Source organism: Lactuca serriola, chromosome 7 (genome assembly GCF_051521515.1).
Source record: "Lactuca serriola cultivar US96UC23 chromosome 7, Lser_US96UC23_V15, whole genome shotgun sequence".
Lineage (NCBI taxonomy): Eukaryota > Viridiplantae > Streptophyta > Magnoliopsida > Asterales > Asteraceae > Lactuca > Lactuca serriola.
Window position 1 is genome coordinate 103005773 of NC_136414.1, and position 72089 is coordinate 103077861.

At 37.5% G+C, this 72089-nt stretch overlaps 1 protein-coding gene and 1 long non-coding RNA gene across 4 annotated transcripts; both read right to left on the minus strand.

Moving 5' to 3' along the window:
• Positions 1-31649: 31649 nt before the first annotated feature.
• On the minus strand, positions 31650-33557 carry LOC145061850 (UDP-glycosyltransferase 74G1-like). The gene is made up of 2 exons (XM_079009427.1): positions 32838-33557; positions 31650-32463 (listed from the first exon to the last, which is right to left on the minus strand). The coding sequence occupies exons 1-2, from the start codon at positions 33483-33485 to the stop codon at positions 31756-31758; spliced, it is 1356 nt and encodes a 451-aa protein (XP_078865553.1). The 5' UTR covers positions 33486-33557; the 3' UTR covers positions 31650-31755.
• Positions 33558-35445: 1888 nt separating this feature from the next.
• On the minus strand, positions 35446-38105 carry LOC145062163 (uncharacterized). Of its 3 annotated transcripts, none has more exons than XR_013687464.1 (4): positions 37777-38105; positions 37488-37595; positions 37269-37400; positions 35446-36742 (listed from the first exon to the last, which is right to left on the minus strand). It is a non-coding gene; the product is annotated as an uncharacterized LOC145062163 (long non-coding RNA). The 3 variants fall into 3 exon arrangements; XR_013687465.1 differs by having other exon boundaries at positions 37727-38105; XR_013687463.1 differs by having other exon boundaries at positions 37488-38105.
• Positions 38106-72089: the final 33984 nt, after the last annotated feature.

Genomic DNA, 72089 nt, shown 5'->3' on the forward strand with positions numbered 1-72089 from the left:
GATTTTGAGCATCTTGGATCCCTTTGTGTTTTCGGTTTTGGTAAAGGCCGAAAACACTTTGTTCTTCACACTAGGACCGAATCACTTATTTAGGTGTGATGCCAAACTGAAATCTAGAGGATTTCGGTCTTGGTTAGACCCCAAACACCATGAAAGTGGCCAAGTGGTGCCACTTGATAAGATATTTAACTTCCCAATGTGATAATATCATTTACGAACGTAAACATCACCTCAACCTCTTATCTTTACCTTCCTATTTAAGATACTAAATTGAGATAATTCTCCGTTTACACTTCCAGTGAACAAAATCCTCCACAATTTCCCTCGATATATCAAACCTCTTTTTCTCTCAACTCAAGTTCAAAGCATCCCCAACAAATCTCCTTCTTCAAAGATAAATCCTAAAGATTTTGGTAAGTTACTCATAAAACTAGTGTTATACAACACTTATGTTACTATTATCATCTTAATTTCACATTATTATGTATTTAAAACCATTAGGATTACCACATCCTTCTCGTATTCTAGGTCGAAGTCACCATTTCTATCCCGTTATGTTAACCGCTATCACACTCGAGGTGAGTTCATACCCCTACATTTTCATGTATTTTCTATGTTTTAGGGGTGGGGGGATACATGTAAAACACAAGGAAACTTGTGGTAAAATACAAACCATTGTTTATGTTTTCTTACATTTTATGTAGCTATTACATGAAAACATCAAATATGCGAAATAACTTTACTACCAAATTTGCAAACATTTACATGCAAAATGTGTTCAAACGCAACGGTTTTCATTTCAACGAAACATATATTTTAAATTATAATAGGTATAGTTTGGGGAACATTCACATTATTTAACCCTTTCGGGGCAAAGAAACAATTATATAAGAATATGATTATTTTTATATTTTATAAACATAACGAAAGGGGTAACAATTACATATACGAACATTTTTATTACAACAACATGTAATCTTGTTGAATAAATTTGCGAGTCATTGCCTTCGTTGTACCTACTAAGGTATACACGGAAGTCCTGTTTTATAACCAGAGTCTCCTATCAGAGAGTGTGATACTTGTGTATAGATCTACACAGGATTGATGATCCCGCACCCTGGCTAATAGCTACATCCAGACCGGCAGGTTATGGGTGACAAATGTCATAACATTTCGATGTCTGAAGAAAGTCGAGGCAGGAAATTCATTAATAGCACGGTTATGAAAACTCACATGGGAAAAATGATAATACGTTTATTTTACATGAAATGACAATACATTTATTTTACGTAAATCACATCTCTTCAAACGATTTTATATGCGAATAAAACTACATATTACTAAATTAAGTATGGAAAATATACTTGTACATATTGGTCTTGGAAAATTTAAGTCTACAATTCATTTTACTAAGGAAAATATAGGATTTTCCGGAACAAACACCATTAGTTTACAAGCAAACGGCTTACAACTCATTTTATGGAAAATATCAGATTTTCTGGAAACAAACATAATTTCTTTACAATGAATGGGATACAATTATTCATACAATTACTTATGAACTCACCAACATAATTGTTGACGCTTTTTCAAACAACTTGAATTCTCAAGGAATCATTAAAACAAATAATCATCAACTTTTGAGGACGGGACGCTAAGGCTTTAGTTGAAAACATCATTTTGTCATCATATTGTAAGTTATTTGGAAACATGTAACTCGAAAAAAAATGTGACCTTTTAAATTATATCTATGATGTGATGATATTGTACATGACGTCATCTGCCCCCAAACATTTTCGTCATTTTGGTTTGGGGGTGTGACAGGAACCAGAGAAACACCCTTCAGTCTAACATACGACATCATGCAGCACTGTTGCGAAAAACAGCCTACAAAGCCCGCACGGAAAATTTCTACAATAAATGGGTGAGGGTAAAAAATTCAAAGTTGGAGAATAGGTGCTGAGAAAGAATGAGGCCAGCCACTCGGAGGCACAAGGCAAGCTAAGCACGACCTGGGAAGGCTCGTACAAAATAGTGAAGACGCACCGAGACGAAGCGTACACACTGGAACCACAAGACAAGAGACCAATACCTCGAACATTGAACACACGCAACCTATGCCACTTTTACTTATAAAACAACTCGCGAATAGCATAGCAGAAACAAAAAATCGGGGGGGAGGTGGGGGACAGTGTCACCCGAACTTTTAGCCTCAGGGCTACACCCAAGTCAGGCAACACGTAAACCTTTGAGATTTTCTCCAAACACTTGCTAAAATAGTAAAGTCTTGAAAGAAAACAAAACCAATTTTACTTATCAACATATATGCATAAGCAAGCAGACGAAAATATAACAACCAAAAATGCAAAAAAATAAGGTTGCTCGATTTTACCAAATGAGACCACGAGCTGATCACACATACCGTTTAGGCGGACCAAATCACCAAAATGCAACCACAAATCTCAAAAATAGATGATTCCTCAGGGAACACGTCGGTTCGGCCAAAAAACAAGGCCTCTAAGATCTCGAACCAGACGAATACAAAGGGTATGAAGGATTATAACCTTTCCGTAAAAATAAAAAATTTAACAGACACGGGTCAAGGGGGCCTCGAGCTGATGACCTCGGTTCACCTTAAGTGACCACAAAAGGAAGGTAGTAGATCACTCTGCTCAGGGCTGATTTCCAGGCCTACAAAATACCCTCGTGGGAGACTTTCCCCAAAACAAAGGAAAACATGATGACATTTCAAAAACATTAAACACTGAAAGCATTTTGTGGTGTTTAACAAACAACAAATAACAACAAAAAGTGTACAAAAAAACATTTAGCAAAACATCGATGCTAACAAGACTAAGTTCACACGCTGCCCTCAACGTCGTCATATGGAACGACATCCTTCTCCTCGGAGCATAATTGGCAGTGATCAGCAAGACCAAGCTCGCCTAGTCTGAGATAAGATGCAAAGTCCTTCTCAGCAAAATCCCTAATGGTAGCATGCATGGCATCAGTGGACCGAGCAACGACGTCTGGTTTGGATGAGTCGGAGCCGCTACTAGACGATAACGTCAGTGCCGCCTGCTTTCCTTTCTCCACACCAGCAGCGACACATGTGGCCTTCATGAGGTGAATTCCGAGTGCAAAATCACCGCTCTCTATAATGCGGTCCACTATGCGGACCACCCCCTTTTGAAGAACCCAAGCCAGATCAGCCTCTAAGATTTCCACTTCGAAACCTTAGTTGTGAGCTCACATCCTCGCAGCTCCAAACATTCCACTAATGTCGCCTTCTCTTTAGCCAAATCTTGAAACTGTTGAGAAAGACGGTCAATCTCCCCGTCCAAAGTCTCCACCTAAGCCTTAACAGTGGTCTTCTCCCCATATAGCACAAAGAAGTGTTCATTGAACTTGCACTGCTCCTCCTCGAGGAGCTAGACCCTCTCCGCGAGCTCTTCATGCTCCAATTTAACGAGAGACAACTCCGCTCGGTTAGCCCCAATGTAACGGAGACGATCGGCTACCACCACCAAATAAGGAGCCACCTGAGTAGTGGCGTACTGAAGATCGTTCGCTACATGAGAATAGGAAAGGGAATCAAGGGCCTCCAGTGTAGCAGAAGTAAATTCATGGTGGCACCATTCGCTAGCAAGATCCTAATTTTATATAAGAGAACTGAGTGTAAGGTTCCACCCTGGGAGATACATACCAGTGGTACCCATAGAGGAAGGCCCCACCTTTGATGAGATGTCATCCAAAGCCGAAGGTGAGTTGGGGAAACCTCCTGTACTATTGTTTTCCCATGACGGTGTGAACAAAACACCTTTTCCCCTGACAACTCATCACCTTCAGCAATCTCGATAACATTAAGTGACTTAGTGAGAAAAGGTTCGATGTTGCATTTCTGATGTAAGGGTCAGGCAATAGTATCACCACCAACATCCTCACTAAGGGCAGAATCTGCAACAGCAGACCGACAATGGGAGATGACCTAGAAGCTACGCACACTCGACCCCTTAGACGAAGAGGCAACCTCGGGTCTCGCCATGGTAAGAGAGGACTCACATTTGGGAGCAGGCCTGATAATAGTCGAGGCAAGTAGCGCCTCCACCAGGGGAACCTCGTGATACTGAAGATCACCCCTAAAATTCCCCCATAATACTTGTTCGAGAGACAAAAGCTTCTCGCCACCTACAACAACCACAACGCAGGACCCGCTTTAAAATAAAAATGAAGAAAAAAAGAAGGAGAAACATGACGACAAGAAAAGAGAGTGGGGTGGGGGAGGAAAGTAATACTTACCACCATTACTCACAAAAAAATGAGGCATCTTCCCACGCAAACGCCAAACAACGCTCATCCCAGCCGCCGCCAATATGCAATCCGACAAGTCCTCGTCGTCAAAACAAATTCCCCAAAGTGCCCAGGCCACAGATAAACGGACACCCAACAGTTGGGGCGCCCAGTCCAAAGCCATGATCACACAAGGATAACCTACACCAACCAAATCACTATTAACACACAACCCTTGATCCTGCCAGTTTTTCCATAATGCTTTCGGGTTAACTATGAAGGAATGTGTGTTGTGGCACTGAAAAAAACTGTGAAGACCTGGATGAGTCGACGAACTAAAGAAAGACTGGAATGCTTGAAAATGAGGAACTACACCCAATGCACGACATCCCAACTCAAATCCAACTATCTTGTTCAAGACGTTCGGGGTCAGATCGTGAACAGAAAAACTATACTCCCGCATAACTTCATTGAAGAAGTTGGAAACGGGAAGACGGAATTCGGCCTTAAAAATTGCCACCAGAATACCGATCTTCCTAGCCAACAATTGATAAATAGTAGATCCATCTGATGGAAACTGGACCCCATGTTCAGGCATAAATGCAAATCAGAGCCAAAAAGAATCGATCTCCTTAGGTGTAGGGACAATTCCAGATCTGATGGAAGCCATCGAAAACCAAAAAGGGAAAATGTAGGAGAAAAGAGAAATGACGAAGAAGGCTGAGACGGAAGATTATGGAAAGAAGAAGCACTGAACTATTGGATTAGGGTCTAAGCCCATAACTATAATTGGTATGTACTTGATTTGATAGTAGCATGGTCCTTTTGGGTTGCCTTCACTCATGCAATTTGATAGGATGACTGGTGGAGAGAGAGTAGGATTCATTTTTTGAAATAATAAATTGGTACTCAAAATGATTTTATTAATATATTACAAGATTAATATATTATTTGGAAAACATATTATTAATTAGTAATTAATCTGAAATTAATTTGATATTAATTTTGGGATTAAAGGAACGGATTAATAATGATGGGGCTGTTTTGCAAATCATTGATAGTTGTAAAACTGGGTTGATGGACTCCTTAATTAGGAGTGGAAGAAATCATATCGGTAGGCCCTATAGATTTCATACAAGGCCTACTGGTAAGAGGTCCATGGGATACTTAAGCCTTAAGCAGGAAATTAGGGTTTCCTCTAGAAACCCTCTCTCTCTCTCTCTCTCTCTCTCTATATATATATATATATATATATATATATATATATATATGTATAGAACCTATGACTTAGTATTTTTGGCTTATGCTTGAAAGAGAGAACCCTAGCCAAAATTCTAAGTGCCTTCCCTCCTCTGTCTCCTCTCATCCTCATGCATTGGTTGTTTCTAAACCATTAAAGGTGCAACATTTGGGGAACTAAGCTTTCAAGAGTCAAGGATCATCAAGGTTGTTCTTGTTATTGCTACATAACAAGTAAGGTAATCTTATAACCGTAATTATGCTTATTTCAAAAAATAATATAGCCTTCTAGGGTTCCTCCTTTTGTGTTCAATACTTGCATATCCAATACAGAAAACATAGATCCTAATTTTAGGGTTGCATGCACACAGGTTTTTATCTGTTATGTTCAAAACCCGTTAATGGTATCAGAACCTAGGAATTGATTTCTATTGTATTTGATGCAATTGGTTGAATTTGACGAATTAGCGTTTATGGCAACTAAACCCTTGGCCTTGCAATTTTCGCATATTAGGGCTTTATAACCCTAGTTTTTCGATTTTCTGTTTAGGGTTTTACCCTTTCCTTTGGCCTCAAGTTTCGAAATTTAAGGGTTTCCCAAACGTTATAATTTTCAAAAATAAGGCACGGGATGAAACCCTTGTCTTCCTCCCTAAGTCTAGTGATTTTCGAATATTTAGAGATAAGGATAGGGTTGATAATTTTAGGAATTATCTTGTTAATTGTTTAACTAAGATAATTTTTTATCCCTCCCATTTTCGAAAATAATGGGATTGGGATTAGGTTAAATTATCTTGATTAATTTAATGGACAATCCTCAACTGATTTAATTAAAGATAATTATTAAATCAATTATTTTGTTTTTTTTAATTGAAATTAAATAGTTTAATAAATCCTCATGGATTTTATTAATAAATTAATTAAGTATTTAATTAAAAGACAATTAATAAATCCATAAGATGGTTTAAATTGAACTAAATTAAAAGTTTAATTTATTAAAATATTAAATTGTAGTATTTTAAATGTTTAAAATACATCCTTAAACTATATAGAATTAAAAGTGTAATATTATATATGTATATGAATAGTTAGTATTATCGTTAGTAGGCGTCATTCACGAAGTTGGTCTATAAGGGGTTTTTAAGGAAGTGGTCTGTAAAATGACCGTCATTGGGTATCCATTTTTACCCATCGCACTCTTGACTAGTGGAGGGTCGTTAGCCGAACGGGTTTGATAGGACACTAAGCTCTCACTAAAAAGTATAATGAATTATAAAGTAACTAAATGATTTTATAAAATTCTCAATCTTAGTTACTTTAGGAAAATGTGAATTAGATGATAACCCATGAAATTGCACATTGAACCTTATTGGTCATTAGTGGAGCGTGTGTGGTTAACCGTCACATTAATATGGGACTAATATTGTTGGCAATGGGTTTCTCGTAAATTATCATTGATCATTGGAGCGTGTGTGGCTAATCAGCACATTGATTAGGTAGTAAATGACATCGAGAGTACCAAGCTAATTTGCATGGTTATTCACATCTCGGTTGTGAGCCTCGGCATCCCAGTCACAAAGTGAGAGCATAATCGAGATTAAACATGCCATTGAAAAGTTGAATGAACCTCAAAGGATCTAGGAGTTTCATCTAAAACCTAATTCATTAAAATTTCGTTTTCATGGTGGAATTGGTAAATCGTCATTTACATACCTTGAAATAATTTACAATTGGATTACAGCATTCCGCTTCTGAATTGTGAATTATTGTGATGGGTCATAGCCTTAATATTTCATTTGGGTGTTATATTAAGGATCTAAATCAAATTACTTGAATTTTATCCTTTTATAGATGTTGAGTTCAAATGACTATGGTCTTCCTCATCCTTTTGGAAAAAGTTTCCCTTCTAAAGATGATCATCCACGTGTCGATCAAGGTGAAAGATCATTCCCTTTTGCATGCATTCGTGGTACTGGAAATCATACTTCTTTTCCTCCACTTCCTCCAGTGATTCTCCCTGACCCATATATATTCGTCGACGTGAAAAGTTCAAGGTCACTTAAGCCCTATTGGAATGCAAACATCAAGATGGAAAGTCTATGTGTGCACACATCCTAAAGATAAAGTCGCACATTGACAGACTAGGAATGTTGGGTTTCATTTTCCCAAGGAAGCTAGATGTTGATTTGGTTCTTCAATCACTTCCTGAGTCATATAGTTAGTTCGTTAAGGACTACTATATGAAAGACCACGAGGTGACCCTTATTGATCTGAAATATTTGTTGATTTCTGCTGAAGCAACAATGCTTTGGTGCACTGGTCAATCAAATTTTTTTGGAAGGTCACCTCCCAAACATCCATGGATGTAGGCTACAACAACGATGATAGTCCAACAATGATTTCTTCTACTATGGGAGGGAAATCTGGCAAGGTCAAAAAGTTTTATCGTAAGAGAAAGGCCAATTCTGAGATAGTTTCACGTGTCACTCCTAAAGAGTTCATCTGTTTATACTTTCAATTGAAGGGACATTGGAAGCGAAGCTGCTCAGACTACCTGAGAGATCTTATAGATAGTGAAGTCAAATTGTATGACTCTACTTCAGGTACGTCGACTATCTAACTCTATAAAGTTCCTATTTATAGATTCTTATTACATGATGTGTTAATCGTATTTTGATGTTTTGTAGGATCAAAGAGAAAGAAGGAAGATTAAAAGAGGAGTAGGCTAATTTTGATCTAAAGAAATGTATTTCAGTCACACGGTTCAATGATCAGGATTTGGAGTTCCTACTTAAAAGTTATGATAGATTGCTTAGGAGTATTTGCAAACATATTTTTCATGTGTATTTGTATTGTAAGGACAAGTTTTCTGCACATTATCAATAAAGTAATTTTTTGTGGTTTATCTTATTTTCTTTATGATTAATTGCAATGGCATTTATGAAAATTGGTGTTTATATTTCTATTATTAGAAATGTTGAAAATGGATTTGATTCTTAGTTATATATGTTGTATTAGTGTCATAATTTACCAAATAAGGAAGGATTCTCATCACCCAAGGTTCAATTGGACAGAAACTTGGAATTCTACGATTTGAATTGTGTGATGTATGAGAGTCTTGATCTTTGGAAAATTAATACTAAATTCCTTACTCAAATGTATATGCGAGTCAAGTGAAGGACTAAAGGATCTAGTACACATCGATGTGAACTGGTAAGATCCACCATAAAAGAAAAATAAGTCTATTTGTCATGATTTACTAATAATCAGCAAATATGGTCATTCTTATATGATTAAGTGTAATTCTAATACCTTGAAAAGTCTCAGAGTATAGTAGAACGAATAAGAAGAACAATTGGGCCGAAAGATAAAAGTTTCTCCAATCTGAAAGGAAAGGAGAGTACTTTAGTATCATGTTTTATGATCATCCTAATGATTATGGAACCTTGTCACAATTGATCCTCTAAGAGCATCTTAGTGCATTTGTATGACTAAGAAGAGGAATCATGAATTGTTGAAATGGTTAAATCAAGAAAATGAGTCGTACTTCGTTTCAAAATCAAGTTTTAGAGTCATACTCTAGTTACCCCAAGTTGTACGTTGAGTAACATGTTCTAAGTAGGTTTGTAACACCTCATGAAATGTGGAGTAGAAATATTTTCTTTCTCTAGCACATTTGAAATTGGTAGTTGTGATGTTTTTGGTTAAAATAAAGACCAACTAAGACCAATTATATAAAGTATCTTCTTAATAAGAACCTACACTAACTCTTGAATATTTGTTTGGCGAGGAATGTTCCATGACAGAGAATCTTATATGTCGATAGGTTAGTGGGAATCTTAATGTCTTGAACAGTTTCAGGAACTAATCAACAATAAACCTTTTAGTTATCACTAACACACGACCTGAGGTTGATAACCTATCATGTTGACACATTCTTGTTTTTGTGCCTATTCCAATTAAGTTGACTATGCATGTGAATTCTATGAGTTCTCATTTGACTACATAAGGTAAATCACCTTGACCAATGAAAGTAAATTGATCTGTATGGGTGAGCTGTTCAATAAACTTAGAAGCACTGGTAGGCCCTTGTGCTACCGAATAGCAAGAAATTAAGATTAAGCAAGTTCAGCCCATATGAGTTTGAATTTATGATAAACCTTGTCTTATGATTGGAAATGAAAAATTCACATGGATAGGAACACATACACCATGAAATCTAAGTGGAAAGAGGTTTCTCTCTACTTTATGAAAATGATTGTGAGAAAACATTTTCACTAGTAGATTTTAAAGGATTGATTAATATCATTAGTGCTAGCAGTTGTGATAATTGCGTTCTCAAATTTGATTAGGATTACAACATCCCTTTTCAAAGTTCAAATTATGAGAAATGGCAAATAGTTTGAACATTCGGCGCTTATTGCTATAAGTTCTGAAAGGGTTTAGACACACACATAAGTTATCTAATGAAAGGGTGTATGAGCTTGAGAAGTATAGATAAGGACTTATCGAAGCACCACATATTAGAAATCTAAAATTTGGTAAGAAATTCAATAGGTATTGTTTTCTAGAAGTTCACCTGATTTCTGGGTACATGTCAAAGCTAGTGGGAGCAAAATTGTTTTGCTAGTAAGAACATAATTGTTGTGCTACTGGGAGCATAATCATTGTAATGAGTGTTGCGAGTTAGTAATGTCATTTATGGGAAACAAAGTTTTCAATTTGCAAAGTTGCAGAGTTTGGAAATTGTTTCACTATAGTAAGGCTTACGGTTGAGGGTACTAATACTTCATTTCAAATATCTAAGAGTTTAGATTTAAGTTTTGAAGTTTTAATAGAACTTAGTCATGAACGTATATGAATATCATGTTGAAATGATTCAACATACGAAATTCAATATTCACTCGTTCTGATTTTTCTAAATGCCTAGGGCATTAAGAAGGAAAAGGGACTAGAAATGGATATGACTAAAGTTGTTAAACAACTGACAAGGACAATCTGAGTTTTAACAACTGACTAGAAATGAATATTCACTTGTGGACAGTTGGAAGTATAGTATAAATTTGGAGGGACCATATTGATATATGATGAGTGGAGGTAACTCTTGTTCAGAATCGATAGTCATTTGGGAATATGGAAATGTTTCCATAGTGGATGTTGGTTATAAAGATATGTGTGTAAGATTAGTAACTTTAATGCAAGAAGGATGTTCAAAGAATGCTCTTTGAATGTGAGACTTCATTTCCATGGAATTGCTTATGTAACAAAACTCCAATGGAATGCTTTGTAATGTCATTGGCAAAATCTTTGTGACTTTGGTTCCTTGACATTACAAAAGGATCATCTCATGTAAGTTTAGACTCTAATGGATTCTAGTAGTGGCAAGGATTTGGTATTCTTACACTTGTAATAAAGACTAAGAATTGTGAAATGAGCATCATTGGAAATGTGTTCAATTGATCTGTTTCACAAAGGGGGTACCATAGATAAACATAGTGTGCGTGCTTGGAGCATGGCATGATTGTTGCTTTAATTCAAGTATTAATGTGACTATTTGAAACATTATACAATGAATAAAGTCTGATTAATATGGTGATTAAATAATAAGTGTTTTGTTTATATTCAATTGTTTAAGACCATATTTAAATAGGTTATTATTTTGTTTCACTTCGCATGTTTTACTTCCTAAATAACTAGGTTATTCAAACATCCATAGTTGATCATACTTTTGGAAGTAAGTAGTGAATTAAGATAGTCATGAATCCAAATGTAGATTATCTAAGTGCTTATACATAGAAAATGTTTACTGTAGTGTTCATGAGTACTCCTGAAATAAGAATTTAAGAATTGGATGAACCCACACTCAGTGAATTACTTCATGGATTTTATCATGAGTAATTCTGAGACAATAATATCTTATATTCTTGAAAGAGAGACATATGAATTGTTGTTTACGAGTCAGGTATGCATTGATAATACGTAAATGCATTAGTAATGTGATGTTATAAAACGTATTGTTGTGTGTACCCTAAGTGGGAGTCATATGAGTTGTTGTTTACGAGTCAGGAAAGCATATGAGTCAAATTTTATCCGTTCCTTGTACCCTAAATGGGTTAAAATCAATATATGTGGGTCCCTCGATAATTTAGTGATGACACCCTAAGTCCTTGGCCAAGCCTGGACTGAATTGATGTCTTCAATTGTAGTCAGTCGTCATAAATCGGAAATTAGGAAACAAACTTTGGAAAGAGATTGATTATAATTCATGCCTCATGTCCATATGATATCTTGTAGAATGGAGTAACATTTGATCACGTATCTAAAGTACACGTAACTGACTAGGTCAGAGTTTGACAACAACTTTTGAGAGCTACGATTACTAGTCAAATTTTGAAGTCATACTTGCAATAATAGTTATTAGACTTATCCAAGTGGGAGAATATTGGATTAGATGTCTAATCCCATAACTATAATTGGTATGTACTTGATTTGATAGTAGCATGGTCCTTTCGGGTTGCCTTCACTCACGCAACTTGACAGGATGACTGGTGGAGAGGGAGTTGGATTTATTATTTGAAATAATAAATTGGTACTCAAAATGATTTTATTAATATATTACAAGATTAATATATTATTTGGAAATCATATTATTAATTAGTAATTAATCAAAATTTAATTTGATATTAATTTTGGGATTAAAGGAACTGATTAATAACGGATGGACTATTTTGAAAATTATTGATAGTTGTAAAATTGGGCTGATGGACTCCTTAATTACAAATAGACTAAATCATATAGGTAGGCCCTATAGATTTAATCCAAGGTCTACTGGTAAGAGCTCCATGGGCTACTTAAGCCTTAAGCAGGAAATTAGGGTTTCCACTAGAAACCCTAGCAACCCTCAGCTATATATATAGAACCTATGACTTAGTATTTTTGGATTAAGCTTGAAAGAGAGAACTCTAGCCGAAATTCTAAGTGCCTTCCCTACTCTCTCTCCTCTTATCCTCTTGCATTGGGTGTTTGTGAACCATTAAAGGTGCAACATTTGGGTCACTAAGCTTTCAAGAGTCAAGGATCTTCAAGGTTGTTCTTGTTATTTCTACATAACAAGTAAAGTAATCTTATAACCGTAATTATGTTTATTTCAAAAAATAATATAGCGTTCTAGGGTTCCTTCTTTTGTGTTCAGTACTTGCATGTCCAATAGAGAAAACATAGATCCTAATTTTAGGGTTGCTTGCACATAGGTTTTTGTATATTATGCTCAAAAGCCATCAGTAACTTCTCCTAGAAACAGGGGACCTTTATAAACATTTCAATAATAAGAAAAGAGAGAAAAAAATTAAAACAAAACTATTTCGACTAACAACTCTATGGCGATGGAAACACCTCATGTATCGCTCCTATCTGACGCGTGTCCATACCTAATCTTGCTTTACTAAGCTACCCTAAGCAAACGTTGATGTCTACTATCCTAGGGGACTTGTTGACATATCCCACCAGGAATCCGTTAAATACAACGGAGCCATCACAACTGACAAACAAATCTAAATGGCGAACAACTAACGTCGGCTCTATTGGATTAATGTCTAAGCCCATAACTATAATTGGTATGTACTTGACCCGACTCGGCATGGTCCATTTGAGTTGCACTTCACCGGAACAATTTATATGGATAATCTTTTGAGAATAGTATGTTTATGATTTATATTAATATATTATAAGTTCTAATATATTAATATGAAATCGTATTATTTAATTAGTATTGATCAAGAATTAATTTAGAATTAATTAAGGGATTAAAAAAGATCTAATTAAATATGGAGTATTATATATATATATATATATATATATATATATATATATATATATATGGAATGGGCCAAGTTCATTTAGGTTGGGATAAGCTTTGATGGATATTCCATGGAGTTTTTAACACATGGATCCTATGGAAATGAAAGGTCATGGGTATTAGGGTTTAAATGAAAGTAACCCTAATCCTTCATACTATATAACGAGGTCTTTGGCACATGAAATGACACTAGTGTGGGAAATACAAGAGTGGGACGATTTCTAGTGTGCATGATATTCTCTCAAGGTTTTCCAAGATGTTTTGGTGATTTTTGATTCCACATGAGGCTTCCACACTATTGGGTCTAAGATCTTAAAGTTCAAGACTTTAAGCTTCATCAAAAGGTATGTCTACTAACTTGTTTTATTATGCAAGTATCAAAGAATGTATGCTAGTTAGGGTAATACCTTGGAAAGTTCATATTTTCATGTATCATAGAGAAAACATAGATCCAAGGTATTTAGGGTTGCATGTACACCATAGGAGTGTTAGAATTGTCAAAACCTATCAGTGGTATCAGAGCTTAGGCTTGTTTTCACTTATACTTGATGAAAATGGCTAAAAATCGAAGTTTCTTGCTGTTTGGGAAACTGACTCGGCGAGTCCATCAGGTGACTCGACGAGTCCATGCCTAAAAAGTGCTTAAATTCATCAAACTTGTCAAGTTGGTTCATGCACTCGACGAGTTGGACCCCTTGACAACATATATTCGAGTTTTTTTGGCTGGAATTGGACTAGAAACATTACCCTAAGCTGTTTTGAACTTGTAAACTTGTTTTTGATGTGGTAATGTTTATGCTAATCCAATTTCAAAGATAATTTTCAATAGATTCATGTTTTGAATTATTTTAATGGTTAGGCTAATTACATGAAAATTGTTTGATTTAAATTGTCTTGTTCATATGAGTTTAAATCAAGATTATGAATATTGCTAGATTTGTTTGTGATAGTTGTTTTAATCCAAATTGATCTAAAAGTTATTCATAAATTGTGTTTTTGTAACTTGTCCTCAAGTTATATGAAATGTCACATTTATGATTTATAAAACCTCATAAGATTTCCATAAGTTATAAAAAGATGAAGAGTCTCATTTTTAAATGCTTTAAAGTCTTCCATAACTTGTCCTCAAGTTATGGAACTTGAAGAGTTTTTCATTAAAACTACTTTAAACTCATAAGTTATGGAATTGAAAAAGGTTTCCTCTCATGAATACTTTAATTCCAAGCTAAATCCTTAGAATTTTAAAAGTTAAAATTCAACCCTTTTACTATTATAATATTATAAGTTAATAATATTTATATGTATAAGAACAAGTCGTTTTACCATTAGTAGGCCTCATTCATGAAGTCGATCTATAAGGGGGGATATAAGGTTATTGCCTATAAAAGGGCAGTTTAATGGGTGTCCACTCTCATCCACCGCTTCCTTGACCGGTGGAGGGTCGTTAGCCGAACGGGTAGGATAAGGACTATAATTCTCCCTTCATTATAAGTATAATAATAAATATAAAGTAACTAAACCTTTTATAAATTCCCAATCTTAGTTACTTTAGGAAAATGTAAATTTGGTGCTAATCCATGAAATTACCCTTTGCACTTTGCTTAAGTCGTTAGTGGATCGTGTGTAGTTAACCAGCACACTAACTTGTATTTAACAAGGTAGACAAAGGGTAACTTAATGTTTATCACAGGAGCGATGGAGCGTGTGTGGTTAACCGGCACATCGATTAAGTGATAAATGTTAAGGGTACCAAGTATATTTGCATGGTTATTCACACCTTATTATTGATCCTCGACATCCCAGTCACAAACTTGATAGGGCACAATCGAGATTTTAAATATACTATTGAAAAGTTCAATGAATCTCACAAGAATCGAGGAGTTTCCTAAACCAATTAAAACCTAATAATACATTTTGTTTTTCATGGTGGAAATTGGTGAATCTTCATTCGCCTACCTTCAAATATTTTATAGCTTGGATTATGTGACAACCCAAAACTTTCCATTCTGTTCAACCATCCACTTCAATATGAGTTAAAACTACTTCTACTAACTTTCAAACTTTTTGGAATAAGTTTGAGTGGTTTAAAGTTAGTGCTTCAGGAGATATCAGGAGAGTGGATACCCTAAGGTTTACTATGTAACAATAAGTGCCCAAAACTTCAAGAGTTTTGAGTTTACGATCCACAGAGGTTTTGGGACCGTAAACCCAAAAGACTATATAAGTGAGACATAGAAATTTTAATTACTTTTTCACATTTCCAAAGACTAAGGCCATTTCTCTCTCAAGTATCATCCCGTTTTCTTCAAATATCTTCACCTAGTAAGTGTTTCTAGCCCTATTATCATTAGATCAAGTGTTAAACATCAAGAAATCATCAAAATTCCCTAAGAACAAGGTGTTCACGGCCCAAGATCTTTTTGGACCGTGAACACTAAAAGTATGGCTTAAATGTGCCTTTTGTCCCTTTAGACCTTGGAAACAAGTATAGCAACAACCCTTGACATGTTTAAACCTTAAGAGCATCAAGAAAACACCCAAAATCACAAAGGATAAGGTGTTTACGGTCCAAGAATCTCCTTGGACCGTAAACCCTAAAAAGGGTGCTTAAAGTGTGCCAAAGTGCCCCTAACTCTAGCCAAACCTTAGAAGCAAAAATGGAACCTTCCTTTGATATGTTTAGCACAAGAAAACCACAAAAATTTCCCATGTCTAGGTGTTTACGGTTTGGGGAGCTCCCAAAACCGTAAACACCCCAATGAAGGTTTTAATGCCCCATATTCCTTCCTTAAGCCAAGAAACTAGCCTAGACCTTTACCTAGAAGTGTTTCGGACTTGAAAACTTCATTAGACCATAAATCATATGAGTTTACTACCGTAAACCCAAAGACAAATGGTCCAAAAACCGTAAACCCTATAAAGGGGTGATATGTTTCCCTAATCACTTCCTAAGGCTAAGACTTGAAGTTAGGATGCTTCAAAATGACTTCTAGGACTTCAAACCACCAAATGGTCAAAGTACCATGAGTTTACGGTAGTAAACTCATGGGTTCCAACCGTAAACTCAAGTGGAGTTGGTTACAAAACCATAAACACCAATTAGTGTCATTTCACTTCCCATTGTCGAATCACATGTGATTCCAACACCTAGCCAAGGTGTTTCTTAGTCCCGGAAGGTGTTATCTTTCATATAGTTCTTTAAAACACTATATTCAGGTCAATATGTGTCCTTATATATCATTTAGGACTTATTGTGTCTCGGGACTTCATCCGTGGAAGTTCTCATCCGTACGCGCATACCCTTTTGAACCACCCACATCAGGTGAGTTCATACCCCGTAATGAATCTTTTAAACTATTTTAACTGTTTTAAGGGGGGGAATACAAGTTGAACACAATTATAATTGTGTAAATGTTTGTTATAAACATCTTTCAAAAATGTTATTTATGTCATTTATAAGTTTTCAATACATTTCAAAACTCTTTTAAAGGTTGTGTTACTTTATAGTTGTACAAAACTCCGTTTTTAAAGTATAAGCATAACTTGGTAGATAAATGAGTCTTTTCAGTAACAGTACAGTTAGAAAATTAGTAAACTATTATAGGTATAGTTTAGGAGAATGCTATTCATTACTTCTAGTACAATGAAGCACACAAAGCAAAAAAAATACAAGAACAGAACAAACAGTGAAGAGAATCAAACAATACCAGAACAGAACATAACAAACAAGTTAGGTTGCTATAGCATGATAACACACAGACAGGATCTAATTATACCAATGAATCACTAACGCAATAGTGATGGTTATATTGGGTATACATGATCATATAACTTTAATGCGAATTACACAGCTTGCATGGATTTGTTGGGGTCGCGTTGGGTTCCCTCAATCTCTTTACATTGAGAGCGTTTAGTAGGGGTTCTAGCTTTCATATTATGACCGTAATAAAACAAATATGTTTTTAGGTTAATAGTACCTCCGCATGTCATTATAAACGACATCAGTGTACTCACTTCTCCCATTACTTTCATAAAGTGTCGGTAACACTTGAAAGTTGATCTATTTTCTATTCGAGATAGTTATAAACTAGGGAGAATATACTTCTACATTTGACAAAGGAACCGTCGGGTCTTGGTAGAAGGATACTTTCAAAACAGTCGAGTCTTGGTAGAATGCTACTTTCAAAACAGTCGAGTCTTGGTAGAAGGTTGCTTTCAAAACAGTCGATTCTTGGTAGAAGGCTACTTTTAAAAGTTAGGACCATAATGCTAACGTTATGATTCCTTAATGTATACACTATAGGATACATATATGCTAAGTAGATTCCGACAGCTAATAGAATGTGTGCTCTTCGCTGTACGTCCTGTTCTCGTTGGATGTGGGCTTACACCGAGGTCACCCAATCTATTATCTACCCGAATCTATATATATTTATGCTTAGTATACATTAAGTCATCATAAGGGTACCAGGTATGGATCAGGTCATAGGACACAGAGTCAACGCACAGTTATTCTAGTACAAAACTTACTTTTCAAAGTTAGTACTTTTGTATACAAAACTAGTGATTTCCCAGTTAAGGGCTTAATCCATTTTATTAAGCCAGTACAGTTTTAAGGACTTTAAGTGAGTTAAATATATAACACCTTAGTTTATACACCATGTTTATATATAAAACTAGTATCCAATAGGTAGTTAAATGTGTGTTTTCCCCCGACTTCTTGTTCTCGTTGGATGTGGGCTTAGGGCAGATTCCCCCAATTAACTATCTACCCGATATCAAATTATATATAGCAGTATAAACAAAGCTATTATAAAAGTAATCACCGTAGTCAATGTTTTACTATAAGAAATATAGGTTTTCTTAAAAGAACTCTCCATTAGATATAAAGGAATCATTACAAATAACTCCATGAGTAACAAGTAAATACACCAAGGTTATATATGACAACGATCTAACAACCAATGGAATGTGTGCGATCCGCCTTACTTACTGTACCCTATTGGGTTGTGAGTTGAGGGCAGATGCGCACAATCAATTGTTTATTTACTCCAAGTATATATAACTTGTACCCACTTAGTACGCATAGAAAGGCTTGTAGTGTCATTTTACTTAACTTCCATTAAAGTAGGAAATATAGGATTTTCTAGAGGAACAGGCAAACTTTTCAAAACAGAACTTACAGCTTACATCACTTTTACATATACATTTTTTCCACATCTTACAGCTTACATCACTTTACATATACATTTTCAACAACACTTTACAACTTACTCACATCACTAAAATCTTATGAACTCACCAGCTTAATTGCTGATCAACTCTTTCAAATAACTTGTATTCTCAGGAGACTATTAGACAGGTGATCGTGCTGGGAATTTAGAAGAAGGAGCATTACAGCTTCAAGTATTGTTTTGTTATTTGTTTATGACTTCTATGTTTTGTGAACACACACATTGTAAACACTTTCTTTCTTTCTAAATGAAATGGTTGTTCATTACTTGCTTACCATATACATATCTCGTGATACTTGACATGACGTCCTCCACCCCCGAACATTTCCGTCGTTCCGGTTTTGGGGTGTGACAGATTACAGCATCCCTCTTCCAATATATAAAATAGTTTGTTTTGTCCTAGCCTTAATATTTCATTTTGGGTGATCTATTAAGGACTTAAATCAACTAACTTGAATTTCTCCCATTGTCGATGTTTTGTTTAGAAAACAATGATCTTCACGAATCTCATGGAACAAGCTTTCCTAATGAAGATGATTTCCTGAGTTTGGCTCATCGAAATCATAATTCACTTCCTCCCCCTCCTCCAATTATTTTCCCTGACCCACAAGCTCAAAGACTTGAAAAGTTCAAGATCACTCAAGCCCTGATCATAATGAAACATGAAGATGGAAGACATGTGTGCACTCATGTCTTATGAATGAAGTCACGGATTGACAGGTTGAGAATGTTGGCTATCATTATCCCAAGGAAGTTGGCTATTGATTAGGTTCTTCAGTCACTTCCTGAGTCATATAGTAAGCTTATTAAAGACTACTGTGTGACAGATCACGACATGACCCTAATAGATCTTTCTTATTTGCTTATTGTTGCTGAATCAACAATGATTTGGCACAATAGTCAAGTAAATATGGGTGAAATTCTATTTCTCAAACTTCCATGGACATTGACAATGGTAACATTAGAAGTCCAGAAAAGCTTTCTCGTCCCAATGGAAAGGGATCGACCTTGGTCAACCCGGTTTACCGGAAGGTATAGAGAAAGGCTAAGTCTGTGATAGTCCCGTGTACCATTCCCAAATAGTCTATATGTTTTCATTGTCGAGAGAAGGGGCATTGGTTGCGAAACTGCCCTAAATACCTGAAAGATCTAAGAGAAAAGGAAAAATCAAAAAGGTTTGACTCTGTTTCAGGTAAGTCCACTATCTAACTCTGCTAAGTTCCTAGTTGATGATTCTTAATACAAAACGTGACTCAGTTGCATTTTTATGTTTGGCAGGATCAAGCACAGGGAAGGAAACTTAATGAAAGAGTATGCTAAATCTGATCGCGAAGATGTATTTCTAGCGCATGGTTGAAGATCGGATTCTTGAGCTACTACTTAGGAGTTATGATAGATTGCTAGGAAACATGTAATTAATATCATAGTTTTCATTTCAAGTTGCACTGTAAGGAGAAGTTTTCCGCATTTTATAAATAAAATTTTGTTTTACTTTATTTTATATCTCCTTGCAAAGGCACTTATGAAAAATTGATGTTTGTATGTTTCTAGCGATATTGGAAATATGAATTTGATTTCTTCGTTTGTGGTAGTGTCTAAATTACCAAATAATGAAATATTCTCATCACCCAAGTTTCAGTTAGATTGAAACTTGGAATCATACAAGTTGTATAGTATGATGAATGAGAATTTTCATCTTTGGAAAATTAAGACTAATTCCTTGTTCATATGTATATGTGAGTCAGGTGAAGGACTAAGGGATCAAGTACACATTCTTGTGCACTGGTCAGAGTTCACCACAAAAGATCGATAAGACTATTCGTCATGATTTACTAAAGTTTAGTAAATATGGTTATACTTACAAGCTTAAGTGTAATTCTGAGACATTGGAAAAGTTTCAATGTATGGCAGAGCGAATGAGAAGAATCAAATTAGGCAGAAGGAAAAAAATTTCTCAAATATGAAAATATGGGAGAGTACTTTAGTATCATGTTTTATGATCGTCATAAAGATTATGATCATCTAAGTGCATTCTGATAGCTAAGAAGAAGAGTCATGAATTGTTGAAGTGGTCAAATCAAGAAGATGAGTCATACTTCATTCCAAAACAAATCCCATACTCCAGGATTGCAACTTGAGTGACACATCTTAAAGAAGGTTTATTAACACTTGTCAAATGTAAGAGTAAAAGTTTTCTATTCTTGTACATTTGGAGCTGGTAAGTTGTGATGTTTTTGATAAAACAAAGGCCAACTAAGGCCAACTGTGTGAAGTGTTTGTCTTGATTAGAATCCACACTATCTCTTAAATATTTTGCAATAGCGTCTTGTATGTCAAGAGGAAAGTGGGAGTCTAAAAGATCCTCAAATAGTTGCAAGAACTAATCAAGAAGAAAACTTGTATTTTATCACTAACACACGACTAGAGGTTTATAACCTATCGTGTTGACATATTCTTATTTTTGTGCTCATTCCAGTTAAAATTGGCTATGCATTTGAGTTCTACATGATCTCATTTGTTTGCATAACTACTTGGAAGCAATGGTAGGCCTTGTGCTGCCAAGTGGCAAGAAGTTAAGATTTCACAAGTTCAGTCCATATTGAGTTAGGATTTGTCACTAACCTAGTCTTGTGGTTATGGTATTGATAAATTCACATGGATAAGCACATATACACCATAAAATCTAAGTTTCATAAGGTTTCTCTCCGATTCATGAAAATGATGGTGATGAAACACTTTCACTAAGTAGATTTTAAGTAGATAACATGGTCTAAACAATTCAGACTATGATTACGGCATCCCTTTTCATAGGTCTGAAATTGTTTAAACACACATGTGAGCTATCTAACATAAGGTGTATGATTTTGATAAAGTCTTATCAAAGAAATCTCGTATCAGAAATCTAAACTTTGGTAATAAAGTATTGATATCTAGAAGTCCAGTTGTTTTCTGGATACATGTCAAAGCTAGTGGGAGCATAAGTGTTATGCTAATAATCATCATGTTAGTGGGAGCATAATAATTATGATAAGTATTGCAAGTTAGAAATGTTAATATAGAAAACAAAATTTTTAATTCGTTTAGTTGCAGGGGTTGAAAAAGTTGTTTTGCTATAATTAAGGGAGATGAGATTATACTTCATTTCAATTCTAAAAGCTTAGGTTGAGATTTTAATCATCTTTAGTCAGGGATATATATATATATATATATATGTGTGTGTGTGTGTGTGTGTGTGTGTGTGTGAATTTCATGTTGGATTGGTTCAACTCAAGGAAATTCTATATATTGTGTTCTCAAAATTCGATTATGATTACGGCATCCCTCTTCATAGTCAAATTTCGAAAACATGGCAAATAAAAATATTGTAGCAAAAGACTGGTGCAGAATCATGTCTTTATGTAAGACATCATGAATCGTGTCCCATTTGCTTGGGTACAGGATCAATTGCAAGTGCTATAATATTTATCCTTTCTAAATTTTCCAAATGCCTGGGGCATTAAGAAAGGAAAAGGTCTAGAATTGGATATGACTAAAATGTTTAAGCAAGTGTCGAGGACAATCTAAGGTTTACCAAAGATTGGTTGCTCAGAGACAGTTGGAAGTATAGTGTTAACTTTGGAAGAACATATTGACATATTCTAAAAAGAGGCAACTCTTGTTGAGAAGTGATAGTCGAAATGGGAATATGGAGTTGTCTCCATGGGTGGAAGCAAGCTATGTAAGATTAGAAAACTTAATGAAAGAAGCATGTTCAAAGCAATGTACTTTAAATATGAGACTTCGTTTCCATGGAGTTGATCTCCATTGGAATACTCTATAATGACTGTTGACAAGTCTTTGTGACTTTGTGCATTAGAATCATTGAAATTATGTTCTTACATTTACGATAAGGATTTGGGAGTGTGAAATTAGAATCATTGAAATTATGTTCAATTGGTCTATTTCACAAAGTAAGGATCACAGACAAACATAGAGTGCATACTTGGTGTATGGCAAAGCTATTGTTTAGAAAAAGATAGTGTACATGCTTGGAGCATGGGACAACTAGTGTTTTTAATTCAAGTATAAAGTTGATAAAATCGAAACAATGAATAATGAGTAATCAGTATGGTGATAAATATAAAGTGTTATGTTTATATTCATAGGTTTTGATAGCATATTGGATTCAATTATTCTTGTGTTTCATTTTGCATGTTTTGACTTCCAGAATAAACTAGGTCATTCTTCCCGAATGACTAAGTTATTCAAACTATCCACAGTCGGTCATATGTTGGAAGTAGATATGAATCAAGACTGTCATGATATGGCTTGTAGATGTCTAAGATGTTAGACATAGCAAGAGTTGCTACAATACTCATGAGTGCTCGTAAGTTCTGAGTAAGTTCTGAGTGATGACACATGTGAGTGCTTGGCCAAGCCAGGACTAATTTGATTTGTTTAATTAGTCAGACGTCATAAATCAGAAATCGGGAAACAACAAATGGACAGAGAGAATGATTAATAATCCATGTCTCAGTCCATATGATATCTAGAATGGAGGAATATATGATCCCTTATCTGATGGACAAGTCATTGACAAATGTCAGAGTTCATTGACAAGGTCAGAGTTTGACAACGTCTTTAAGAGCTACGATTGCCAGTTAGGTTTTGGAGTCATACATAATAATAGTTTTAGACTTATCCAAGTGGGAGACTGTTGGATTAATTTCTAAGCCCATAACTATAATTAGTATGTACTTGACCCGACTCGGCATGGTGCATTTGGGTTGCACTTCACTGGAACAATTTATATGGATAATCTTTTGAGAATAGTATGTTTATGATTTATATTAATATATTATAAGTTCTAATATATTAATATGAAATCATATTATTTAATTAGTATTGATCAAGAATTAATTTAGAACTAATTAAGTGATAAAAAAGGAACTAATTGAATATGGATTCTTTTATATATATATATATATATATATATATATATATATATATATATATATATATATATATATATATATGGAATGGGCCAAGTTCATTTAGGTTGGGATAAGCTTTCATGGATAGTCCATGGAGCTTTTAACCCATGGATCCTATGGAAATGAAAGGTGATGGGTATTAGGGTTTACATAAAGTAACCCTAATCCTCCATACTATATAAAGAGGTCTTTGGCACATGAAATGGCACTAGTGTGGGAAATCCAAGAGTGGACCGATTTCTAGTGTGCATGATATTCTCTCAAGGTTTTCCAAGGTGTTTTGGTGATTTGTGATTCCACTTGAGGCTTCCACACTATTGGGGCTAAGCTCTTAAAGTTCAAGACTTCAAGCTTCATCAAAAGGTATGTCTACTAACTTGTTTTATTACACAAGTATCAAAGATTGTATGCTAGTTAGGGTAATACCTTGGAAAGGTCATATTTGCATGTATAATACAGAAAACATAGATCCAAGGTATTTTGGGTTGCATGTACACCATAGGAGTGTTAGAATTCTCAAAACCTATCAGGGTCCTCGCAATCTCTTCTGCCCTTGCGTCCCCATTCTTATTCCTTAGCGCCCACGCATCAAGGCCATAGTCGAGAAAAAACAGTACCAACCCACTCATAAGGTGACATGTGTGGTCCCTAGAATATCATACCTGGAGAACCTACATAATTGGCAGGAAACCACTTGCGGAACACGATTCACTAATTAAAGTTCACCTAGCTCTGGCGGAACCTGAAAAAGCATAAAGTACTGTCGGGGATCTGTTCCCCATATCCATAGGTATAAAAGCCACTTTTCTCCCCCAAGAGAAGGGGTTGGCATCTCTAACCCATCAACACTTCCTTCACACTTTTAATCCCCTCTCATACTCTTTCTCTTATAGACCCTCACTAACTTGATTGTCGGAGCCTCATTCCGGAATCACCTCTCGGAGACGAATGATAGTCTCCTTTTCTTTGTTGTGATCCACAGGCTATTCATTCCCACCCTCAGAAAGACGTAGCTAAGTCGGTGACATATCAGAACAAGAACTTACCAAAAACCTAGGTCTTACAACTCCATTAACAAGTTATAAAGAGAATGTTCAACTTTTATGGATAATATTATTTTCAATTTAAATAGATTATGAAATAACCATGCAAAATTACATGGTCCCTTGCTCAAGTACGCTTGTGATTCGCGAGTTCCATATCATTCTCAAGTATACTCTAGATTGATGTGTTGGTTAACCACACGAGCTCCATCAACATAATATAAAGAGAATGTGCAATTTTCATGGATAATATATGATTCACATTCTATTAATAAAACATGATTTTATTTTATACTTAAATTTAGAATAGTTTTTGATTGACCACTATCACTATCAAACCCTTTTGGTAACTCCATTCTATTAAATAAGAGACCTCCTTAAACCCCTACATCATAATGGTTGAGCCTAGTCATGTTAAGACTGCTAATGTTAATATTTAAACATGTGATGACACATGTTGTAACCTTCTTATACATATAATAGAAACAATTCTAATCTATATATATATATATATATATATATATATATATATATATATATATATATATATATATATATATATATATATATACGTATGTGGTAAATTTAAAACTCTTCAAATTTGTATATTATTATTTCTAATTAATTGTGAGGACGCAATATAGTAGTTAATAAATGATGAGGGTTAATATTCAAATTTATAAATCTCTATTATAAATAATATTAACTATTTAAATAATAAATAAATATTAAAATTCAAATAATCATATTTAAATAATATTTATTGTTTTCCAGATTTAAAACATTTTAAATTTTGTAATTATCCATATTAAAAGGTCTTTAAGTTTGAAAAAAGAGAAAACCCTAATCCGAGTTGGTCATATCATGACACAATGCTATCACATCATGACTTCGACAAAGGGTTTCTTAGTTTCGAATTTTTCTTTTTCTTTTCAATTTCAGATAAGCATTTACATAAAATTTAGATTAAGGGTGCATGTAATTATAAACCAATGTTGGGTTTTCTATGCATAAAATACACTTAAAGTAGGTAGCATAAAAATAAATCTTTGATATACCTAAGTGTATATGAAACCTAAGGATCTATGACTTCATACTAATTACAGCTACCCTATGAAACATAAAATCATTAGGAAGAAAAACATACCTCTTATGTAGCCCTTGATCTCCATACTTGATATCTTGTCCTCCACAAAGTTGCTTGGATGAGAGGACCAAAACCAGAATCCCTCTAATGTTATCACACCCAATGACACCAGAGAGTGGACTAAAAATAAATAGGATAAGGGTCAGTTTCACAAACCCTAAAAGGCTTAGAAATTGTCCCTATTGGGGGGGGGGGGGGGTGAAGAAGGATTAACAAAAATTCAAGCCAATGTGCAAGAAAGAATGAAATTCCTAAGGCCCTAATTATAGCATTGGATTCCTTCCTAGGTTTATTACTCTTTCCCATGTGGGATAGGAGGCCTAGAACAAAAACCTTTTCCCATGTGAGATGGAGTGATTTTCGTCAAACCCTAATTCTATAAGAGTTTTGGAATGTTCCTGATTAACCAACTAAGGATTAATGAATATCAACCCTTTAATTAATTAAATTGTTAGTTAATTCCCAAATTGTTTTCCAATTAGTTTCTAATTAATTATTAACCATAATAATTAATAAACCGATTTCTCCTTTATTTATTCTACTTAGTTTGTCTCTTTAGGGCAACCTAAAAGGACCCTGTTATTATTAGAAATTTTACCAATAGTTAATGACTTTGGACACTATTTTAAACACATATTACCATGGACTTCATCATGAAGTTACCTTAGACTCCTAGATGATTTGATGCGATTTGGGTGATTGTTGACCGGCTGACCAAGAGCGCATATTTCTTTGCTATTCGAGAGAGTTCCTTTGCTGAGAAATTGGCCGATATCTACGTTCAAGTGGTGGTTTCTTGTCATGGTGTACCTACCTCTATTGCTTCAGATCGAGAAGTGCGATTTACTTCCAGGTTCTAGAAGAGGTTCCTTGAGGATTTGCGTACCAAACTGCACTTCAAGAAAACCTATCATCCACAAATAGATAGATAGAGTGAGTGAATTATTCAAACTTTGTAGGATATGTTGAGGGCATGTATCATTGATTTTGGTGGGAGATGGGATACCTACCTTCCTTTGGCATAGTTTTTGTACAATAATAGTTACCATTCTAGAGTTAGTGCACCTCCATTCAAGCTTCTCTACAGAAGGAAGTGTTGTACCACGATATGTTGGGGTGTGGTCGAGTAGAGGATCATGAGGAGATCTAAGGTAGTAATCCAAACCACAAAGCTTATACAATAGATCAGACAGAGATTACAGACAACACCAAGCCAGCAGAAGAGTAATGTGGATAGGCGACAATCTAATTTGGAGATTCAGGTCGGGATATGGTTTTACTAAAAGTATCACCCTGGAAGTATGTTATATGCTCTAGGAAGGGGAGAAATTTAGGCCCCCAATTCATAGGTCCTTTTCGAGTAGTGTCCATGGTGGGAAAGGTAGCCTACCGATTGGAGTTGCATGAGGAGCTTAGCAAGATTCATAGCACTTTCCATGTGTCGCAGCTCTTGAAGTGTTTGATTGATGATACATCGGTGGTCCTATTGGACGAAATTCAGGTCAATGAATGCCTAAATGATGTTGAGAGATTGGTGGGAATTTTAGATAGGAAGATGAAGGCCTTATACAATAAGATGGTACCCTTGGGCAAGGTGAAGTGGCAGCAACAAAAGGGCTATAAGTAGGGGTGAGCAAAACCGAACCCGGAAACCGAAAAACCGACAAAAACCGGCAAAACCGAAACCGAAGCATAAACCGACGGTTTGGGTTTATATTTTTTGAAAACCGAAAATTTCGGTTTGGGTTGGGTTTTTGGGTTTGGTAAAACCGATAGAAACCGAACCGAACCGATTATATATACTATTTGTAAAAATATATAATTTATATACAAATATAAATATGTTTATAGAAGTAATGTCAAAAGGATGAGCTGGTTGAGGTGGGTAACGCTCTTGCATGTGTTTCTGAAGGTTTCAAGTTCGAAACCTGTGGCCAAAATTTTACTTCTTTTATTTTCGCAGCTATATAATCCTATCCCACATCGACACATGATCGAAACTTTGCTACATATGCTCACCTACATAAGCTAAACATACATCCTCTTCAGGTTTATTCAGCTATTAGCTTTGTCCCACATCGCTTGAGGGATCAAAGTAGAAGCCATCTTCACTTCTATAAAAATGAGGATACGAAATGATAGAAAAACAGTTTTAGGTTTGGTTTAGTTCAAAAACCGAAACCGAAACCGAAAACCCGATTTGGAAACCGATAATCCATAAAACCGAACCCATGGGTTTAGGGTCGGTTAGGGTTCAAATTTTTAGAAACCGATGGTCATCGGTTTGGGTTCGGTTTTAGGGCAAAACCGACCCATGCTCAGCCCTAGCTATAAGTGGACCTGGAAGCCCAAGAAGGAGATGCATGAGCACTACCTAGATCTATTCATAGCTAAGGATTTTGAGGAATAAATCTAGTTAAAGTGTGTGATAATTATAACACCAAGTTCCAGGAAAATAACTCTTTCGTTTTTGGCAATTCAAGTCTTAAATAATGAATTTTGTGATGACCACGATGTGGAAAAGGACGTACCTCGATGTAGTCAAAACTATAGGAAACGTGCCTTTATTTGGGTCCTCATGATGTATCATTATGTTAGCCATGATGTCACGATGTCCAGGTCGTAGAACCCTACGTTTTTGGGCCTAAAGCCTTATTTAACCGATGTGATGGCTAGGGTTTGCACACCCTCGGCTTCCATCACCTCCCTTTCGACCTAGAAGTACTCATAGCCACCATTGTTGAGTTGTTAAAGTTTTATGATGATTTTTTGTGAGAAGAAGAAGAAGAAGGAATCCATTATGTGAAGATTCATCAAACAAGCCCTTTGTGCTAGCACATCTTCTGGACCATTATGAGTGTTGAGGTTCCAACTTTTATGTTTCATGCTTCTAGATCTAGGTTTCTTTGCGTTGTTCTTCAAGAATGGTATAGATTGAATGGTTTGACTCCATAAAGTTGGAAAAATTTTGGATCCTTGGGATTCCCTTGTGAACATATGCTCCGGATCTGAAGTTTAATAGAGTCTTGATTATATGCATGGAGTTGTGGGTCTGTTTTCTTCCATTTTTTTTACCTAAATTGAGTTCAATGCATGTATTGGACTTACCTAAAAAGTAATGATTTTTATGATGTTTGGAGTGTATTATGGCCTTTTAGAGAGTATGAGTATGTTGCTTGAAGGATTAAGAGCTCAATGCATTAAGCTGGTCAGAATAGGTCCCACGGCGTAACGGTTTGGTCTCCGCGACTTGGCAATAGGCAGGCTTCATGACTGTTTTGTCGTGAGGTCAACACGACGTGGCAGATGGTTAGCCCCGACGTGGTGACCATTTGAGGAATTTTGGACCGCTAACGTTGACCATTGACTTTTTGACTAAGTTGACTTTCAACCAACTTGAGGGTTTTGAGCTATGGATTAAGGATTGGCCCATGTTTATTATATAAGTGACTCATAGTACCATTTTATGGATTCGTTAGAGTTGTTGTTTTATCTGCTCGACCGCGAAGTGAGTTTTCTCAGTATACTTTGTACTGTAGTATGTATCCATGTGTGTAGAATGTTGTTATGCTATAGTGATCTATTTGACTGCTAGATCTGCTTTGGTTACCTATGTTTTCTTGTTATTGTTTTGTGCATATGTCGACATAATGTGGTTGGGTTGAGGTGCTACTTTTTTGTGATGTAGACCAACATAGTGGGGAGCTGTCCAACTACATGTTTTAGGCTTTGGAGCGGTCCAACTATATGTTGTAGGCTCAATAGGTGGTCCAACCCTATGGTGTATGCATGGTGTGCATGCATTGTATGTGTATTGTTGTATGTGGTATTTTGAGGAACACACTAAGCTTTGGATTACAATTGTGGATTTAAATGTTTCAGGTACTTCAGATGTTCGGGGGGAATGCAAAGGCATGATCGAAACATCATCTTATGGATATATGTTGAGAAATGTTATTTGATACTCTGATTTTTATGATTATTTTTTCGAAACAATGTTTTGTATGACTTACGGTTTTTATGAAAATAGCTTTGAAAAATCAAAAAATTTCCTATGGTTTTTGGGACGTTATAGTTAATGTGCCATAATGTGTGGCGCGGTCAGTTTATGCGAGATTATCAGAAGTAGCCGACATTAATTTTAGAAGCACTAACGTCTAGTGATCTTTGGATATGACATGCATTTTTTGGTCCATAGGGTGCCAACAACGACATAAGTGTTCTAGACTAATCATCGATATTCAACGACATCTACTTTGGGAAATCGTATGATTTGTTGTTTCAAGCAAATGGGATGTCATACAAGCGTGGGTATTACCTTATTTATGGAATATATCCTAAGTTAGCAATATTTGTGAAATCATTCACATGTCCAAATAATGACTAACAATTAAAGTTTAAGACGGCACAAGAATCTGCTAGGAAAGATATCGAACACACATTTGGTGTCCTAAAGTGATGTTGGCAGATACTCGCAGTACCGACATGATATATGGAACACAAACGAGTAAGTAGCCTGATGTACGCATGTATCATATTGCATGATATGATTTTAAAAGATGAGGGGAAAACAATTTGCCGCTACAATGAGAATGGATATTTACCAAATGGCAAAGGAGTTGGTATTGGTTCGGAGACATACATGGCGAACGAATGGGAAATATATGACCAGGTTGTACACCACAACCTCAATGTTGATTTGGTGGAATACATCTTCAATATTCAAACGAATTCAGTTGTCGACGATTTTGTTGAAGACGACTTGTTTGAAGATACAGGTGACGAATCAGACATGTTTGAAGGAAATTCAGACGAGGATTTGGAAGATATGCCGAGCGACGATAATTAGACGTCACATATTATTTAACTACGTTTCGATTATGTATTTAAAAAAAAAAATAGTACGTATTTTGTTTAAGTAATGAAGTAACTTTTTTTTGTTATTTTTAGTTAATTATATTTTATTCAATTCCAAAAAATGATACGACACCTATTAGTTTTTGTGGGTTAGAAAAAATGATGTAACAATAAAAAAAAATATGATATGATATATATGATAGAAACTTCCTAGCAAAGTATAAACGGTACCTGATTTAATAAGTTTATTTTTTTTTTTTGAACCGGCAAATATAATATATAATTATTCATAAACTAATACCTAAATCCACCTATGTCCACGACGGGACTTGAACCCTCAACCTCAAAGAGAGAGGGCACCACCTGATACCGTTAGGATACAAGCCCTTTGGTTAATAAGCTTAATTACTAGGAATCTCGAGGAACAATACAACGTGTAAGGGAAATTGCTTGAGATGCGTCTCATGTTGTACCGTTTTGCGTGCCACAATATTCAAGTTAGGAATTCCAATCGAGGTGCATTAAAATTTTTTGCATTCAATAATATATACATAGAATACGTAAATTCCTTATAATCCATCAATGTTAATCTGACATGCATATGCAGGCCAAACATAAATAGTTTATGAGAAACAAAATATCTATCTTTTTTTTGTAAGTGTAATATTTAATTTTTATTTAATGATATTTTAGCACATAATATTATTTAAATGGATATAAAGATTTATAAGAAGAAAAAGTAGAAATTTATGAGAAACAAAATATCATCTTTTTTTGTAAGTTTCATTTAATGATATTTTAGCACATGATATTATTTAAATGGATATAAAGATTTATAAGAAGATGATATTATTTAAATGGATATAAAGATTTATAAGAAGAAAAAGTAGAAAGATAGTATTTAATTTCTCTTTAGGTTGATATTAGAAAGGATTGATTTGGGTTCATAAGTTTAATTTTTATGCCTAAAATTATGAGTTTTTGTTTAATGTTTAAATAAATACACATACATAAATAAATATCACATGCATACGTTATTCCACTAACGAGCCGCTAAATAATTCCTTCACTCTAGTATGAAACAATCAAACACCCAAATCTACATTCTAATCAACATTTATGCTTTTAGTTGAGACACAAATTCTTGGATATCTTTATCCGAGCTCCCTCCTTCACTCACGGCTTGTATAGCCAACTCCCTCCATTTGCTCGCATTCTTTCGTGCTACCTCGCCTCTCTCACCCTCCATAATCTCCTTTACACACGAAACTAAATTTCCTCGTGTCACTATCCCCTTTTCGTTGGCCTTAACTCGTACTCCAACACCCCATATCTCCTCTAAACATTTTCCATTTGTTGGTTGATCTGTCCATTGAGGCATTGCCACAACAGGTACTCCTAAACTGATTGTTTCAAGAGTCGAGTTAAACCCACAATGTGTAACAAAACATCCTACAGCCTCATGCGCTAATACCTCAAGTTGCCTACACCATGACACAACCAAACCATTTGCCACAAACCCTTTTGGGAGCTTTTCCTTTTCGGTTTCTCTCACAACCCACAGGAAATCCACACCGCTTTCGTTCAAACCCAATGCAACTTCTTCCATTTGTTCGGGTCCAAGTTCTCCATAGCTCCCAAATGACACATAAACAACGGATCCTTTTGGTTTGTTGTTTAGCCACTTCATACATTCGATATGATTTGATTTTAGGAGACTCATGTCGTAATCTTGATCGTCTTCTAATCGTTTGTCAAGATACATTGATGGAACCGTTGGTCCCACTACCATCAACGGCCACATCTTTCTCATCCACTCTATCACCTAAATCAAATAATTAAACAACAATGAAGATAAAAAATCACAACACATGTACAAGAAAGATAATAAAAAAAACATGAAGAAGAAATTGTTTTGTTCAGAAACAACCAATACCAAATCCACGACATGTTTAAAAAACAGAACATAAAATATTTTGTTGAGAAACAACCAATACCAAATCCACTCTATGCTTAAGAAAATAATAAAAAATATTTTGTTGAGAAACAACCAATACCAAAAAAATATTTTGTTGGAGAAACAACCAATACCAAATCCACCCCATGCTTAAAAGAAAAAGAATAGAAAATATTTTGTTGAGAAACAACCGATACCAAATCCACGCCATGCTTCAAAAAAAAAAAAATAGAAAAACGAACCTCTTCTTCGAGCTTGTAGAATGTATTGGAGAAAACCCAACGAGCTTGATGAATATTGGAAAACTGATTGAACACAATATGAGCCCAACTAGGGTATGGTCCAGGAGTGTGTACAAAAGAAGGTGTCTCCCATGGTTGAAGCGGCGGCAATTCAGGGACGGAAACAGTCGCCGCCGGTGGGACATCAACAATCCCCTTATAGGCATGATAATAAATGTTATTTACAGCACAAGCTTGAGTAAAGAAACAACCACTATTAATTCCAAACTCCATGGCCACATCCAAAGCCCAAGTAACGAAGGAATCATAGACGATAGCATCAACCGGATTTCCCTCACTGTCAAGCTTCCTGATAAGATCAGCAAGGGATTTCGATCCCACTTGTTGGAACTTCTCCAGGTAGGCTTCATCACTGCCGGCGCTCATGTAGCCACCGTCGTCAAATCCATCGGAAATGGGTTCCACTGTTATGGAGGTGTTTGACGAGGGGGATGTTTTTGAGATGTAGATGGTGGTTATGAGCGTTGTTTTGACACCTTTGGAGATTAATCGTTTTGCAAACTGGATAAGGGGGTTTATGTGGCCTTGTGAAGGGAAGGGGAAGAGAAGAACATGTGGTGACTTGGTAGCTTTATGTTGCTCTGCCATTGTGATGCTTGAAAGTAGAGTGAGGTTAAATTGTGAGCTATATATTGCCGGTGAATGACGTCATTGCTATCGTCGGCCTCATTTAATATATCTTATTATCATCACAAACCAAATGTGGTACGACTTCATAAAATATTAGTATGGGATTTGTCTTTCGTGTAGATCATCGCACTTTCCGATTTCAGTGTCACATGGGCCATACTGCCAAAGACTTCCCGCTGGCTTTTGTTTAGTTTATTATCTTACCGTTCTAAAATAACCTGTGCCAAAGCCTTTTTGACGAATTTCTTTAATCACTTCACTTCCACAGTTTCTCTTGTTAAACTCAAACCAAATACTAAAACCTATAATATATTATAATACCTGTGGTGTAAGCTTTTCCAATCTAAAAGTTTCCTTACTAATACAATTTCAATTTAAAGCATCCATAATGCATTAAAATATAATTTATAGTAAATATTTAATAATTAAATTTTTTTTTCTTAATGAAAAGTTCAATGACCATTGAACTCCAAATCCATTGAATGTCAATATGACATCTCATAATGGTAGTGTTTCATACATTGAATGACACATAGACTTGCCACCTCATTCAACTCTTTCATTGAACTCACAATTATGGTTGCTCTTATTTGTTGTTTCTTCATGATAAATAAGACCATTTGAACCGAGCACGAAGCTCGTTGTTGGTCAATGTGGCAATGAGCAACGAATGTGAATACTATCTTGACTCTCCGTGGTTCTTCCTTGGCAATTGTGGTGGTGATAACGGATCACCTAGACCATTGGGAGGAAGGGACAGTTGTTGAGCAGTCAAAATTTGTTTTTTAAATAAATTTACCTATATAAATACAACATTCTATACAATTACGGGAAATGGATAGAATAAGTTGAAGGTCGAACGATTTACACATATAGTACGAATGATGTAGGTAACTTAGTTGAAGAGTTTGTACTCGAAATGATTGAATTTTTAGCAAGAGTAGTTGAAATTTATAACAGTGAAACATGTTTTAATGCTTAAGAAGACATTGTGGAGCATTTGTACCAAAAAACCATGAACAAATATTAATTTTTTTTATAATGTTTGGAATTTTTATGTTTTATGTTTTTTTAATTCTTGTATTTTTTAATTAATGTAGTTTTTTAATGAATGAAATATTATTTTAAAAAATCTTTGTTTTTATTGAATTTTTATTTAATTTTAAATAAAAATGACCCAAGATAATGTTTTAGCGGTATGTATACCATGAATTGAATGATTGAATGTAGTGAGTAGTAACATCCACCAATTTAATAGTTAGTGATAGGTATTTCAGATGGCCAAAACATGATTGGTCAAATTAAAAAACTCAAAATTCTCTTCGCTAGGAAAGCGTTTTTGTCTACCTAAGACTCATAAACTTTATTTAAATCATTCGTTTTTATAATAATATCATTTATAAATTTATTTTAATATAAATTAGTAAGTCAAATTTGTATAAAAGCTAATATATTAAGATCATCTTAGGTTTTAAAAAAGTTAGAATATTAAAAATATATATAAAGTATCAATATATTTTTAAATTACAACTAATTCTACATATGTTCGAGACAAAAGTTAAACCTTCGAATTGAAAGAGGAATGAGGAAGGAAAACATTAATATCGTTGAACTAAAATTCTTTTGGGAATAAAAAATATCATTCTTGATGTTATTCTTTAAACTATCGTATTTGTTTAGTATCTATCTATATCTATTTATCTCTTGTAAATGATGTCATTCAAAATCATGTGGTTAGTGATATTTTGTTTTCTCAAACCATATTGATTTGAAGCCTACATGACTTTTTATATTCTTTAATTAATAACATTTATAATATTTATAAATTTTCAATAATTTTTTGCATTATGTTATGTTATTATATATGTATCTCATTATATTTTTCTTACAAAAAAGTCATCATGTGGTTGAAAGGATTATGATTCCAAAGCTTTCACGAAGTTCAAACAGTTATCATCCAAACTAGGGAAGAATCCCCGCTTTGCGGGGTTGGACACGCCAAAGAGTCCATCACATTTACTTTGTAGATACATTTGAGAGAGCATTTTCCTAGAAAATTACATCAGTCTAAGCTATTTGTTACTAATTGCAATTCCAACACTTTCTATAACTTATTCTAAATGTTTTAACAAACATTCTTCTATTCACACTCACAAATTTACAAACTGGAGATGCATCTCTTGGGCTAGTGTCACTTGACTTAGTAACCTGCACTCCTCGGCTCTCATCAAGGGTTGTAGATGAATAATCTTTAATACAAAACTTTGATGAAACCAATTTGGTATTGAACCAAAAAACTTATGTCTGGGTATACAGACTGGATGAGAGGGCAGAGATCCGTAACTGTCGTCCGGATTAAACATTTGAGAGAAGATCTACAACTAAAAAATCAAAATTAAAATAGTAAATATCAAAACATAATGTGATTTTTTAGTTGTCAAACTTAACTATTTCTTGGTCAAAATCATTGATGCCAAGCCCCAAAGTCCTTTAAAAAACGCATGGGATTGCCTATTACCCTGGAAAAAAAAATCTAAACAAAATTAATGACTTTTAAGAACATTGAAAAAATTAATCAAGTTAAGTGAACGTATTAGAAAATATGGAACATAATCAAAGAACATGACATAAAGCGATCACACTTAAAACCAAAAACATTTGTAGGGAGGAAGTCTGGTCCATATTAAGCCCATATACAAAAAAATCCATTTTGATGATGATGAACTGATTCCTAAAAATCATAATTAAAACTATATGCCTCCTGGATCTTCCATTGATCAATTTGTACTTCCATTTGGGACCTGAACAAAATCATCATTAAATTTGGAAATATTTGTAAAGACTATGAAGCAATGTAATCATCACCATCTTCATCTTCTAATAAGCCTCTTACAAATGATCAAACCCAGATTCAGACCTAATTTTTTCAATATTTGAAGCATATGCAGCTGCCACCACCAGCCACCATCCACCATCTTAACCCTCTTAACCTCGTCAATACGTCTCAACTCATGAAAACAAAAGAATCTTGATATTTAAAGAGTTATAAAAAATTGGGATATTAAATGCTTAATAGAGTACAACTATATTTATTTAGCAAATGAGAACTAACCAAGAAGCAAAATTTGATGTAATAGATGGAAATTGATGATTTTGACTACTTATTACTTGTTTCCTCTTGAGCTTTGACATCCAAATGTTGAAATCTTGTTGGTCTAGAAAAGGAGTCCAAGTTACACAACGAAGTTAGAAGCATCTACTATAGCATGTAAAATTTTCCATACAATGGTCAATAACAATAAATAGAAGTATAATGCTATAATAATGAAAATACAGTAAACATATTGTTAATTCTTGCGTTTATATGCATTTCTTTACACAAAGGGCATTTATCTCATTTCTAGTTCCGTCAAATGTGAATACATAAGTTTACCACATCAAAGAACAACCAATAGTCAGCCCAAATTCCAATTTAGAATGTAGATATGACCATAAAATGCTAGGAGTCGACAGAAAGCAATTGGCCTATCCCACTTTCTTCCCAACTCAAATCTCATCCAAACAGAATCCATCGTGTTCATATTCCCATCACCAAATCATCATAGTCCACTTTGATTAACAATATAATCATTCAATTCAAAATCCAATTTGGATTTTCCCCATAATTTATCATAAAAAAAACCCCAACCAACTAATCTCCTACATCTCTATCATATGCAACAGCTATAGGGAACAGTTTACCAGCTGTCGAAGGAGGGAAGAAGAAGGCCAAAGTGATGAAGATCGACGGCGAAATCTTCAAATTACGAACACCCATTAAAATTTTTGAAGTGATTAAGGATTACTCCGGTCATGTTGTATTGGAATTGAATGCTGTTAAGAGATATGGGATCAGAGCTACTCCTCTTGATCTAGAAGAAAATCTTGAACCTGGGAAGATTTATTTCCTGGTCGAGTTACCTAAACTGCCGGAGACGGCGGAGAAGATGGTGACGATTAGAAGGGTGCAGTATGAGTAAGCAATATATCGTGTAGTCCCAAAAAGAGATAAAATCACGAACATCAAATCTACAAAGTAAGAAATTGGTGAGTCGATTGAATATCAAAACCCAGAAATTGTGCTTTAGATTCTTAAAATCGAACCCAAATAGAAATAGAGAGAGTCAATCAAAACCCTAATCATTGAAAAATCTGAAAACCTGAGATGGAGTTGTCGGCATCTAAGTTGTGGACCATTTGAATACAATACCTTTGTTACCGTCGGCATAAGCAGCTACGTCCTACAATCTTCATCTTCATGGGAGACCAATGACTGAGCGGACGCCCCCTGTAGCAGACCACGCCGTTGATGAATTTTTTGAGTAATGGTGAGAATTTTTTGAGTAAATGTGCGAGTTGGAGGAAGTCATCGAGGTTGGAGAACGCGGGTGTCACCACCGTCGTCGAAGGGAGGCAGGCAGAAGTTGCATATAGGAGATGGAGTGAGAGGGAGGAGGAGGCGACTGGTGGAGAGAAAGAGGATTAATAAAGATCAGTTAGAAGGCAATACCATTCTAACCCAGGAAGAAATTGAAAGTGGTGGAAATGAACTGTCAATGAAACGTGGAAAAAATAAGAAACCACATACATACACGTAGCAACACGTTGCAGGCATCGACCTATGATCTGTCAATGAAATATTATATAAAATTAAATTAGAAACTACACAAAATATAAAGAAAATAAAAAAAAAGTTCCAGCCAATCACAGCAAAGTTCAAGTGGCACTTTAGAATTAGTATCTATAATTGAACATGCACAAATAAACAAAGTACTAATTTTGTCAACCCTTAGCCACTTTACTGTAGCTAAGGGTGGAGAATTTTAATAATATAGTATAATATTAAGCTTTTCTGTGTATTACTCAATCATGAATGTCGCTCTCCAAACATTAATGTTTTGCTTGGAACATCTTTGTTAAGAAAAACATCAATGTAGAGTTTTGCTCATTAAAAATATTCATGTGTTTGAAGAGATTTGTGATTTCAAAATATGAAGAGTTAATAGAAATGTTATAATAGATGTTTTAGTGTTTTATGTTATTAAAAGTTGTAGTGTTTATTTTTCATATTTTTTATTATTCGTTATATATATATATATATATATATATATATATATATATATATATATATATTAAATATAAATTTTTTGATAAATGTTTTAGTATTTTTTATGTTAGTAAAAGTTTTAGTGCTTTTTTTTTCATACATTTTGTTATTCATTATAAATAGATTGTCATACATTTAATATGTAATTAATTACACGATTTTAAACAGTTTATAAAATTATCAAATAATAGTATAAATCACAATGACTTAAAACTTAAAACTATATCGTTTAATAAAACTAATATGTTAATTATATGTTTGCTTTACTACTAATATTGCGTTTCAAAGTAGAAATATTAAATAATAATTTGGTAAAAATAATTATTTTAACTATATAATTGTATCATCGCATAATAAGCGGGAATTCGCCTAGTTCTGATAAAAGATATCATTTAAATCATTAAGATTCAAGTATGTCTTCTATCTTCAATCATATTAATTTGAAACTCCTTAATTTTTCAATTTTTTAATAGATTACTTAATTGTATTAACTCATATTTTTTGGTAACTTCAAAACTCTTCAACCTATTCAACTCAATTAAAAGATTAATTGCAATATTTTCCTTATATAAGAACATTATCCTTCATTCTTGGTTACTCATATTTTCTTTTATTCTTTTTTCGTTTTTTTATGTTTTTTTTGGAAAGGGAACTTCCCTAACGAAAGCCTCTGGGCCAGCTTTCACACACTAACTAATTCCCCGCTACGAATATGAGACTTCGTTTTTGTTATGTAGAATTCTTGAAAATGAAGAACAAAGTTGTAGATGTTTGATGTCTAAAAAAATTTAATAATAGAAATTGTAATCATAAATTGTAAATACTTACACCTCATCTATTAGAAACTCCAAGGATCTTTCAAATGCCCTTTAATAATGATTGTAATCATATATCGTAAATATTCATATTCATTCTAATAAAGATTTTAAATTGACTAATTATCCTTTAATTTAATATTAGAACTCTTCGACTTTTAATAATTAATCACTACTATCTAACAGTCGTTTTAAACATATGATACTTATGGTCATTAATTGGTTGATATAGTGCTATATATAATTCATGAAAGTAGAATATGCTATTAGGGTTTTTAGAATAAAATGGAAGAAAGACAATTTAAGAACGCAAAAAACTCTACAATGGTGGTGCACATATTTATATCAAATGAGGAAATGAGGAACAAATATATGCCATTTTGAAAGATAAATAGTTGTTTTTAACTTATGGTATTTAATTGGTTAATATGAAGATGTATATATTGTTCATAGATACTACAAGAATTTAGGGTGTTTACCCACACATTTTGATGTATGGGTAAAATACCCACACATTTTTTGGAATATGTAGATAATTTGAAATATTTTTTTAAATAATGGTAATACTTAATATGTGTAGATAATACTTTTTACGAACACTTAATTTTTCTAGAAAATTTTCCTATAAAATTGGTGATTGTTAGCAACATAAATTACCTACACGTATAGTAAGTTCTATCATTGTGTGAGTAAATTACCCACACAAAAACAAAAAATGAGCATATAATTATTATGTTTTACCAACATATAATTTGTATATAAATATGTAGTTATATATTCCAATGAGGTCTCATTCAACAAGTTGGAGGCACACTCCAATTTCCCCCTCCCAAGGGTTTTTAGTGAATGGTGTCGAATTCTATATGTGTCCAAAGCTAAGAATTATAACGAGTCCATGTAATCTGGCATATGATACTCTTCTTCGAGAGGCACGAGGTCAGAGTCGATGGGCTAGAGCAGAGCAGGAGGCTACATTCATTCATCAATTTATACTCTTGAAAGGAAAAGGTTTATTATATAAAAAATCTATACAATATAGAACTTTGACAACTGTACATAATATTTCATGTAAACAATGGACATAAGCTATGCTGTTATCATAATTTAAATCTCAGCTAGATGGGAATCTCCCAAATCATTCATGTATATATTCATATCTCTAAACATCGCCGCAAAACAAAACAAATGACTATCAAATCCAAATATGAAATCAAAAACTATCAATCTTTTCCTCTAAAATTCAGTATTGAAGGGAGCATTGTTTGTCAAAAGCAAGCAATACACAAGACTTATAGTTGACTACAAAAATTAAAAGGATAATAGAATTAAGAGAGAAAAATAGAACTACAGTTATGATGATAGAAGTTTCTACTGTACAAGGAGTAGAATTACAGTTATGATGACAAAATTAAGAAAGAAAAAATAATGGGGAAAAGAGAAATACCAAGAGAATCTCAAGTCCATATAAACTGCATCCGATACTTTTTTCAAGAGGCAAGGGCACCGATCAGGTGAAACATCGGTCAATGATCAATTTAACAAAATTTAAGATAAACTGCAAAACTAAAATGAAATTTGTAGCAAACATACAAATTAATAAGATCCTTAGTAGTCACCTTTTTCGAAGTCTGGTGAGTTGCTGATTGAACCCATATTAGTTGCTTATTGTCACACCCTACCCAGCCGTTGGCGAAAACACCAGGCAGTGCGACGTAGGGATAATTGGATCTCGGCAACATGTACAATCAAACACAAAGGTATATTTTAAATAATTATTATTGATTTTTGAATGATTAAATTGTTTAGGGACAAACACAAACTCCTAAAATAACTATACTAAACTACAACAACTTCCTTGCAAACTTCCTTCATACGCGGGGGACACTCTTCCACACTCATCTTCCTAAGAATACATGTATTTTGAAAGTAAACATATTGTTGGTGAGTGCACGAGTTTTTATCTTTGAATTACTTTAAGAATACTTTTCTTTTGTGAAAACATTTCTTATTTATTTTCCTAGCCTTCTATCTTTTAGGGTATTTTTTATTAATCTTAAATTACTATATTTTCAGAATATCTAATGATCCTATCGTAATTTAATTAGGAATAATTTTTTTAACCCTAGTTTACTATCTTTTAAGGATTTATAACGATCCTAACGTATTTTAATTACCATATTAGGCGTCCCTAATGGTAATCTAAGCTCTAAGGCAATTTTTAATGTATTAACGTGAGCCCCTATCGACGCTACAACCGTAAATGTACCCCTAATCACAATGCTTCATCGAACGTCGAATAGTAACTTATATGGAAGGGATCCTGACAGGCTTGTAGCCAGCAATCGCAGGTGGGGTTCTCATGGTCCCGTATAGATATATCTATATATATATATATATATATATATCTATATATATATATATATATATATATATATATATATATATATATATATATATAATTTACTAGCTCTGGCAAGATTAACGATTATAGGTATTGGGGATATGTCGAATTTAATCAAGGCTTTTGGATGAATAACCAACTCACTAATGCATTAACCCTACACTTTTATATTTTATCTTTAAATCTTTTATGTTTATCATAATTACCCATATATATATATATATATATATATATATATATATCACTATATTTGTATATACCTCTCCCAGGTATATATATCATCAAATGATTTCTATATATATATATATATATATATATATATATATATATATATATATAATCTAGGAAAATTAAATAATTATCATCCATTTGAATCCCATAATTTGAGCAATTCAAATCACCAGCACGACTTTAACTCTTGTCATTGTCTTCTACAAACTTTACCATCTTCATCAATAACAAAATCTCCACCATCTTGTTGACATCATGAAGCCACTGTCTCACCATCATAACTCTTCGATAAACCATTGTGTTTTTTATCTTCGACAATAAGTTGTTGATCGAGAGAAGGAGAGCTGAACCATGTTCTTTAACTTTACGCACCTGTTGATCAAGATAAAAGAGGAACAAACGTCAAGCAGATGGCGCAATCAAAGAATTTATGGTTCACCATCACTTGTCATGCGGTTTGGAATTAGTGGTATTATTTGTTGATTATTCCTTTTCACCACGACTCCATCTTCTATACTAGCATCATCCCCACCACCAAATCATCAATCATAGAATGTACAACAACATTAATTTTTTTTTTTTGAATTTCAAGATTTACCTTCAAAAAACAGCAAAATTCTTTGAGAATTCATGTTACTTTAAAGAAGGGAAGTTTGAATCAAAGCCAATTCTAAAAGAATATATGTAAACAAGTAAATTCTGAAAATATTTAGCAATTTTTTTTATTAAAAGCCAATTCCAATTCATGTTACCAATGAGTTCTATTGTGAGAATGATATTCTTTAAGAATTGTAATAAATATGATATTTAAAGCTATTTTTTAGAATTCATGTTACTTGGAAGAATACAAGAGTAATTGAATGCACACTCTTTAAGAACTAGTGTTTGAATCGTTCTCTCACTCTGTCCGTCAGTTTGTGGGTGATAGGTTGTACTCATGTCGAGCCTAGTTCCCAAGGCTTTCTGCAACGTCTGCCAGAACCTTGAAGTCAATCTAATGTCTCTGTCCGAGATGATAGATATTGGTACTCCATGAAGTCGCACGATCTCTCGGGTGTAGGTTCTTGTTAGTTTCTCCATCTTATCGGCCTCCTTGATAGGCAAGAAGTGGGCAGATTTGGTTAACCTGTCGACGATCACCCAAATGGTATCGTGACCACCTTGCTTCTTGGGTAGTTTGGTTATGAAGTCCACGGAAATCTGCTCCCACTTCCACTCAGGTATTTTGGGCTGATGGAGTAGACCTAAGGGCTTTTGATGTTCTACTTTGATCTTGGCGCAAGTCAAGCACTTGCCCACATAAGTAGCAATTTCTGCTTTCATGTTTGGCCACCAGTAGAGTTGCTTGAGATCCAGGTACATTTTATTTGAACCTGGATGTACGGAGTATGGGGTCTTATGTGCTTCGTCCATAATCATTTCTCTAAACCCACCAAACTTCGATGTCCAGATTCGGTTCATGAGGTAACGAACCCCATCACTCTTGATCTCAAAATTTTTGTCCATCCCTCTAAGTGCTTCACCTGTCATGATTTCGGGTTTCAAGGCTTCCAATTGAGCTTCCCTGATTTGTGTTGGCAGGTGTGAATGGATCTTCATGGATAATGACTTCACTCTTCGACCAGAGTACTCCTTACAACTAAGGGCATCTGCCACAACATTGGCTTTTCTCGGATGATAACGAATCTCGCATTCGTAGTCGTTGAGTAGCTCAACCCAACGTCTTTGCCTCATGTTGAGCTCCTTCTGATCGAATATGTGTTGGAGGCTCTTGTGGACTGTGAAGATAGTGCACTTCATACCGTATAGGTAGTGCCTCCAGATCTTATGAGCGAACACCACTGCTCCAAGTTCTAAGTCGTGAGTGGTGTAGTTGACCTCATATGTTTTCATTTGTCGTGAGGCGTACGCAATAACCTTTCCTCGTTGCATTAATACACAACCCAACCCTTGATTGGAAGCATCGCAATATACTACAAAGTCTTCTGTCCCCTCTAAAAGGGACAAGATGGGTGCACTGCACATGGCTCGCTTCAAGGTCTGAAATGCGGTGTCTTTTTTTTCTCCCTATTTGTAGTCTACACCCTTCTAATTTAGGGAGGTAAGAGGTTTCGCAATGTTGGAGAAGTTTTGTATGAACCTACGGTAATAGCCAGCGAGACCTAGGAATTGGCGAATCTCGGTTGGCGTTGTGGGTTCCCTCCTCGCTGATAGCCTTGATCTTATAAGGTTCCACGTGGATTCCCTCCTCGCTGACCACGTGCCCTAGGAAGTCCACTTTCGTTATCCAGAATTCACATTTTGAGAACTTTGCATAAAGTTCTCAGCTCGTAATGTCTCTAAGACTTGTCTCAGGTGTTGACCATGTTCTTCTCTACTCTTTGAATAGATGAGTATGTCATCTATGAATACAATCACAAATTTGTCCAGGAAGGAACGACATACCCGATTCATTAAGTCCATGAACACGACAGGGACGTTGGTTAGTCTGAATGCCATCACTACAAATTCATAGTGACCGTATCTTGTTCGGAAAGTCGTCTTGGGAATATCACCTTCTAGGACTCGTAATTGATGATATCCAAATCTCATATCGATCTTGGAAAAATAGTTTGCTCCTTGCAGTTGGTCGAACAGATCGTCTATTTATGGTAGGGGATACCGGTTCTTGATGGTAAGCTTGTTGAGGTCTAGGTAATCGATGCACATTCTGAACGATCCATCCGTCTTTTTCACGAACAGTACTGACGCTCCCCAAGGCGAGAAACTTGGCCGGATAAATCCTTTGCTGAGCAGCTCGCTCAGTTGACTAGATAGTTCTTGTATTTCCACCAGGCATAGGGCTGCCAAATCATTGAACTAGGCCATGTAGGCGGCTAGGTCCGAACCAACCATTTTCAGGTTGCATAGTTCCTGCTCTAGTTTTTGAATTTCGCCCCTCGGGCAGTATTGTTTCAAAAGTAGGACCTTCAAGTCCTCCCATCTCATGGCGTTGGCGACTAGAAGAGATATATATTTCACATGGTCTTTCCACCATGTGAGGGCTCGGTCTGTGAAGGTACAAGCAGCAAACTTGACCTTGCTTCTTTCTGTTGGAATAGTGTCTAAGCCCGTAACTATATTTGGTATGTATTTGACCCGGTTATGCATAGTCCTTTTGGGTTGCCTTCACCAAAGCAACTTGACTAGGTAATTTATGGAGAAAGAGAGGATATTATGATTTATTAATATATTATAAGAATAATATATTAAAGGAGAAATCATATTGTTTAATTAGTATTAGTCATAAATAAATTGGGAATTAATTTAGTGACTAAAAGAGACTAATTGGATAAAGGGGTATAAACTGTCAAATGTTTGATAGTTGAATATATGGGCTGGGAAACCTAATGGATCAAAGGGAGAACGAAATTATGATGGGGATCCATCAAAATTTCGTCCATAAGCCTTAATCCAGAAGGTTCCATGGGCTGCTTGGTCAATAAGCTGTCCATTAGGGTTTAGATTGAAACCCTAGCATTCAGCAGTATAAATAGGGACCCCTAGCTCACAAATTCATCCACTTGCTTCCAAGAAAACCCTAGGGCCGAATTTAGCATCCTCCCACCTCTCTCATATAGTTGCCTTCTTGCTTGTGGTGTTTGTAAGCAATTAGAGGGGTTACATTTGTGACTCTAAGCTCAAGAGAAGAAGAGAAGAAGATCTAAGCCAATATTTGTAGAGGTAAACATCTAGATCTGATTCTATATGTTAGTTTTGATATGTGTATGCTAGATTAGGGTTTGCAAGTCTTGGATTCAAAGCATGTTTAATAGAGAAACCTAGATCCAAGCATTAGGGTTTGTATGAGCACATAGGAATGTTTCTTATGCATAAAACCCATCAGTGGTATCAGAGCTGTGATTGGTTTCAATTGTATGTGATGCTTAACTCTCTTGTTTGCTAAAAAAATCGAGTTTTCTGCCTCTGCCGGACTCAACTCGGCGAGTCAGTATCTGGACTCGACGAGTTGACCCCTACTCGGCGAGTTCAGAGCTGACTCGGCGAGTTCGAGCGTCAGACAGAGGGTATTTCGGGATTTAGCTGCTGTTTTGACTTGGATTTAATGCCTAATTCGTTTTTTGAAGTTAAAATCCGATTTTTATCTTAAATTGATGATTATCCTTGCCAAAACAATAGATAATTTCAAATCTTTTGAATATTGGTTGTTTATATGATAAATATGGATTATTTTAAATTATTTGGTAATTATCTAGTGATTAAAATAAGATTAGGTCAAATATAGATAATTATGAAATCAATTGTTTAATTTGAATTATTTTTTATTTGATCCCTTATGTTTTGAAAAGTTCAAAACTTGCCCTCAAGTTTTGAAATTTGAATTTTGTGATTAAAAGTTTAATTTTGAATAATTTAAATTTCAAACCCTTAGAATTTTACAAGTTTAAAATTCAACCCTATACTATTATATATAATTACAGGCTTAATTAATTTATATATATATATATATATATATATATGTATAACTTAAAATGATAGTCTTACCGTTAGTAGGCCTCATTCACGAAGTCAGTCTATAAGGTGGGTATAAGGTTGTTGCCTATAAAATGGCGCTTAATGGGTGTACACTCACACCTACCGCTTGCTTGACTGGTGGAGGGTCGTTAGCCGAACGGGTAGGATAGGGCAACCCTCTCCTCATTAAAAGTATAATGTTAGATATAAAGTAACTACATGTTTTACAAATTCCCAATCCTAGTTACTTTAGGGTAAAATGTGAAAATGATGCTAATCCATGGAATTACACTTCGTACCCTTGTCAAACGTTGATGGAGCGCGTGTGGTTAACCGGCACATCAATTTGGGGATGACAATGGTAGCGAAGGGTGACTCGATGTTTGTCATAGATCAATGGAGCGTGTGTGGTTTACTGGCACATTGATTAGGTGATAGAGACATTGAGTGCACCATGTTGATTCGCATGGTTATTCACAATTTGTTTGCGATCCTCGGTATCCCAGTCGCAAATTTGAAATGCATATCGAGATTTAAACATGCCATTGAAAAGTTCAATGAATCTCAAAGATCTAGGAGTTTTCAATACATTTAAAACCTAAATTGCCTTTTCGTTTTTCATGGTGAGAATTAGTGAATCGTCATTCACTTACCTTCAAATTATTTACTTTTAGAGTACGGCATCCCTTTCTAAGTTGTAAATAATGTTGTTGGATCCTAGCCCTAATTTCTCATTTAGGTGTTTAATTAGGGATTCATTTCTAATCAAACTTTGTTCCCTTCTTTTTCAAATGTCTGCAAACAACAACAACAACAACGCTTCTGGGTCATTCTCGTTGATGAACCTGTGTCAGAAAGTGACATTTGATGGTTCAAACTTCAACAAGTGGATGAGGTATATTCGCATGATCACATGCTACGAGGACAAAGAATATGTCCTCGATGAGAAGCTTGAGAAGATCATCCCAGATGTTGCTACTCCTGAAGAGTTGTCCGCCTTTGAGGCCCACGAGCGTGATGCTACGAAAGTTCACTACATCATGCTGGCCACCATGAACCTCGAACTCCAAAAGTCCTATGAGGACATGTATCCGTATGAAATGCATCAGGATTTGTTGGATATGTATCACCAGAGCGCAAGGCAAGAGCGCTATGAGATCATCACTAAATGATCACCGCTAAGGTGGGGAGTGGAGAATCCCTAACCTCTCATTTGCAGAAAATGCAGAGGTATGTCGATCATCTTCTCAAACTTAATGTTAAGTTTGATGAGGATTTGGCTATCGACATAATACTCCACTCCTTTCCCTCCTGCTACAATCAGTTTAGGATGACCTACCACATGAACAAAGAGGAGGTCTCCTTGAGCAAGCTCCAAGGACTCTTGAAGACTGCTGAGAGCAACCTCAAAGACAAATCCGTTGCACCGTCCCCTGCTGTGGCCGCTCCTGTGATGGCAATAGGTCAAGGAAAGGGTAAAAAGAGGAAGGCTCCATGTAAGAGCCACCATAAGGGGAAACCCCGTGATGGTTCGTCCTCAAGTGGGACCAAAGCAGGCCCTACTAAACCCTCTTCCGATCCCAAAGAAGCAGAGTGCTTCTACTGCCACCAAAAGGGCCATTGGAAGCGAAGCTGCCCTCAATATCTGCAAGACATAAGAGATGGGAAGATTAAGCCCACCTTTGTAGGTATGTATTCTATTAAATCTAATAACTCATCATTTGCTACTTCATGGGTTCTTGATACAGGGTGTAGTTACCACATTTGTTCTGATATGCAGGGCCTAAAAAGAAGTAGGGAGGTGGACCATGGAAAGATGAACCTGATTATGGGAAACAGAAGATCGTCGCCTGTGACCAACGTCGGTGTTTATTCTTTAGTGTTGAGCAATGGGTTAGGGATAGATTTAAACAATTGATGTTATTCACCAGATATGGCAAGAAACATTATTTCATTTCATGGGTTGTTTAGACAAGGTTTCAGATATTCTTTTGATAATAGTAATGGGTCTATTAACGTTTATTTGAATGGTGTCTTTTATTTCAATGCATTACCTTGTAATGGGATTTATGAATCTGTGATGGTTGTTGATAATTTAGGAAATAATGTTTTGAATATTGATTCGTCTACTAGTCTAGACAAAGCATGCTTGTCGCATTGTCTCCTTGGCCATGTCAATAAGAAACGCATAGTCCAACTCCAAAAGGATGGAGTGTTGGAGTCATTCGACCTTAGGGACGATGACATGTGTGAATCTTGTTTACTTGGGAAGATGACCAAGTCACCCTTTACTGGCACTTGTGAAAGGGATGAGGGTCTATTGGATCTCATACACACTGATGTGTGTGGGCCCTTTAGATCCACCACAAGGGATGCTTGTCGCTTCTACGTGACTTTTACAGATGATTATAGCAGATATGGATATATCTACTTAATCAAGCAAAAGTCGGAAACCTTTGAAAAGTTCAAAGAGTTTAAGAATGAAGTGGAGAATCAGCTGGGCAGGAAAATCTAGATGCTTCGGTCAGACCGAGGAGGAGAGTACCTAAGTCTTGCGTTTCATGACTATCTAAAGGAATGTGGAATTGTCTCGCAATTGACGCCTCCGAGGACGCCATAATTGAATGGTGTGGCTGAGAGACGTAATCGGACCTTGTTGGACATGGTTCATTCTATGATGAGTCGGACTTCGTTACCAATAGCTTTCTGGGGTTATGCCTTAGAGACTGCCGCCCATATACTTAACTTAGTTCCCACCAAGAAGGTTTCCAAGACTCCTCACAAGATGTGGACAGGGAAGGCTTCCTCGTTGGCACACATTAAGGTTTGGGGTTGTGAGGCTTTCGTAAGACGAGAGACTCATGACAAGCTTGAACCTCATAGTGAGAGGTGTTATATCATCGGCTATCCGCAGAAGTCTTTTGGCTATCTTTTCTATAGACCGAGTGACAATGTTGTCTTCGTTGCTAGAAGAGGAGTTTTCCGAGAAAGGGAATTGATAAGCCAAGAACACAGTGGAAGGCAAATTGAGCTTGAAGAGATTCAAGATCAAAGAGATGAAGGAACCTCTAACACAGACAATCAACTTGAGGAGGAAACTCCTGTTGAACCTGTTGACGAGTCCTTACCTCTTCGACGTTCCACTAGGGCTAGTGTTCCACCCCAATTTTATGGTTTTCACATTACTACTGAAGGGGATATGTTTATTAGTGATAGTACACTAGTAAATTTGGACGAACCTAGCAGCTACAAGGAAGCCATGGCAGGCCCTGAGTCTGCAAAATGGAAAGAGGCGATGGACAGCGAGATTCAGTCCATGTACGACAACCAAGTTTGGAATTTGGTTGATAATGTACCGGGTCGTAAGACAGTCGGGTGCAAGTGGATCTTCTAGAAGAAGATGGACATCGATGGGAAAGTGCATACTTATAAAGCACGATTGGTTGCGAAGGGATTTACTCAAACTCACGGAGTTGACTATGATGAGACCTTCTCGCCAGTTGCGAAGATAAAGTCTATTAGGGTAATGCTTGCAATAGCTGCGTTTCATGATTATGAAATATGGCAGATGGACGTGAAAACCGCTTTCCTTAATGGAAAGTTGGTTGAGGATGTTCACATGAATCAGCCAGAGGGTTTGAAACAAGCATCTCGCAGATGGAATCTTTGTTTTGACGAGAAGGTTAAAGATTTTGGCGTTCTACGAAGCGAAGATGAATCTTGTGTATATGTCAAAGCCAGTGGGAGTATAGTGAGCTTCCTCGTATTGTATGTCGATGACATACTGCTCATAGGAAACGATGTCCCAACCTTGCAGGAGGTCAAGTCCTGGCTTGGGAAATGTTTCGCTATGAAGGACCTCGGAGAGGCTGCTTATATTCTGGGAATAAGAATAGTAAGAAATAAGGAAAAGAGACTGATAGGACTCAGTCAGGATACATACTTGGATAAGATACTAAAGCGTTTTAGTATGGAAAATTCCAAGAAAGGGGAGTTGCCAATCCAAAGCAATACCAGGCTAAGTAAGACTCAGAGCCCGAGTACAGAGGCAGAGATAGCTGATATGAGCCGAGTACCTTACGCTTCCGCAGTAGGCTTTATCATGTACGCTATGACTTGTACTCGCCCTGATGTGGCCTTCGCTTTGAGCATGGTCACCAGATATCAGGGAAACCCTGGTAGAGCCCATTGGATTGCGGTTAAGAATATTCGCAAGTACCTACGAAGGACCAAGGAATGGTTTCTAGTCCTCGGTGGGAGTGATGACTTAAGGGTACGAGGGTACATTGACGCTAGTTTTCAGACGGATCGGGATAATTTCCGATCGCAGTCGGGCTGGGTCTTTACCCTAAATGGAGGAGCAGTGACTTGGAAAAGTTCCAAGCAGGAGATTATAGCTGATTCAACGTGCGAATCGGAGTACATTGCAGCGAGCGAAGCGTCGAAGGAGGCTATATGGTTGAAGAACTTCATTGGAGACCTTGGAGTTGTGCCATCCATAAAGGAGCCGATGGAAATTTTCTGTGATAATGAAGGAGCGGTTGCCTTGACCAAGGAACCGAGAGATCATGGTAGATCTCGACATATCGACAGAAAATACCATTTTATTAGACATCGGGTAGAAGAGGGACTCCTCGTTGTGAAGAGGGTATCATCTGAAGAAAACCCAGCAAATCCCCTTACGAAGGGACTGAGTAGGGTCAAACACTTGCAGCACGCTAGGAGCATTGGGCTGAAGGATGATATAAGTTTGGATTAGACAGGAAACGTGTAATAGGTAGTTTATAATTGACATTCGATGAATAAATAAAGTTGTGTTATTTATGAGTAAATCTACTATCTTGTGTTGGTTATTTATCTATTGTTTCAGTTTTGCATGTTTTGACTTCCTGAATGATAGGATTATTCGAACAGTCCACAGTCAGTCATATTTTGGAAGTAGATATGCATGAAAACTGTCATGAATTGTTTGTAGATTGTCTAAAAAGTTTTGGGCATAGCAAAGGTTTGCTGCAAAGTTCATGAGTGCTTATGAATATGATTTGAGCATTGGAATAAACCCGAGTTTGCTGGTATCACTTCATGGTGTTTTGCCTTAAGTGATCGCAAAGCGATAATATCATAGTCTTAAAACTTAGAGATATAATTGTTGTTTGCTGGTTGGTTATGCATTGATGATATGTAAACGCATCAGTAACTTGATGTTATAAAACACATTGTTGTACATGATTTAATTAGTGAATAATATATGCATATGAGTCGAAGTTGATCTGTTCCTTTTATTCTATGAGAATAAGAGTGATATCTTGGCCACTTGATGATTTGGTTTGACTTATGTGTCGGGCCCGGTCAGAATGAAGTTGATGTGTTCAACAAAATTCTATGTCAAACAAATCAGAAATCGAGGAACAAATGTTGAACAATAAGCAATGTTAGCATGATATCCAAAACAGAGGATTATACGATCCCTTATCTGAATGACAAGTTGATCAGAGTTGACAGCGAAGTATAAGAGCTACGATTGCTAATCGGATTCTGAAGTCATATGTGAGATATAGTTACTAGACTTATCCAAGTGGGAGACTGTTGGAATAGTGTCTAAGCCTGTAACTATATTTGGTATGTATTTGACCCGGTTGTGCATAGTCCTTTTGGGTTGCCTTCACCAGAGCAACTTGACTAGGTAATTTATGGAGAAAGAGAGGATATTATGATTTATTAATATATTATAAGAATAATATATTAAAGGAGAAATCATATTGTTTAATTAGTATTAGTCAAAAATAAATTAGGAATTAATTTGGTGACTAAAAGAGACTAATTGGATAAAGGGGTATAAACTATCAAATGTTTGATAGTTGAATATATGGGCTGGGAAACCTAATGGATCAAAGGGAGAACGAAATTATGATGGGGATCCATCAAAATTTCGTCGATAGGCCTTAATCCAGAAGGTTCCATGGGCTGCTTGGTCAATAAGCTGTCCATTAGGGTTTAGATTGAAACCCTAGCATTCAGCAGTATAAATAGGGACCCCTAGCTCACAAATTCGTCAACTTGCTTCCAAGAAAACCCTAGGGCCGAATTTAGCATCCTCCTACCTCTCTCATATAGTTGCCTTCTCTCTTGTGGTGTTTGTAAGCAATTAGAGGGGTTACATTTGTGACTCTAAGCTCAAGAGAAGAAGAGAAGAAGATCTAAGCCAATATTTGTAGAGGTAAACATCCAGATCTGATTCTATATGTTAGTTTTGATATTTGTATGCTATATTAGGGTTTGCAAGTCTTGGATTCAAAGCATGTTCAATAGAGAAACCTAGATCCAAGCATTAGGGTTTGTATGAACACATAGGAATGTTTCTTATGCATAAAACCCATCAGTTTCTTGGCATAAACAGATTTCAAAGACCGTCTCGGTCTTTTCAAACCACTGCATTAGTGCAATGACTCCTCCAGTGCCATTGAACATTTTTGGCTTGGCGTTCGAGAACTCTTTGTAGTTGCATTCCCTAACATGACCATTACCAACACCATGGTTCTGTTGATTTGTACTACTCCCGCTCCCCCCGGCTCCATTAGAGTTTATTTGGGATAGCGCAGCTGCTACTGCTACAGTGATGGCAGCCTGTATCATAGCGGGATTGTATGTTGGAGATGGTGGTGGCGGTGTTGGTGTCGTATTTTGGCGTGCTGGCCTACGAGGAAGCATCGTGCTGTCAAAGAAATAATGAAAGACAATAAGTCTCAAATGTTTGAAAGTCTTGTGTTAATGAGCTAGTTATTTCCAACATTTCATGAATTTGGTTTGACCTAAACAAGGTTTTTGAGTTTGATTCATAATAAGAGTTTATAAATAAACTTATGAATTCGAGTGATATGCAAGGAAATTAACACACAAAAGAAATACTTCATTATATTAAACATATATTGGGTTACATTTTGGAGTCAGGAAAATTTTGACCTTTCTAAAGGTCTCTAATTACAAAAGTTAGAGAAAAGCAAGACTTTTAGTCGAGACCCTATTCTATAACAAAATTTTGGGAGTCGGGCAAGTACTACTTGCGATGTGGTTTGCGCTTGGAGCTTGACTCCGTGTCTGATTGCTTTGCCCCCATAAGATGTATGTCAAAGGTGGCTTGCTGCTCCCTCATTTCCCTTATCTCAGAGAGGGTTGTGTTTAGTTGGTCTTGGAGTGTGTCGGTGTGGAGTTGGGCATTTTCCTGCAACTTGTCCAGGCGGTGGATGTCGGCAGCGTTACCTTGTACCTCCACGTTGATTTCGCGAATCTGGTTTGCTTGAACTCCTGATTGGTAGGACTGGTTAGCTAGCTTGCCCACAACGACTGGGAGTGCCCGGTTGGCTAAACTTCCATTGTTGGCATTATAGAAGTCCCGACACATGCCGTAGGGAGGACGCACTCCCTGTTGTTGACTCCAGTGGTGAATGTGGTTTCCCCAGACGGGAGTTAGTCCTTGAAAACCTATCCTAACCGCAGGAGGTCGGACGGCTGGTGGGTTGATTACCTCTGGCTCTAAGTCTGTTCCATCAGAGCTTTCCTCTTTTTCCTCTTCCATGGGTTCGTCCTCCTCTTTTGGGTCGTCTTCCACCCATCCTCCGTTGCCTTGGTTGGGGTAGTAGGGGTCCCCTGGTGGATGGAATCCGGCCATTGTGTCTGTACGAGAATATGGGTATAAGAATTGTCTAGAATTTAAGGCACATAAGGTTGATCATTAAAGTTAGACTATTGTATACATAAAATACTCCTATAGTATTCTAAATGTTACGATTGATTCCAAGGTTTTGGTAAGTTTTAGACTTGTTGTCCACTGTAGTTATCCCCTGGCATATGATGGTCGGCTCTCAGACAAATATAGTTGATCAGGCTATATTCATCCCAATCCCGATTACATGTCCCAAGGCATACCTATAGTGCACGACTCATCCATAATACTTATATATTGTTCTCTTCATGATACTTGATTTTTGTTATGAAATGAATGCATGTAATAAAAATTTCATTTTTAAAATGCAACTCTCAACAGAGTGCTTTTGCCCAGTTTTATTCATAGTTGTATATCAAAAATAGGTTTTGATATAATTAGTTCACTATAAACATTGCTCTGATACCAATCTGTCACACCCTCAAACCTGAATGGCACAAACGTTCGAGGGCGGAGGACGTCATGTCAAGTATCATAACAAATGAATAGTAAAGAAAGTACACACCACCATAATATAAATATATTTAAAAAGTTTACATGATTGTATGTGTTACATGTTTGCAAAAGAAATCAAATACAATATGGTGATCCAAAATATGTTACTAACGCCAGGGCGTTAGTCTTCAAAAGTAGTTGCTACCTGGTTTAGTGGTTTCCTGAGAATACAAGTTATTTCAACGAAAAAGTGTCAACAATAAAGTTGGTGAGTTCATAAGTAGTGTTTTGAGAAATGAATGCCATTCGAAAGTTCGTGTATGTCTTCCAGAAAATCCCTTATTTTCCTAAAAGTGAAATGTAGTCTCAAATGACCAAGACCGTAAGTTGTAAGCAACTGTGACATGCTTAAAAGAATGATGTATAGTCTTATTATAAAACAAAACTATAAGAAGATCGTATTTGTAAATGAAAAGTGACTGTAATAATCACTTTCCCCGTGAAAACATAATACCATAATATTTGTCTATCCAGTGAGTTTTTACAACCATACTATAATAATTTTCCTGTAGCGACGTTCTTCAGGCGTCGAAATGAGATGACACTTGTCACCCCGGGGACTGTAGCTAGCAATCAGGGCACGGGATCATTAGTCCCGTATAGATCTATACACACTTGTCACGTTCTCTGGACGAGAGATTCTGGTTATAAACAGGACTTCTAGCGATACCTTACTAGGTATAATGAAGATGAATGTCTCACAGATTTTCAATTAAGTCCCCTATTAAAATGAATAATGTTGTTTCTGAAATGATTATCCTTTTTCACAATGTTAACAAAGGCATAATAAAAGATGGATGTTCTTGTATGTATAAAAGTGGTATACTGAAAAATAGTTACCCTTAATATGATGCAAACGTATAAATAAGCTTATAGTATTTATAATCATGTTTTATTCCGAGAGGGTAAAGTAAGGTAAGATGTTATGCATGTTAACAGATCCATATGATAGCTATTAAAAACAATCTGAAATGTATAACGAAAGATAGATGTTTTCACACAAGATTAACCGTGTGTTTACTTGTATTCACCCCCGTAATGTGTTAAAAGCATTTAAAAAGTATTGAAAAGTGTAGAAATGGGGGTATGAACTCACTTGGTTGAAGAGGCGGGTTGAAGAAGATAAGTCAAAAATCGAGCAGACCTTCGATAGGAGAAAGCAGATTTCTCGGGATTCTCGGGAGCGTAAAACTTCCTTCGGGACTTGGATATGAAAACCGGGACTTCGGGATATTCCTTGCACGCAAAATGAGGTAAAAATGCAAGAGAATGAGAGAAAATGAGCAAAGAAATCTGGAACCCTCGCATCCCTTTTATAGTGGCTGGAACCCTCGCGTACGCAGAGCGTACCTCCGGGTTATGCTGGGCGTGGCGGACGTCATGCATGACGCACTTCGGATGGGAGGTCCGATGGGAGAGCCTGGCCGATGGGACGAGGTTCCTATCGTGTGGTACGCGGGGCGTAAATGGATTTTCCTAAATTCTAAATTCCATAACTTTTGCGTATGATCTCCGATTTTGGCATTCTTTATATCCACGCGTAGGTGAGACTGTACTCTACAACTTTCATTTAGACTTTGTCGGCTAGTTTTGAATTTATTTTTAATAATATATTTTTAACAGGTCGGGACTGGAAAAGTCCGTTAAAAATCCATAACTTCTTCATCTGGCATCCGTTTCCGTCTGTCTTTTTACCGTTGTATTGCTATTGTCGAGATCTTCAACTTTCATTTAGGTTGCTTTGGCTAAAAATCACTCGATCTTTATTTTGAGTTTTTAGTTGTCTACCACTATCCCAAAACTCCGAAAAATCATAACTTCCTCATACGAAGTCAGATTTGGGCGTTCTTTTTATGTATGTTCACGGTTTAATAATATATATGACTTTTATTTAGATACCTAAGGGTAATAAGTATTTTATTGAAATTTCTCGTTTCAGGCTTAACAGTGTTTTACCGGTATTATTACGGATCTTCAAATGGTCATAACTTCTTCGTTATAACTTGGATTTTTGTGTTCTTTATATTTTTGGAAACCTTGTTACAATATCTACCACGTAGTATACTCAAACTGAGATTTTTGAACGTTTGATTTTTGACGCTATTTTTATTAATTTACAAAGATATTACAATAGTTGACTTCCAGTCGTTACATTGACCTGAAATATCGGGTTGTTACAGTGATGCTGAACATGCTACCAAAGAAGATGGGTGATCCTGGTTGTATAACACTTCCATGCTAATTCAAGAATCTAGCCACAAGCCATGCTCTAGCCGATTCGGGAGCAAGTGTTAACTTAATGCCTTATTCATTCTTCAAGAAACTTGACCTCCTAGAACCATGACCAATCAGCATGGCCATCCACTTAGCAAACAAAACGGTGGCCATTCCAAGAAGAATTTCTGAAATTTTCTTAGTTAAAATCGACAAGTTTGTTTTTCCCAAAGATTTCATTGTTCTAGACATGGAGGAAGACAAACAAGTACCAATTATTCTTGGAAGGCCCTTTTTGAGCACCACCTGAGCCTTGGTAGATATAAAGAATCTAAACTCACTCTTCGGGTTGGAGAAGAAGTTGTAACTTTTGGGGTTAATAGAGCAATAAAACATTCAAGAATAAGTGATGACATGGCTTTTTCGGTAAATGTGTTTGATTAAATTTTGGAGAAAGAGCTTGGAGGATGGAAGGAAAAGGAAATTGAGGGTTACATGGTTCTACAGTAAGGTGATTTTGACGTTGAACATGATTTGCAAGAACTAGAGAAGCTAATTGAAAAGAGTGAGTACAATGAATTGAAAAAAGCGATTGAAGACCTACCACGACGTGGTAATAACACCATACTGTGGCATTCTGAATTTACTCGATCCGGCAGAAAAAACTATGACACCATGACGTGTCAAGATGCCCGCATCGTGGTTACTGAGCAAACACCAAAAATTGAGTTAAAAGCTTTGCCATAACATCTCAAGTATGCATTCTCATAAGAAAATGAACAAAAGCCAGTCATCATAGCAGCTGATCTCACACAAGAAGAGAAGGAAAGCCTAGTTGGAGTACTCAAGAAACGAAAGAATGCCATCGCATGGAAGATCACCGATATCAAGGGAATTAGTCCTTCCTACTGTTCACATAAATTAATTTGGAAGAGGGAGCTAAAATAGTGGTGCAAAGACAAAGGAGATTAAACCCCAACATCAAAGGCGTAGTCAAGAAAGAGGTAGTCAAACTCTTGGATGTCGACATTATTTACTCAATATCGGATAGTCAATAGGTGAGTCCGGTGCATGTGGTACCTAAGAAAGGAGGCATAACGGTGGTGACAAACGAAGAGAACAAGCATATTCCTACAAGAATGGTAACCGGTTGTCGTGTGTGCATCGATTATCGCAAGCTAAACGATGGCACTTGCAAAGACCTTTTTCCTTTACCCTTTATTAATCAAATGCTCGAAAGATTATGGTCACATTTATTACTGCTTTTTAGATGGATTTCCAGGATATTTTTAGATCCCTATCGATCCTCAAGACCAAGAAAATATCATGTTCACTTGCCCAAATGGGACCTTTACTTATCGTCGGATGCCATTCGGGTTATGCAACGCACCAGCCACGTTACAAAGATGCATGATGGCTACTTTCCACAATATTGTTGAAACGTTCATGGAGGTTTTCATGGATGATTTTTATGTTTTTGGTTCCTCTTTAAATGATTGTTTATCCAACCTAGACTTGATGCTTCTTAGATGTGAAAAGACCAATTTGGACTTAAAATGGGAGACGTGTCGTCATTTCATGGTCATGGAAGGGATTGTCTTAGGACATAAAGTTTCCGAATTGGGGATAGAGGTGGAACGTGCAAAGGTTGACACTATAGCTAAATTGCCACCTCTACTAAACGTGAAAGGGGTAAGAAGTTTTCTTGACCATGCGGGATTTGACCACCGGTTTATAAAAGATTTTTCAAAAATTACTAGGCCATTAACTCAACTTCTTTTAAAAGATGCCACATTTGACTTTTAAAACGAATGTATTGAAGCTTTTCAAGTATTTAAAGAAAAGTTAACAAATACCCCGATCATGATCGCCCCGAAATGGAACCTCCCATTTGAGCTCATGTGCGATGCTAGTGATTTTGTGGTAGGAGCGTTCCTTAGACAAAGGGTTGATAAGTATTTTCAACCTATATATTATGAAAACAAGACACTAAACCCGACCAAAGAAAATTACACTACCACCAAAAAAGAGCTTATGGACGTTGTTTATGCTTTTGAAAAAATCCACCCTTATTTAGTTTTGTCCAAAACTATTTTCTTTACTAACCATTCTGCTCTTAACTATCTATTTGCTAAGCAGGATGCTAAGACAAGATTGATCTAATGGGTACTACTCTTGCAAGAATTTGACATTGAGATTAAGGACAAAAAGGTTATGAAAAATGTGGCGGTCGATCATCTCTTGAGATTGGAAAACCCAGAATAGAAGAAATTGGAAGAACAAAAAATAGGAGACGGTTTTCCCAAAGAATGCTTAATGGTGATCGTGGGAGAGGAGCCATGGTATGCGGATATAGTTAACTATTTGGCTAGTGGTTATCTTCCAAAATAGTTGACTCATCAACAAATGAAGATATTATTTTTAGAAGTCAAATACTACTTTCGGGATGAACCATATCTCTTTAGAAGCTACGCATATGGTATGACAAGAAGATGCATACTCGAGAAAGAAAGTTCGGAAATTTTTAAGCATTGTCATAACGGACCCATCGGAGGACATCACAAAGCACATTACACGACAAAGAAAGTATTTAATTTATTGGCCTACAATTTTCAAGGATGCCACCAAATTTGTTAAAGAATGTGACTCGTGCCAATGATCGGGCAACATTTCTTCCCGAAACGAAATGCCCCAAAATACCATCCAAGTTTGTGAAGTATTTGATGTTTGGGGTATCGATTTTATGAGACCATTTCCGGCTTCTCAAGGGAATAAATACATACTATGATACTAGTGGCAGTTGACTATGTCTCAGAATGGGTGGAAGCAGAAGCCTTACCAACAAACGATGCTCGTGTGGTAGTAAGATTCTAAAAAAGTTTGTTTTTTCTCGTTTTGGCGTACCTAAGGCACTAATAAGTGATTGGCGAACTCACTTTTGTAAATGAAAATTAGCTAAATTGTTAAAAAAAATGGTGTACACCATCGATTTGCAACACCTTACCATCCACAAACAAGTGGGTAAACCGAAGTAACAAATCGAGCGTTAAAAAGGATTCTTGAATGATCGGTCAGGGGCAACAAGAAGGAGTGGTCATAGAAACTAGATGATGAATAGTGGGCATTTCAAACCGCATTTAAAATACCTATTGGTACTACACCTTATAGGTTAGTCTTTGGACAAAATTGTCATGTACCGGTTAAATCGAACACAATGTGTATTAGACTTTGAAGACTTGCAATTCTGAGTTAGCCGAATTACAAACCAATCATCTAATGCAAATCAATGCCCTATAAGAATTAAGAAATGAAGCTTATACAAGCTCTTTGATCTACAAAGACAAAAAAATGGCATGATGATAGGTTGAGAAGACGTAAGGACTTCCAAGAAGGACAAAAAGTTCTCCTTTTCAATTCAAGAATGAAGCTTTTTCCTGGGGAATTACAAACACGATGGGACGGTCCATTTATTGTGAAGCAAGTATTTCCTTATGGAGTTATAGAGTTAATCGCAAAATATGGCACTACTTTCAAGGTTAATGGACATCAGGTGAAACATTATGAAGAGAGGATGCCAAATGAAGAAAAATAAATAAAAATCGTGAAATTAGCAGTAGCCGCCACAACATAGAGTGGGAACTCCGCTCACAACTCCCCAAAAAGAAGCACTTGTAAGAGGCAACCTGTGATTTAGAGTTTGCATTTGTCTTTTCTTTTCTTTTATTTGCTTATTTTGTTTTGTTTTGTTGATTTTTCACTCATTTGAATTTCTTTTTGGATTTTGTTGAGAGGACCAACATGGAACAAGTGTGGGGTAGAAGTTTTTATAAATATTTTCCAAGAAATAAATTATTTTATTTACCACGATGTGGTGGAAGACACCAAAAGTGGTGACTTTGCAATAACATCAACCTAATTTTCAAAAAGAACACCACAACGAGAAGGTCCACATCACGACATGGTGACTTAACGCAATGAAAAATTGTAGGGTTTTTAAACCCAAAATGTAAAATTTTTCTCACTCTTATCTCTCCTACACGAAGAGTTACGTCCCCCATGACTTCCATCTCCACAATTTCTTCCGATTTTTAGTTTTTCAAAGGCAAAAGATCATGCAGGGTAGGGGTCACAAGAATCAAGCCCAAGGAAGTTTTCGCGAATTTCCTTGGTATTCATTCCAAAATGTTGTCACACCGGAAGTTATGATTCGATGGAATGATAAGTTAGCTTGGTTGAGAGAAAGAAAAGTGCATATTCTAGCTGAAATTAATTGGGCTTGGATGGAAGAAGTGGGGTTATCGAATGCACTTGAACCTTACTTAACAAAGACTTTTGATGGGGTGCAAGGGAGATTTGTTTGTATAGGTTGGAGAAGACTTTTTCGGATTCAATAACCTGTTTACAAGGAGTTATGTGTGGAGTTCTTGGCCAATATTCGGTTCCGCAAGAAAAAGGGCATTCATGATCATAAAAATATTAGTTTTTTTAGGAGGGGAACAAAGGGAATCGAGCCTGGCAGATTTTGCAATGCAAATAGAGCTCTATTTACCATCCGAAGTGAAAACTGAGTCTTACATTGAATTTATTGCTTAGTGTCTCAATTCCACTGAAGAATTCGAAGAAGCCAATTACAGGTCCACCATTGCCAACGGGGTCTACCAATCAGGGACTGCTCATGAAAGTGATATATGGTCTCCCATCCATCGCCTTTTTCACCGATTAATTACAAACACTATCAACCAAAGGAAGGAGGGGGATAATGTCATGAGTTTGGATGTCTTCTATCTTTGGATCCTTATTTATTTGTGGGTGCTTATTGATATTCCTTGGCATGTGGCTGATTTTCTAGCTAACTGAGCAGGGAAGGACCGCCAGGGGACGCCCATATATAGGGGCATGTTAATCATGAGATTGCCCAAGTCTTTTGGGCTTTTCCAAAAACAGGAAGCCTTCATGCTTACGGTTGAAAGGGGTAAAGATTTTAGTCCCCTTCATTTTAAAAAGGCCAATATTTTGGTTGACAATGGGTTTGGAAACTTCTCAATTCCGAATGACAATCCACGAGACCAAGCAGGGAGGAGAGTGAGACAAAGACCCAACGATGTGGAGGAAGAACCCCCCCCCCCATTATTCCTACCAAAGATGAGTTAACGATAGATCCTTACAATGTTTCCATGTGTCGATATCAAGACAATTTGGGTCGAGGTGTCTACTACACCAATATACACCTAGATGTCATGATACAACATATGAACATCGAACGCCCAAGCGAGTATCCCAACTTGGGATGAACTTTGGGCGGCACAACATAGAGGAGGCAGAGGAAGTGGAGGAGAAACGGCGACGAGTGAATTATCCTTTTTATTTTTGGTTGCTTGAGTGATTTTAAGACAATGTTATTTTTATTTGCTTTTGCTTGGTTTGTTTGGTTTTTCTAGGATTATGGTAAGTTTAGGATTTAAGTATTTTGTTTTATTTGTTTCCTTATTTTTATCGTTTATTGTCTCTAGATTTCGCAGAAGTTCAAGTTTGATGAGAGGAGTATATTTCAAGAGACATTGATGAATTTAAGTGAGGGGTTAGGAATGTGGAGAGAGAAAAAAATTTGAGCATAGAGAGAGTTTATTTGATCACCAGACCCAAAGAGTCACATTTTCATAAGTTTATATCATCCTTAGTAACCTAAGTTTATTGAAGAAATCTGTTGTTGGAATGAAATTTCGCGTTGTTTACACATACCACGACATGGTCACAATAGCCACGACATGGTGTCGTTACATAATACACATTCTATTTGGTGAACGCATACCACGACGTGGTGTCATTTACCATGATGTGGTGATGGTCTCAAGTTCAATTCTCAAGTTTTTTTCCTACACCAAATGAAGTACATTCTTTCCAAGAATTCAAGATCCGTTCCATAGTAGTCCAAGAGTTTCTATATTTCCACATAATGGCGAGCTATCAACCACCAAAGGCACATAATCAACCTCATAACTTCTATCCCAGGGGAGTCTGTTCCTTTTTCTCCCTCTTTACTTTTGTTTTTTGCATAGCATGCAATGGAGACATTGCATCAAATAAGTTTGGGGTAAGGGTTGATTACATTAGAGTACAAGCATCTGATTTTTTTCAACATTTTAGTATCATAGGAATTGCTATTTTTGATAAAAATGCATTCATATAAACTTGAAATAATAGTTAAATTTAGGAAAATCTAGCTAATTAGAAAATTTTTGCTAATATTGTATGGGATCATCCGATGAGAGCCCAAATGTTTACTTGAGCCAACATATGTTATAGTGTATCTGTGGCTTCCCATTCTTGGTGAAAAGTCATGAGATATGAAAGGTTATCTTGTTGTTTGTATGAAGTAATAAGTATTGCAACGTGTACCTGAAATCTATCCAGGAGAACTTATGTGGCCATTGCACTTAGACTCCTATCTCTAACCAATAAAGGTTGAAGTTAAGCTCCCTTGCCAAAGCATATAGGATTTGAGCGGAAAAAAAGTGAGATATTAAAAAAAAAAAAAAAAGAGAAATTGCAAAAATTGGAAGAATTTTGGGGCTATCAAAGTATGAAAATTAAAAGCTCAAAAATTCCGAAGAATAAAAAATTAGAGATACCAAAAATCAAACAAAAAGGTAGTAAATTCAAAGAGATCGAAAAGCAAATATCCAAGACGAGATGAATTCAGAAGCTCCATTGTGGTATCAAAGTTGTAATTGTTTCTAGATTATATGTATGCTTGGTGTAACAACCCGGATTCCCAAGTATTATTCATTCTTATATTTTTGGTTTTTGTGAGGGGACTCGGCGAGTTGGAGCTCAAACTCGCCGAGTAGGATCGCGGTTTTGGACGCGGGTTCGCGCCTGGACTCGGCGAGTCCACGCTGTTTAATGAAACCCTAAATCCCCGGGTTTGGAGCCTACTTAAGGCCACTTATAGCCTCCCATTGCGGCTACCAATCCCTTGAGAGAACCCTAAGAGAGCAAATTCGTTTTGGGAGAGAAGAAGTCACTTTTGAGCCTTTGTATTCCTTGTTTAGCAAGAAGAAGGTGGCAAGAGCAAGGAGGAGGTGAGATTCTAGCAGATCCAGAGTCCAGAGGCTTCATTTTGAGGTAATGGTTCGAATCTCCTTCAGCTTTAGGGTTGATCTTTAGAGTTAGGGTTTTATAACCCCTTTGAGGAATGATTATGTGAAGCAATTGGTCCCTCTTCGAGTTTGTGCCTTGGATCTGGACTCAAAGAGGTCCAGAGACCTTAACCCTTGGGGCTTTTTGGGATATTATGGAGTTATTAGAACTAGGTGGTCATTTTTGGGACCAAATCATCTTTTGATGCCTTGTGAGGGTTATGCAAGCATCAAGTTCCAAACTTTGCATGACATTCATGCTTAGGGAGGCTAGATCTATGGTTTGGGAAAGCATATCTGGCCTCAGAAGGTCAATAGAGTTTGTGCATGGCATGAACTCGCCGAGTTGTTCTTGAGACTCGGCGAGTAGGGTCGGGGTTTCATGTAAAGTGTTCTGCGAGTGGACTCGCCGGGTTGGGGGTTGACCCAGTGAGTCAGAGAGAGTCATTATGGGGGCTGAGTCGAGCCTGAACTCGCCGAGTTGTTCTTGAGACTCGGCGAGTTGAGTTGTGGTGGCCCCGCGATTCATGCCAGGTGGAACTCGTCGAGTTAGGGAAATACTCGACGTGTCAAGAGAGGATCCTAGGGAGTCAGTGAACACGTATAGACTCGCCGAGTCGCTCTAGTGCACTCGCCGAGTCCGATCAAAGTTGACCGTTGACCAGAGTTGACCAGTGTTGACTTGATAGGGGTAGTCAACCTTAGTTGTGAAAGTGTTAATTAGAGATATATTATGTTATAGGAGGATTATAGCTTGGGGGATCGAGCGCGAGTGATTTCCGGGATTTGCGAGTTAGCGAGATACACGAGGTGAGTCTTCTCACTATACTTTACCTTGAGTAGGTAACCAGAGTTATGTGACAAAGTATTTGTATGCTATGTATGTTATGTGTTGTACTGCATTATTTCTATGTGATTTATGTTGTGCATGTTTATAGAGTTGGAACCGGAAGGTTCACAGAGTTAGAACCAGAGGGTTCACAGAGTAGGGTCCACGGACCCACAGAGTTATAGCCTCGAATGGCTAATATGTGTTATGTGTGGTATTTTGCGGAACTCACTAAGCTTTGTGCTTATAGTGTTGGTGTTATTTGTTTCAAGTACTAGTGATGACCGTGGGAAGGCGCCAGCTTGATCAGTACACACACACGGGATTTTATGTTTTCAGATCTTGGGAATTTTTATATAGCATGGATTGAGTTTCAAACACTAATGTTTTTATGAATATTAAATGATTTGTGTTTTTATAAAATGCGAAAAATTGTTTTGAAATTTACGTTGTTACAAGTTGGTATCAGAGCCTTGGTTTGAGGGATTCGAGTACACCTTCTGGCGTATTTGAACTCAAACTGAGGATTTGAGAGGTATTTTCAAAAAGAGTAAAAGATTTTTTCAAAAAACGCAGAGTAGAGTTGTGTGTACGATCGGTCCGCGCCCGAACGGTGATTTCCCAAAATACCCTCATGTTATGTGATATTGATAGTGATATGATGTATTCTCATGCTAGAGTAGGCTAGGTACTCCTATTAGGACTAGAGTGGCCTGATTTGTGATGCCTTAGCCTAGGAAGAGGTGAGCTGCTATGAGATGCTTGAGAGTGAGTAGGTAGCAGCGAGGGGCTTATGAGAGATCTATTAGAGAGTGGTTTATGCATGATAGAGTACTTGGAAATTGGGATCCGAAGAGGAGGGCTTGGGGTGTATTTTGATACGGTGCGGACAATAGTATTGGGCCCGTACTACTGAAAGCACCGGGGCGGAGTACAACCCAAGTACGAATCTTTGGAATACCAAGGATCAAGGAGGAATGAGTTGTCGAGTGTGAGTATGCTCGAATGGATTCTAATTTATCGTATGTTGTATTTCAGAGGTAGATCATGGTGAGGACACGTCTTATGCCTGAGAGCAGTGGGACTAGTGATGAGGAGATTCGTCGGATCATCCATGAGGAGATGGCTGCGGCCATCAGGGCAGAGATACCAGAGATGATCGGGTCTATTAAGACCACGTTGATTGAGACCTTCGATGAGCATTATGCCGTTGTTTCTGAGGCTGCTGTTGCAGCGGCCACCGCAGCTATTGCTGCCGCGAGGCCGCAAGGTGGTGATGCGTTGCTGTTCTGGGAGTTCAGCAACACAAAACCGCCAGAGTTTTATGGGACCCAGGACCCAGTGGCAGCTATGAGGTGGATTTCTGACATAAAGGGGTGTTTCTTCACTTTCTCATCTCCTGAGCATTTGAAGGTTCGGTTCGCACTGAACCAGCTTCGCTTGGGAGCGAAGGACTGGTGGAAGTTTGTGACGGCGCACTTTTCGCCTGCTGAGCTTGCGGCAGTGACCTGGGAGAGGTTCACTGTCATGTTCCGAGATGAGTACGTTCCCCAGGTGGAGAGGGAGCGTTTGGCCCAGGAGTTTCTGACCCTCAAGCAGGGTACTAAGTCTGTTACGGTGATTACCAGGATGTTCCATGAGAGGGCGATGTTCTGCCCTGAGCACATATCGACGGAACAGGCACGTATGAGCCGATATCTGAGTATCTTGAGGCGAGACATTCGGGAGTTCGTGGCGAACTCCTTGTACCGGAAATTTGCCGAGCTTCAGGCAAATGCCTAGAAGAGGGAGATTGAGCTAGAGACTCAGGCCAGGGAGGAGGCGGAATCTCAGGGGAGGGATCGGCGACCGGCGCAGTCTCAGCCGGCAGCCAAGCGGGCCAAGCCCGCTGATCCCAAACCAGGGAGCCAGAAGGGCCACACTTGTGGGAAGTGCGGCAAGGGTCATGAGGGAGTCTGCAGAGCGGGATCTTGCTACAAGTGTGGCAAGGAGAGCATATGGCCAAGGACTGCCCCAGGGGGTTTGCAGTGTGCTTCCACTGCATCCAGACCGGACACCGGAAGGCGGAGTGTCCGTAATTGCGAGGATCATCTCAGGGAGCACCTCAGGGATCTGCCCCTGCCGCCATCAGAGCTACCGAGAGTCGGCCAGTGAAGGCCGAGGCGCCGAGGGCACGAGGGAGGGCCTTTCAGTTGACCGCGGAGGAGGTCCGCGCTGCGCCCGATGTCGTGGCTGGTATGTATTCTTTCGTGTATTTATTTTGATATTGAGATATTATGCTTATATTATGTTATGCGTAGGTACTTTCCTTGTGAACTCTGTACCTGCTTTAGTGTTATTTGACTCGGGTGTGAGTCGGTCTTTTGTGTCTTTGGCCGTTAGTCAGCATATCAGTGCTAGTCGTGAGGCATTGAGTCGGCATCTAAGAGTTTCCATAGCTGACGAGAGAGTGATATATGCCACGAAGGTTCTTCGGGGATGCGTGTTAGAGATTTTCAGGGTTGAGTTCCCGATTGATTTGATTCCTATATCGATGGGTGATGTCTGTGTCATTGTGGGCATGGACTGGTTGAGCCGATTCGGTGCGGTTATCAACTGCGAGCAACAGCTGGTGACCATACGAGACCCTAGTGGGGGAGTTCTTACGGTGTACGGCGAGGGTAAACGTTTTGGATCAGCGTTTTGTTCGGCCGCTAGGGCGAGGCAGTGTCTACAGCAGGGTTGTAAGGGTTTTGTGGCGTATGTGATGGATACGCGGGTGGATTCCGAGAGACCGAGGTCAGTTGAGGAGGTTCCGGTAGTGCGTGAGTTCCCGGATGTATTTCCTGAGGAGTTGTCGGGTGTGCCTCCTGTGAGGCAAGTGGAGTTCAGTATCGATTTGGTTCCGGGGGCCGCGCCTATCGCTAAGGTTCCTTATCGCCTTGCACCTCCAGAGATGCAAGAGTTATCCGCGCAGCTTCAGGAGCTGCTGGGGAAGGGGTTTATTTGGCTGAGCAGCTCGCCGTGGGGAGCGCCTATTCTGTTTGTCAAGAAGAAGGATGGTTCACACCAGATGTGCATTGATTACCGAGAGTTGAACAAGTTGACGGTCAAGAACCGTTACCCGTTGCTAAGGATCGACGATTTGTTCGATCAGTTACAGGGAGCATCTTGGTTTTCCAAGATCGATTTGAGGTCTGGATATCATCAGGTGAGGGTGCGAGATGAGGACATCCAGAAGACAGCTTTCAGGACGCGTTATGGGCATTATGAGTTTGTGGTGATGCCTTTCGGGCTCACCAATGCCCCGACAGTGTTCATGGATCTCATGAACCGAGTGTGTAGGCCGATGTTGGATCGGTCAGTGATTGTATTCATCGATGATATTTTGGTATATTTGAGATCTAGAGAGCAGCATGAGGAGCATTTTAGGGAGATCCTCGGAGTTCTGAGGTCGGAGAGGCTTTATGCCAAGTTCTCCACGTGTGATTTCTGGTTGTGAGAGGTCTAGTTCCTGGGTCATCTTGTTAACCAGAAAGGGATATTGGTCGACCCGGCCAAAGTTGAGGCGGTGATGAGTTGGGAGGTGCCGAGGTCACCCTCCGAGATCAGGAGTTTCCTAGGGTTGGCAGGTTATTATCAGAGATTTATCAGGGACTTCTCCAAGATCGCAGTGCCGCTCACCAGGTTGACCCGGAAGGGTATCGCTTTTTCATGGGGCCCCAAGCAGCAGGCCTCCTTTGAGACACTTCGCCAAAGGTTATGCGAAGCCCAGGTGTTAGCCCTCCCGGAAGGGATGGAGGACTTTGTGGTATACTGTGATGCATCGATTTTGGGGTTGGGAGTGGTGCTGATGCAGGGAGGGCATGTGATAGCATATGCATCGAGGCAGCTGAAGCCTCATGAGACGAGATATCCCACCCATGATCTAGAGTTGGGGGCAGTGGTGTTCGCCCTCAAGATTTGGCGTCACTACTTGTATGGGGTTCGGCGTACGATATACACGGACCATAAGAGTTTGAAATATTTGATGGATCAGCCCAACCTAAATATGCGTCAAAGAAGGTGGTTGGATGTGGTCAAGGATTATGATTGTGAGATCCTGTACCACCCAGGCAAGGCTAATGTGGTAGCCGATGCACTGAGCCGCAGGGCGGAGAGCACCCCGCTGCGGGATGTATGTTTGAGATTGACCGTGATAGCTCCAGTGTTGGACGCCATTCGTGGGGCACAGGTCGAGGCTGTGCAACCCGAGATGCAGAAGAAAGAGCGAGTTGTTGGATTGATTTCAGAGTTCGTTACCGATGGTCGGGGGCTTATGACATTCCAGGGGCGTATCTGGGTAACGTTTGTGGGAGGGACGCGTACCATTTTGATGGAGGAGGCTCATCGGTCGAAATTTTCGATCCATCCGGGGGCTACTAAGATGTTTTTGGACCTGAGGAAAGAGTATTGGTGACCCTGTATGAAGAGGGATGTTGCGTGGTTTGTTGAGAGGTGCTTGACCTGCCGTAGGGTTAAGGCCGAGCACCAGAGGCTGCATGGTAAGTTGCAGCCGTTGGAGGTTCCCGAATGGAAGTAGGAACAGATCACCATGGTTTTTATCACAAAATTGCCAAGGACTGCTAGGGGAGTTGATGCAATTTGGGTGATTGTGGATAGGTTGACAAAGAGCGCTCACTTCCTTGCCATCAGCGAGAGTTCTTCCGCAGAGAAGTTAGCAGAGATGTACGTGAGGGAAGTGGTATCTCGGCATGGGGTGCCGATCTCGATTGTCTCAGACCGGGATGTACGTTTCACTTCCAGATTCTGGAAGAAGTTTCATGAGGACTTGGGTACTAGGCTGCATTTTAGTACCGCATATCACCCCCAGACGGACGGGCAGAGTGAGCGGACGATTCAAACGCTCGAGGACATGCTTCGGGCATGTGTATTGGATTTCGGGGGAAGTAGGGATACGTACTTTCCCTTGGCAGAGTTTTCCTACAACAACAGCCATCATTCGAGCATTGGTATGCCGCCCTTTGAGCTGTTGTATGGGAGGAGGTGCAGGACCCCCATTTGTTGGGGAGAGGTTGGACAGCGCGTGATAGGCAGTACAGAGATCGTGCTTCAGACGACAGAGCAGATCCAGCAGGTCAGGCAGAGGTTGTTGACCGCTCAGAGTCGTCAGAAGAGTTATGCGGACAGGCGCCGGTCCGAGCTTGAGTTTCAGGTCGGCGACCTTGTACTCCTGAAGGTCTTTCCTTGGAAAGGAGTGATTCGATTCAGGAAGAGGGGCAAGTTGGGGCCCCGATATATTGGTCCATTCCGAGTGATCGCGAGGGTAGGCCGGGTAGCCTATCGTTTGGATTTGCCAGCAGAGTTGGGGCAGATTCACGACACTTTCCATGTGTCGCAGCTGCGGAAGTGTATATCTGATGAGTCGGCAGTGGTTCCATTAGAGGATATTCATGTGGATGCGAGCCTGAATTATGCTGAGAGACCAGTGACAATCAGAGATCGGAAAATCAAGGTTCTGAGGAACAAGGAGGTACCCCTGGTTTTGGTTCAGTGGCAGCATCGGAAGGGGTCCGAGATGACTTGGGAGCCGGAGCGTGAGATGTGCGAGCAACATCCGAAGTTTTTGCAGAGCAAGACTTCGAGGCTGAAGTCTAGTTCTAGTGGGGGAGAATTGTAACAGCCGGGATTCCCAGGTATTATTCATTCTTATATTTTTGGTGTTTTGTGAGGGGACTCAGCGAGTTGGAGCTCAAACTCGCCGAGTAGGATCGCGGTTTTGGACGCGGGTTCACGCCTGGACTCGGCGAGTCCACGCTGTTTAATGAAACCCTAAATCCCCGGGTTTGGAGCCTATTTAAGGGCACTTATAGCCTCCCATTGCGGCTACTAGTCCCTTAAGAGAACCCTAAGAGAGCAAATTCGTTTTGGGAGAGAAGAAGTCACTTTTGAGCCTTTGTATTCCTTGTTTAGCAAGAAGAAGGTGGCAAGAGCAAGGAGGAGGTGAGATTCTAGCAGATCTAGAGTCCAGAGGCTTCATTTTGAGGTAATGGTTCGAATCTCCTTCAGCTTTAGGGTTGATCTTTAGAGTTAGGGTTTTATAACCCCTTTGAGGAATGATTATGTGAAGCAATTGGTCCCTCTTCGAGTTTGTGCCTTGGATCTGGACTCAAAGAGGTCCAGAGACCTTAACCCTTGGGGCTTTTTGGGATATTATGGAGTTATTAGACCTACGTGGTCATTTTTGGGACCAAGTCATCTTTTAATGCCTTGTGATGGTTATGCAAGCATCAAGTTCCAAACTTTACGTGACATTCATGCTTATGGAGGCTAGATCTATGGTTTGGGAAAGCATATCTGGCCTCAGAAGGTCAATAGAGTTTGTGCATGGCATGAACTCGCCGAGTTGTTCTTGAGACTCGGCGAGTAGGGTCGGGGTTTCATGTAAAGTGTTCAACGAGTGGACTCGCCGGGTTGGGGGTTGACCCAGTGAGTCAGCGAGAGTCATTATGGGGGCTAAGTTGAGCCTGAACTCGCCGAGTTGTTCTTGAGACTCGGCGAGTTGAGTCATGGTGGCCCCGCGATTCATGCCAGGTGGAACTCGTTGAGTTAGGAAAATACTCGACGTGTCAAGAGAGGATCCTAGGGAGTCAGTGAACACGTATAGACTCGCCGAGTCGCTCTAGTGCACTCGCCGAGTCCGGTCAAAGTTGACCGTTGACCAGAGTTGACCAGTGTTGACTTGATAGGGATAGTCAGCCTTAGTTGTGAAAGTGTTAATTAGAGATATATTGTGTTATAGGAGGATTATAGCTCGGGGGATCGAGAGCGAGTGATTTCCGGGATTTGCGAGTTAGCGAGATACACGAGGTGAGTCTTCTCACTATACTTTACCTTGAGTAGGTAACCAGAGTTATGTGACAAAGTATTTGTATGCTATGTATGTTATGTGTTGTACTGCATTATTTCTATGTGATTTATGTTGTGCATGTTTATAGAGTTGGAACCGGAAGGTTCACAGAGTTAGAACCAGAGGGTTCACAGAGTAGGGTCCACGGACCCACAGAGTTATAGCCTC

Coding starts and splice junctions, on each gene's coding strand:
- LOC145061850 (XM_079009427.1), bottom strand. CDS start 33,485: ATGGCAGAGCAACATAAAGCTACCAAGTCACCACATGTTCTTCTCTTC. Junction 32,464..32,837: donor TCTACAAGCTCGAAGAAGAG/GTTCGTTTTTCT, acceptor TATTTGATTTAG/GTGATAGAGTGGATGAGAAA.